Source organism: Lepidochelys olivacea (genome assembly GCF_965140295.1).
Source record: "Lepidochelys olivacea isolate rLepOli2 genome assembly, chromosome: 2".
NCBI lineage: Eukaryota > Metazoa > Chordata > Testudines > Cheloniidae > Lepidochelys > Lepidochelys olivacea.
Genome location: NC_140412.1, coordinates 37,464,037 through 37,536,125, shown reverse-complemented (window position 1 = coordinate 37,536,125; position 72,089 = coordinate 37,464,037). Strand labels below are relative to the sequence as shown.

General features: G+C 42.5%; 1 protein-coding gene across 2 annotated transcripts; it reads left to right on the top strand.

Moving 5' to 3' along the window:
* The first annotated feature begins 24,174 nt into the window (after positions 1 to 24,174).
* Positions 24,175 to 63,886, top strand: ATP6V1C1 (ATPase H+ transporting V1 subunit C1). Of its 2 annotated transcripts, none has more exons than XM_084621012.1 (13): positions 24,175 to 24,366; positions 35,043 to 35,225; positions 38,955 to 39,022; positions 43,709 to 43,794; positions 45,490 to 45,584; positions 50,808 to 50,899; positions 53,044 to 53,142; positions 54,875 to 54,943; positions 56,940 to 57,032; positions 57,118 to 57,211; positions 58,819 to 58,916; positions 61,290 to 61,416; positions 63,105 to 63,886. In XM_084621012.1, exons 2-13 carry the CDS (start codon positions 35,094 to 35,096, stop codon positions 63,198 to 63,200), a joined length of 1,149 nt encoding a protein of 382 aa, XP_084477138.1. In that variant the 5' UTR covers positions 24,175 to 24,366; positions 35,043 to 35,093; the 3' UTR covers positions 63,201 to 63,886. The 2 variants fall into 2 exon arrangements, with proteins under 2 accessions (XP_084477138.1, XP_084477139.1); XM_084621013.1 differs by having other exon boundaries at positions 24,180 to 24,281.
* The last annotated feature ends 8,203 nt before the right edge of the window (positions 63,887 to 72,089 follow it).

The following is a 72,089-nucleotide window of genomic DNA, read 5'->3' as shown; positions in this document are numbered from 1 at the left end:
GCACCAGGTTTCAGTGCTTGGATGATCATTAAAACTGAGTTGTAGGTGGGAAAAAGAGTCCACTTTCACAGCTTTTAAGACCAGAAGGGACCATTACGATCATCTAGCCTGATCTAGTAAAACACAGGCCATAAACCTTCCCCCAAATACCTTGCCTCCTCAAACTCATGCAACAAGTGTCCCCAGACAGTCTCCCAGAAGTGTCTTATTCTTAATATGCAAATTACCATAGGAAATTAGTGCTTTACTGCAGGTGTTCCAAATCTAGTGAATGCAGTGCAGGTTTAGTACTGATTTCACTGTTTTGACTGTAATTGGAAACAAAGTATCCAGATGAAACTAGTCAGTTACTATGTCACTCAGGCAAAGCAGAATAAAGCTGAATCAAAGATTTGATGCAGAGAAAAACTTGGTACATTAGCCTACCTCCAAAAGAGACCAAACATAAGAGAGACCCCAAAGTATTTTCAGAGTCACCACCATCAAGAAATCACAGAGCAAAATGATGCATTAAAAGGTTGAGTGAATTCTTTGAATGCTGTTTATGGTGTTTCTGTATTCCAAATGACTAGAAAAGAGCGAACACTTTAGTCTTTTCATTAATCACAGTATAAAATGTATTCTGTGTATTCTTAACTCTGCCTTCTTTCCACAGTGCTTCAATAGACCACAATACCATGCATTTCTTTACTCTGCCAACCCCACAGCTGTTGAAATGTACAAGCTCTTCACCTCCTTTTACAACCCATTCACTCTCACCTACAGGACCTCATCTAATACTATTAAATGACAAAAACTAAACCAAAACAAAAAGGTTGCCCATGCCACCTTTCCTCTGTTCACCTGGAGCTGGCAGTAGCTAATAGGAATTATCTGCATACATTCCAGGTGCAGTCAGTATGTTAGGTATATCTGCACTAAATAATGTAGGTAGTAGTTAGGCAAGCTTGGTATAGGTGTGTTTGTGATATGAGGATATGTGACAGAGCTGTGATTATGATATGAGATCTACATTCCTCTGATGTGTGTGAGTAAAGGAAAGAGCTGTATGTGTTCCTTCAGTATGCATCATTTCAGTGCAGACTTATGAATGTTATTTAATTAGCATGAGATAGGGCTTTTACCACAAAGGGTTTTGTCAGTTGTGAGACAGGACAGAAGAGCAGTCTAAGCATTTATTATCTGCATGCACTCCAGGTAAAGTGTGTGTGGTCTATGTCAGGTGATGCTGCTCTGGCTGATGGAGGCAGTAGTTAGCTTTGCTCGGTAGAAGTATGTTTGTGAGATCTGTGGATTGCTCTGAGGTGCCTGACAGAGCTGTGGCTGTGATATGAGGAGATCCATGTTTTCTACCCCCTCCTGTGTGAGGAAAAGAAAGAGATGCATGTGTACCTTCAGGATGCAATGTACCATAAGTTATGTCAGTAGCAGGGCATAGGACTTTTATTACAAAGGATATTGTCAGCAGTGAGGTGGAATAAGAGGATTCTAATGTTTTAATGATGGTTAAGAGAAAGTGTATGCTGAGATGGTATCCTGTGAGTAAGTGTAAGGGAGTTGTAAAAGGCTGTGAAGTGGTTCTTAAATTGTACACAAGTGGTGTTCTTTCTGGGGAGCTAGCTAAGTGGGTGACTGTACCCCATGACCTGGAACCTCCTGAATCTGAAAGTGCCAGGGGCCAGCGTGAGCATTTGCTATGTGCATATTGAGGCATTGCTTGAAGAAGATGGGGGGGGGGGGCGGAGAGGTGGCGTGGGCAACTTTTTTCCCCCTTTTGTCCTTTAATAATGTTAACTGGAATCCTATGGGTGGGAGTGAATGGGTTGTAAAAGGAGGTGAAGAGCTTGTACATTTCAACAGCTGTGGGGTTGGCAGATTAAAAGGTTTGTGTTGGGGCACTGCTGAAAGAGGGCGGCGCTAAGGTTGCCCACGTGCCTTTCCTGGTTTTCAGAGGCATGAGTTCTGTTCAATGCAGCATTCTGCAAAGGGACAGCACACCTCCAAGCTACCTTAACTCTGCATTAATGTAGGTTTTTGCCACTGAGTTTCCTAGTTTTAACAGGAAAAGATATGTTGTTGGCAAGAATTAGTAGTTTTTTAGACAATTGTATATATCCTATACCTCAGTTTGCATACTGAGCCAAATATCAGCAATAGTCATGTATTTGTAGTCAGCAATCCCAATGTCATTGTGTATTCCTTGCTCTCTCGCAAACTTCGGCAACCTTATGATCTAGGAATCCCCCAGAATCCACACTTTGGCAACCTTGGCAGCACACATGCTTCTTTTCCCTCAGCGATTAAGGCACTTGTGCTGTCAGTTCTAAATCTCTGCACTATGTCTTTGGAAACACCACATTAAACCCGTCCCCAAATCAGCACATAGCCATTTGAACACTTGCCTGCTACCCTCCCGAAATTGCTCAGGGACTAGGTAAATAAAGATTTTATCCAAGACCATATGGGACCCGTTCCAAACCCCTAATCATTTTAGTTGCCTTTTTCTGAACCTTTGCTAATGCCAGTATATCTTTTTTGAGATGAGGGGACCACATCAGTACGCAGTATTCAAATTGTTGGCGTACCCTGGATTTATATAAGGGCAATAAGATATTCTCAGTCTTATTTTCTATCCCTTTTTGAATGATTCCTAACATCCCGTTTGCTTTTTTGACTGCCGCTGCACACTGCATGGACGTCTTCAGAGAACTATCCATGATGACTTCAAGATCTTTCTCCTGATTAGTTGTAGCTAAATTAGCCCCCATCATATTGTATGTATAGTTGGGGTTATTTTTTCCAATGTGCATTACTTTACATATATTCACATTAAATTTCATTTGCCATTTTGTTGCCCAATCACTTAGTTTTGTGAGATCTTTTTGAAGTTCTTTTCAGCCTGCTTTTGGTCTTGACTATCTTGAGCAGTTTAGTATCATCTGCAAACTTTGCCACCTCACTGTTTACCCTTTTCTCCTGATCATTTATGAATAAGCTGAATAGGATAGGTCCTAGGACTGACCCTTGGGGAACACCACTAGCTACCCCTCTCCATTCTAGAAATTTACCATTTATTCCTACCCTTTGTTCCCTGTCTTTTAACCAGTTCTCAATCCATGAAAGGATCTTCCCTCTTATCCCATGACAACTTAATTTACCTAAGAGCCTTTGGTGAGGGATCTTGTCAAAGGCTTTCTGGAAATCTAAGTACACTATGTCCACTGGATCCCCCTTGTCCACACGTTTGTTTGACCGCTTCAAAGAACTCTAATAGATTAGTAAGACATGATTTCCCTTTACAGAAACCATGTGGACTTTTGCCCAACAATTTATGTTCTTCTATGTGTAAAGAATAAAATGGTCAGACTATTGTTTCAACTAATTTGCCCAGTACTGACATTAGACTTACCGGTCTATAATTGCCAGGATCACCTCTAGAGCCCTTCTTAAATATTGGCGTTACATTAGCTGTCTTCCAGTCACTGGGTACAGTAGCTGATTTAAAGGACAGGTTACAAATCATAGTTCCACAATTTCACATTTGAGTTCTTTCAGAACTCTTTGGTGAATGCCATCAAGTCCCGGTGACTTGTTACTGTTAAATTTATCAATTAATTCCAAAACCTCCTCTAGTGACACTTCAATCTGTGACAATTCCTCAGATTTCTCACCTACAAAAGACAGGTCAGGTTTGGGAATCTCCCTAACATCCTCAGCCATGAAGACTGAAGCAAAGAATTCATTTAGTTTCTCTGTGATGACTTTAAATGCTCCTTTTGTATTTTGATTGTCCAGGGGCCCCACTGGTTGTTTAGCAGGCTTTCTTGCTTCTGATGTACTTAAAAAACATTTTGTTGTTACCTATTGAGTTTTTGGCTAGCTGTTCATCAAACTCCTTTTTGACTTTTCTTATTACATTTTTACACTTAATTTGGCAGTGTTTATGCTCCTTTCTATTTACCTCACTAGGATCTGACTTCCACTTTTTAAGAGATGCCTTTTTATCTCACTGCTTCTTTTACATGGTTGTTAAGACACAGTGGCTCTTTTTTAGTTCTTTTACTGTGTTTTTTAATTTGGGGCATACATTTAAGTTGAGCCTCTATTATGGCGTCTTTGAAAAGTGTCCATGCAGCTTGCAGGGATTTCACTCAAATCATTGTACCTTTTAATTTCTGTTTAACTAACCTCCTCATTTTTGCATAGTTCCCCTTTCTGAAATTAAATGCCACAGAGTTGGGCTGTTGTGGTGTTCTTTTCACAATAGGACTGTTAAATGTTGTTATATTATGGTCACTATTTCCAAGTGGTCCTGTTATAGTTACCTCTTGGACCAGATCCTGCGCTCCACTCAGGACTAGATCAGTACCAGCTGCTCCAAGAAGCAGTCATTTAAAGTATCGAGAAATTTTGTCTCTGCATTTCATCCTGAGGTGACATGTACCCAGCCAATATGGGGATAATTGAAATCCCCCATTACTATTGAGTTCTTTATTTTGATAGCCTCTCTAATCTCCCTTAGCATTTCATCGTCACTATCACTGTCCTGGTAAGGTGGTCGATATTAGATCCCTACTGTTATATTCTTATTAGAGCATGGACTTACTATCCATAAAGATTCTATGGAGCATGTGGATGCATTTAAGATTTTTATTTCATTTGATTCTACATTTTCTTTCACATATTGTGCCACTCCGCACCCCACCCCAGCACTACCTGTTCTGTCCTTCCGATATATTTTGTACCCCGGAATGATTGTGTCCCATTGATTGTCATCACTCCACCAGGTTTCTGTGATGCGTATTATATCAACATCCTCCTTTAACACGAGGCACTCTAGTTCACCCATCTTATTATTTGTGTACAAGCACTTTAAAAACTTGTCACTGTTTATTTGTCTGCCCTTTTCTGATGTGTCAGATTCTTTATGTGAATGTTTCTCGTCTGATCTGGCCCATACTTTGTCCTCTTTCATCCTCTCCTCCTGACTAAAACCTAGAGAATCTCTATCAATAGACTCTCCTCTAAGAGAAGTCTCTGTCCGATCCACGTGCGCCTCTGTAGCAATCGGCTTTCCCCCATCTCTTAGTTTAAAAACTGCTCTGCAACCTTTTTAATGTTAAGTGCCAGCAGTCTGGATTCACTTTGGTTTAGGTGGAGCCCATCCTTCCTGTGTAGGCTCCTCCCATCCCACTACACTTGTATTGTAGACATATCCAATGACTTTTGCTGCCTTCACCTGGGGCTTTCCCTCAGACAGAGACACAGCTTTGCATTTCTCTTTTGGTGAGTAGAACAAACAGAATTTACTCACCACTCATGATCGCTATATATATTATTAAACCTCATTATAGATTTGGTTGGGTTTGGGGCACAGGTTTGGGCTGGTTTTAATTTGACCAGTATTAGTTTGCTGGTCCCTACTGTACTGAAAGGATGCAGTGTCTTGCCTAGATTTTTAGTAACTTTTTTTTTCAACTTATCTCTCATTGCCTGCATAACACACACACCTAAGAAGAGGGAAACGACTTTCCATGAGCCCTCAGAGAATATTTTTATGTGTCTGAATTCATTTTTAATGTGTCTGAGTTCATTGCCAGACAGGAAAATGAACAATTAAATAGGCAATGAGGTAGGAGCATCAGGCTGCCAATGAACTCTGCCTTGGAGGCAAGCTGGAGAAGGCTGAGATATTGCACAATATCAGAGGTTTTATGATAGAGTCTAAGCATAGAGATAGAAATGAAATACTTTGTAAAAGTATTTTATGTTAGCAGAATAAGTTAGTGTATCATATGTGACAAAGATGACAATTTCCTGCAATATCCTGGCCAACCTTATTGAATTAAGTATTTTAGGAGCTCACTGTATTAAAATGCAAATGTTTATGTTATCGTGGGATTGTATGTAACTTGTCTAGGAGATCTGACTAACACTTGGGAAGCATTAATGAGCTTTAAAGGACTCTTTAAAACAATGGGCTAAGATAAGAATGAACTATTAGTTGAGGAGGTTTCCTAGGAAATATTTGGGAGCAGGGGAATGCAAATGACCCATCTCCAGATCCATGCTTTTGGTGCTCCACCTTGAGGAGAAACCCATTGTTTGGCTGATTACCTATTCTGGATCTCTTCAAAGACCCAAACTAATAAAGGCGTGAGGGTGCTTGTGCCGAGCTAAAAGCTGTTAGGAATTTGTGACTACAGAAAAACCCTGGGTGGGGTTTGAAGGGCTATTCACAGGCCAGAAACTTTGTTGGAGTCGGGGTAATCACTAGTAAGCTTCTTAGCATGTGTGCAGGTTCTTTTATTGTTTTTAATATGTTTTTTCTGTAATGTTTTTACCTTAAGAATGTGCTTGCTTAGAAAGAGCTGTGTGGTAACTTATACCTGTGGCAATAACACTGTGTGTCATCTGAAGAGAAAAGTAAAGCAGGCCTGCTTAGATAATAGGACTTTGTTGGGGAATTCATAGTGTAGATATACTACGCAGTCTGGAAATATCCTCCTCAGGAGGAAGAGAGAGACAGGTTTTTGCCCAAGAGAGGTGATGACTGAGTAGCTGGGAGTTTAGAGTAGTTGCCCTTGCTGGACCATGAGGGAGAAATACAGGTGCAGTTGTCCCTCCACTGTGACACCATATACATTACTATCTTTTAATCACCAAGGTCCATCTCTCACTCACTTATGTAACCTTACTCATGTGAATAGTCTCAGAGCATGGCTACACTTGCAGATGTAGAGCGCTGTGAGTTAAACCCGCCTTCGTAGAGCGCAGTAGTGAAAGCGCTGCAGTCTGTCCACACTGACAGCTGCAAGCGCACCTGTGTGGCCACATTTGCGGCACTTGCAGCAGCATTGGGAGAGGTGTATTATGGGCAGCTATCCCACAGAACACCTCTTCCCATTCTGGCGCTGTGGCTTGTAGGAAGCGGGCAGGGAGTACGGGGCATTCTGTGTCCTGTCCCAACGCCCTGTGCTGCATTGGTTCGCATCCCAGCATTCCCTTTGTTTCTGTCCACATCTGGTGCCATCTTTCAATGTTTTTTGTACTGCGCACTCTATCTTCCCTTTCCGTCTGTGGGAATGAAGGCCCAACTGCTGAGGAGTATGCTGACGAGTCTCACCAGCATGTCACATTTGGCAGTCAACTTATTCCTTAAGATCCAAAGTGACAGTGAGGGCTCCGATGATATCGATGTGAGTAACGCATATGACACGAGTTTACTTGTGGCATTCATGGACATGCTCACCACCATGGAACGCTGCTTTTGGGCTCTGGAAACAAGCACTGAGTGGTGGGATCACATTGTCATGCAAGTCTGGGATGACGAGCAGTGGCTGCAGAACTTTTGCATGAGGAAAACCACTTTCATGGGACTGAGTGATGAGCTCGCCCCCACCCTGCGGCGCAAGGACACACAATTGAAAGCTGCTCTGACGGTGGAGAAGCAGGTGGCTATTGCAGTCTGGAAGCTGGCAACTCCAGACAGCTACCGATCGGTCGCTAACCAGTTTGAAGTGGGGAAGTCGACTGTTGGAATCGTGTTGATGCAAGTTTGCAGGGCCATTAATTGCATCCTGCTCAGAAGAACCATGACTCTAGCTAACATGCATGATATTGTGGCTGACTTTGCACAAATGGGTTCCCCTAACTCCAGAGGGGCAATACATGGCACGCATATTCCAATTCTGGCACCAGCCCACCTAGCCTCTGAGTACCTTCACTGGAAGGGGTATTTCTCCAGGCGCTTGTGGATCACCATGGGCGTTTCATTGACATTAATGCAGGCTGGCCCGGAAAGGTGCATGACACGTGCGTCTTTCAGAACACTGGCCTGTTCAGGAAGCAGCAAGCCGGGACTTCTTCCCCAGACCAGAAGATCACTGTAGGGGAAGTAGAAATGCCCATTGTGATCCTTGGAACCCCGCTTACCCTTTAATGCTGTGGCTCAGGAAACCCTACACAGGGAACCTTGACAGCAGCAAGGAGCGGTTCAACAACAGGCTGAGCCGGTGCAGAATGATTGTGGAGTATGCTTCTGGCCGTTTAAAGGGCCGCTGGCACTCTCTGTATTGGAAGCTGGACCTGGCTGATAACAGCATCCCCGCGGTTATATCCGCATCCTGTACCCTCCATAACATTTTTGAAGGGAAGGATGAAAGATTTGCTCAGGCATGGAACTCAGAGGTTCAACACCTGGAGGCTGAATTTCAACAGCCAGAGAGCAGGGCTATTAGAGGGCCCCAGCTCGGGACTGAAAGGATTAGGGATGCCTTGAGGGAGCAATTTGAGGCTGCAAGCCACCAGTAATGTCTGGTGCATCCTACGGGAGTGAAGTGCAGTGGTTCCAATGTTAGTAGGAATCTGTGTCAGCTACGCTGACCTGCAGTGCCTGTTTCTTTCCTGGGCTAAGGTACCTTTACTTTATGCAATAATAAAGAATGTTTTCAAAGCCAAAAAATCCATTTATTGGAAAAACACAACTGCTTTGGAAACAGAAAGGGCAAGGGGGTGGGGTGGGGAATGGTACAATCACAGATTTCCATATTCTCATACTCAGCCTTCCTGTCTGGAGTGCAGTGCAATGAGTGCTGCACTTCAGGATAGCTATACTGCATGGTGATGGGGGTTGAGTGCAGAGGGTAAGGGTTGTAGTTTTCAGGGCTGGGTGGTGAAGCTACAGGTGTTGGAGGCAGCTGGTGGTGGTAAGAACCCGGATGTTGGGGAAAGTGGGTTGGAGGTGACATGGGGGCACAAGAGAAATAATTTTGGGACAAGGGCTGGGGAGGGAGGGTTGGGCACGATAAAGTTCCACCTGTGTCATAAATATAAAGGGAAGGGTAAACCCCTTTGAAATCCCTCCTGGCCAGGGGAAAGCTCCTCTCACCTGTAAAGGGTTAAGAAGCTAAAGGTAACCTCGCTGGCACCTGACCAAAATGACCAATGAGGAGACAAGATACTTTCAAAAGCTGGGAGGAGGGAGAGAAACAAAGGGTCTGTGTCTGTCTGTATGCTGCTCTTGCCAGGGACAGAACAGGAATGGAGTCTTAGAACTTTTAGTAAGTAATCTAGCTAGGTATGTGTTAGATTATGATTTCTTTAAATGGTTGAGAAAAGAATTGTGCTGAATAGAATAACTATTTCTGTCTGTGTATCGTTTTTGTAACTTAAGGTTTTGCCTAGAGGGGTTCTCTATGTTTTTGAATCTAATTACCCTATAAGATATCTACCATCCTGATTTTACAGGGGGGATTTCTTTATTTCTATTTACTTCTATTTTTTTATTAAAAGTCTTCTTGTAAAACACTGAATGCTTTTTCATTGTTCTCAGATCCAAGGGTTTGGGTCTGTGGTCACCTATGCAAATTGGTGAGGCTTTTTATCCAACATTTCCCAGGAAAGGGGGGGTGCAAGTGTTGGGAGGATTGTTCATTGTTCTTAAGATCCAAGGGTCTGGGTCTGTAGTCACCTAGGCAAATTGGTGAGGCTTTTTACCAAACCTTGTCCAGGAAGGGGGTGCAAGGTTTTGGGAAGTATTTTGGGGGGAAAGACGTGTCCAAACAGCTCTTCCCCAGTAACCAGTATTAGTTTGGTGGTGGTAGCGGCCAGTCCAAGGACAACAGGTGTAATATTTTGTACCTTGGGGAAGTTTTGACCTAAGCTGGTAAAGATAAGCTTAGGAGGTTTTTCATGCAGGTCCCCACATCTGTACCCTAGAGTTCAGAGTGGGGGAGGAACCTTGACATAAGGGTTGTAGTTTTCAGGGCTGGGTGGTGAAGCTACAGGTGTTGGAGGCAGCTGGTGGTGGTAAGAACCCGGATGTTGGGGAAAGTGGGTTGGAGGTGACATGGGGGCACAAGAGAAATAATTTTGGGACAAGGGCTGCGGAGGGGAGGGAGGGTTGGGCACGGTAAAGTTCCACCTGCATGGCTACGAGTGCCTGGATCAAGTCCACTTGCCGCTCCATTACGCTTATCGGCCGATCCGTGCTTTGCTGCCGGAGCACCGCGCTTTTGTGCCGGCGCTCCTCATTCTGCTGGCAGACCCTCCTTTCACTGTCCCGCCATTCCTGCACTTTCTGATTTTCATTACTTGAATGCTGCATTACTTCATGCAACATGCCTTCCTTGCTTCTACGGGGCCTCTTTCTGATTCTTTGGAGTCTTTCGGCTGGTGATAACACGGACAGCTGAGATCTCAAGGTTGCATCTGTAAAGGCAAAATGCAGGCAGCATTGTTCACACCAGACAGAGCAATGATTCCCCCATACTTAAGGGCAAGCACAGTCTACACAATAGCAAATTTGCCCGTCCCAAAGCGAGCGCACATAACCCACGGGAGCCCCAAAATGGTGAGTAAGCACAGGGTCAAGCGTGACTGATTGTTTCACGGCTGTACTGTCCTCTGGGTTTCTGTGCCTTGGGGATCCATCAGCAGTAGGGGACCCTATACTGAACACCATCCCCACATTTTCCACAGGAGTTTGTCCTGGAAGATATCTCGCTGCTGAGGGTGACCTGGGAAGCAAGGGAGGGTCTTCTACCACAATGCGGCTTCCGCCCTGGCAGCTTGCCTGTGTGCAGCAATAGTACAGCCACCCCTCACGGCACAGTGGCGTGGACAAATTAGCCTTACTGGGACAAGGAACACAGTGGTTCTCCCGAGAAACCTGCGCAAGCATATTGCCCAATTCTGGATGACACTTCTGAAGAGATCACTGAGGCCGATTACCACGATGTGAGAGAGGACATCAACACCCTATTCCGCATCTAGACATGCATGCAGCCTTAACCCTCCTCACCCCAAGAGCCCACACCGAATAACTTCCCAAAATAAAAAAGACACTTACTGGGAACCTCCTGTGGTGTTTGTCATTCCCCAAGCACCGGCCGTCGCAATTGGCTACCTTCCTCCTGGCTGCATGCATCTACGGATTCTGGGGTGTCTTCCTGCGCCTTACCACCCTCGCTCCCACTTTGCTCCTCCTTGTCCTGCCTTGTTGCACTGGGCTCTGAAGTGCCTATGGTGGTACTCTGAGTGGAGGTGGGGTTGCCCCCAAGTATCATGTCCAGCTCTTTGTAGAAACAGCAGGTCACAGGGGCAGCACCGGAATGGCTGTTTGCTTCACGGGCTTTGCGGTAGGCATTCCGCAGCTCATAGAATCATAGAATATCAGAGTTGGAAGGGACCTCGGGAGGTCTTCTAGTCCAATCCCCACTCAAAGCAGGACCAATCCCTAATTTTTCCCCCCCAGATCCCTAAATGGCCCCCTTAAGGATTGAACTCACAACTCTGGGGTTAGCAGGCCAATGCTCAAACCACTGAGCTATCACTGCAGTGCATCCCAGTCATGGCCCCTTTCCATCATGTCCCTTGATATCTGCCCGAAGGTACCGTAATTCCTACAGCTGGAGCGCAGCTGGGACTGGACAGCTTCCTCCCCGCAAAGACTGATGAGGTCCAGCACCTTGCCATTGCTCCATACAGGGGCTCGCCTGGTGCGTGGAGGCATGGGCACCTGTAAAGATTCGCTGAGAGCACTCCATGCCTGGCTGAGCAAACAGGAAGGGGATTTTAAAATTCCCAGAGCATTTAAAGAGCGGGTCTGACAGTTGGTCACCTGAGGGCAGGTAGAGTTCAAAGTGATGACCAGAGTGACTAGCACAGGCATTGTGGGACACTTCTGGAGGCCGATCAGAACGCACTATAGGACCAGGGCGTCCACACTGGTGCTGCGACGCTCCAGCGGGGGTGCAGCAAACATTATTCCACTCGCCGAGGTGGAGTCGCAGTGCTCTAGCCGGGGAGTCAGAGCGCTGTATGTGCCTTGCCAGTGTGGACGGGTAGTGAGCTAGTGCACCTGGGGTTCCTTTATTGTGCCGTAACTCGCAAGTGTAGCCAAGACCCCAGTGAAAGCTAAGGAGTTAATTTGCTTAAGTTTTTTCAGGAGGAACTCTGAATCTGTTCTCATTAAAGTCAATGGCAAAACTCCCATTTATTTCACTAGCATGAGGCCTTGTCTACACTACAAAGTTCTGTCAGCAAAAGCTGCCTTTTGCCAACAAAACAGGGGAGGTGTACACACTACAAAGCTACGTTTGGTGGCAAAACTCCACTCATCTAGAGGCATAAATCCTTTTGCGGCAAAGTTAAAATGACAAAGCTTCAGTTTAGACACTGCTATTTGTTTTGTCGAAAGAACTGGCTTCCGCCAGTATCCCACAATGCCTGCCCTGACCACTCTCCTGTTCACTGTTTAGATCTCTGCTGCCCTGCATGCATGTGCCCTCCCCTTTCAAAGCCCAGGGAAATATCTGACAACTGAGAATGCTGCTCCCTTTGGGGAACAAAGAGCAAATCATTGGAATGCTTGTGTTCTTCCCTGCCCAAGGAACACAGAAGCAGGCAGACTGCTGCTGGCAGGGGGGATGACTGCTCTGCTGCTTTCACATTCCTCAGCATGGAGAGCTCAAAGGTGTTGAGAATTTGAACATCTGGGAGGTCAGGGCCCTCAGCACCTTGCAGGATTAGGCCCTGAGAGGCCCAAAATAAAGTACAAGCTTGGAGGGTTTCATTTTTATTACTTTTTCTCTGGTCCTATCCTTCTGTAATATGTGCTTTTAATATGGCTAAATGTAAATATATACATCTAGGGACAAAGTATGTAGGTCATAGTTACATGATGGGGAACTCTATCCTGGGAAGCAGTGACTGAAAAAGATTTGGAGGTTGTGGCGGATAAGCAGCTGAACATGAGCTCCCACTGTGACCCTATGGGCAAAAGGGCTAATGTGATCCTTGGATGCATAAATGAGAATCTTGAGTAGAAGCAGAGAGATTACTTTACCTCTGTATTTGGCACTGGTGCAATGGCTGCTGAAATACTGTGGCCAGTTCTGGTGTCTACAATTCAAGAAGGATGTTGAAAAATTGGAGAGCATTGAGAGAAGAGCCACAAGAATGATTAAAGAATGCTTTATTTATAGTGATAGACTCAAAGAGCTCAATCTATTCATTTTAACACAGAGAAAGTTAATGGATTACTTGATAATAGTCTAAGTACTTACATAGAGAACAAATATTAATAGGCTGTTCAGTCTAGCAGCGCAAGGTATAACAATTGAATGGTTGAAAAGTGAAGCTAGATAAATTCAGAATGGAAATAAGGTGTACATTTTTATCAATTTGGGTAATTAATTTTGGAGCAATTTACCAAAGATCATAGTGGATTCTCCATCACTGAGGATTTTTAATCAAGATTCGATATTTTTCAAAACGATCTGCTCTAGGAATTATTTTGGGGAAGTTCTATGATCTGCATTAGGCAGGAAGTCAGGTGAGCTGGTCACAATGGTCTCTTCTGGCCTTGAGGTGGAGGCCTATGAAGGTGGAGAGGGTATTTGGTATGGCTTTAGATTTGTGGGCATCACTGAAAAAGGAATTTAAATGAGACAAGAGTGGGAAACTAGGACAGTAAGGTCAACTACTAAAGTTTTCTCTGAATAAAGGAAAATCTTTCTAGATTGGTTATACAGTATATAGCCCTGTTTGATCCAGAACCTCTTGTTATTAAAGGCACATCTGTAAGCACACCCAACAGTAAGCTGTATTATTTCTGTTGTATCTAGCAGCCTCTGAGTACCACCTGCAGTGCAAAGAGATGAGGCACCTCATCCTTAGTCAAAGTGCTTATATCGGGTGCCCTGAATTAGAAGTTACAATACTTAACCCTCTATTATGCCTTTTATCCTCAGAATTGTTTGTAAACATCAGTAAATAAGTACATTAAACTCATACTGTAGCATACCAACTCAATATGCAAAAGCCAGGGTGGATAAAAATCAATGTTTAAAAAAACAACAGATTTTTTTGATAAAATGCTTTTTGAGGAAAAAACTTATCTAAAGATAGTTTTAATTAAGATGCATTATAGCTCAGAGATATCTCATCACGGAATAGGGATTATAAATTCTATAGTATGAGACAATATATTCATGTAATGTTTAAGAAAAGTTTTGGAAATGAGTTCCAATACTTCATGCATTAGGGACCCAATCTTATGGGGTCCCAGGGGCTTCTGTAAAGATTATTTAGGTTAATCTTTCTTTCTATCTACCCAGTGGGACTCAGTGCTCAGTCTAGAACAGGGGTGGGCAAACTGTTTGGCCTGAGAGTCACATCGGGGTACGAAACTGTATGGAGGGATGGGTAGGGAAGGCTGTGCCCCCCAAACAGCCTGGCCCCTGCCCCCAATTTTGCCTCCTCCTACTTCCCATCCCCTGACTTCCCCCTCCTGGGACCTCCCGCCCCAAACTGCTCTCCCTCCCCGTACCCTGACTGCCCCAACCTTTCCACACCCCTGCCCCCGACAAACCCCCTGGGACTCCTATACCCTGACTGCCCCAACCTTTCCACACCCCTGCCCCCGACAGACCCCCCGGGACTCCTACACCCTATCCAACCCCTTCCCCCCTGTTCCCCACCTCCTGACCACCCCAGAACCTCTGCCCCATCCAACCATCCCCTGCTCCCTGTCCCCTGACTGCCCCCCTGGGACTCCTCACCCCTAACCACTCCCTGCTCCCTGTCCCCTGACTGCCCCCCGGGACCTGCTACCCAACACCCCACCCTCCCCACTGCCATGCATGCTGCCACCGCCCCCTTACCATGCCGCTCAGAGCGGCAGGAGCTTGCAGGCCCGCTGCCTGCGGGGCTGCACGGGAGGGGGAACAGCGTGAGAGGGGCTGGGAGCAAGCCTCCCGGGCCAGGAGCTCAGGGGCTGGGCAGGATGGTCCCGCGGGCCACAGTTTGCCCACCTCTGGTCTAGAAGATACCATCAGAGTTGCTTAGTTTTGCAGTTCTCAAACTGTGGATTTGTGTCTCCAGAGATAACATGCTTGTTAATAGCAAAAATGTTTTAAAATAAATTATATAGAGGTGAGAATAACAGACCTCAACCCTATTGTCCCCCTGCAAATTTGTGTACACAGAGTCAATCCCTTACCTCTCTCTAAAAGTGCAAAGTTTCAGAAAGTTCAATGAACAGAAAATTGTTGTAGGTGGAATAGATCTGGACAAGGAGAAGAAGTCTGGAGATAAATGTGAGAAGGGAGGGACACGCAGTAGAAACAAAAGTGAAACTGTGTGACCAGCATATTCCAGAAATCTTGAGGTCTTTCTGAGTGTAGCCTTCATTGATTTGAGATCCACCATACTATTCTCTCACTAGAAGGGAAAACCTATGATGGCAGCAGGCCGTAAAAGAGACCCAGTTTGGGAATATTTTAATGAACTTCCTCTACCTGTGGGTAAGACAGGCATGCGCGCAAAATGTAAACAGTGCAACAAAGAAATGCAAGGCTTGGTTGCCCGAATGAAACAACATCATGAGAAGTGTTCCTTCTCAGGGGGAAGCTGCATTGAAGATGATGAAAGGAACATGTTTGAACATGCAGGATCTTCAGGTTGGTAAACTTTATTTCCTACTTCTTTCTTAAGGACTGCCTGTCTTCCTTCTGGACTATTCTTGAATTCTCATTTTGAGCAATAAATATACTCGTTACTCTATGGTATTATCATTTTAGATGCAATTGTGATAAAAAACAAATAGCTGAAATAGGCAGATCTTTCTTTTACAAATTTCACCTTTAAAGTAGTACTGACTGTTAGTGAATGCAATGAGTAATACTAAATGAGCAGTATGGTAAATAATAATTAAATAACTGCATTGACTTATTTTGTTTAGGAGAATCCATCTTCAACATACAGGATTCTGAAGATGATCCACCTTCAAGATCACCATAATTTTCTATAGTTTCAGAGTTATCTGCTAATGATAGTTTTTCAGTCACGTCATGTATGTCACAAAGCCACAGTATATCACCTGTGGCAAAAAGGAAAAAAAAACAACCACCATCCAGAAACAACCATAGATAAGTTTGTGATAAGAACCAGCAGATTACAAAAAGAGGTAATTGATGAAAAAATTGCCCAGATTGTTTATGCAACAAACTCACCTTTCCGTATGATTGAGAACCCACACTTCATTAACATGGTTCAGTCATTAAGACCAGGATACATTCCACCCAACAGAGCAGATGCCGCAGGCAAATTGCTGGATAAAGTATATGAAAGAGAAATTGAACAGTGTGCAAAAGGTCTAGAGGGTAAAATGGATAATCAGAGTCTTGATGGGTGGAGCAATGTCCACAATAATCCTATTGTATGTGCTTGTGTGGCAAGAGAAGGGAATGTCTTCCTTACAGAAACAATTGATACATCAGGAAATGCACAGACAGCATGATACTTACAAGAAGTAGCATTAAAAGCTGTAACAAACTGTGAAAAAAATTCAAATGTCTAGTACCCAGCTTGGTCACAGACAATGCTGCAAATGAATCCAAGATGAGAAGAAATTTAGAAGAGAGTCCCAAGCTAATAACATATGGTTGCAGTGCTCATTTGATGCACTTCCTAGCCAAAGACTTCTGTGTTCCAGAAATAAAGGCTAATGTTGTTGAAACTGCAAAATACTTCCATAACAATCACTTTGCAGCAGCTGCTCTGAAAGAAGTGGGAGGAACCAAGCTAACTCTCCCACAACACGTTCGATGGAACTCAGTAGTGGCCTGTTTTGAGCACTATATCAAGAACTGGCCTAATCTGATGACAGTTTGTGAACAAAATCGTGAAAAAATAAATGGCACGGTCATAGCCAAAGTTCTCAACATTGGGCTTAAGAGAAATGTTGAACACATGCTGAGTACTCTGAAACCTATTTCTGTAGTCTTGAACAAAATTCAGGGAAATAGCTGTTCTTCGAGTGCTTGTTCGTGTCCGTTCCAATCAGGTGTGTGCGCATGCATGTGCAGTGGCCAGAAGGTTTTTCCCCTAGCAGCATCCATCAGGCTGGCCTGGGCGCCCCCTGGAGCCGTGCCTTCATGGCACTCCATATAAAGCCCTGCCGACCTGCCACCCCTTCAGTTCCTTCTTACCGCCAGTGACGGTTGGCTGGAACTTCCCTCAGCCCTTGCTTAGCAAGCGCATTCTATAGTTACTGTGTATAGTTACCTTAGTATCTGTTCTTAGTATTAGTATTGGAGTTCTTAGTATAAAGTTGTTGGGCGTTGCCCCCATTCCGCCTCCCTGGAACTGTGGTATGCCGCAGTCCTCGGGGTTTAAAAACTGTGTGGCCCATGCAACACGCATGCTGAAAAGCAATCCACACTCTTAGTGTCTACGGTAGCTAGGGGAGGGCCACCAAAAGGATCGCTGTAAAATCTGAAGCAAGTTCCGCCCTAGAACTCTTAAAGAAAGGGAACAGCAGCTTAAGGTGATCCTCATGGAGGCAGCCCGACGGCCTCACTGCGACCCGGGTCAGAGGACCCGGCTCATAACACTTCATCCTTGATATGGAGAGCCCCAGCACCGTCGTCAAGCTCGGAGCCAAGAAAGGACTCGTCCCAGGATGCTCAGCACCGACAGGGCACTTCACAAGACCCGGCTGAGAGCAGGCACCAATCCCACTCACTGGTGCCTCAGAAGAAAAAGAAGCTGGACAGCCGCTCACCTCCAGCTAAATCCAGAGAAGTGAGACCCCGGGCGGGCCACAGCTCCAGATCCCCTACCGGGGCCATGTCAACTCCTGCCCAGGCGAGGTAGTTGAGTCCAGGCCCCCCTCAATCACCGGTCCCTACACAGCAGTGACAGCTCCCTTTAATGCCAGAAGCTTACCAAGCCACTTGGGACCTCTTGTACCTTACAGCGCCGTTCTACCCCCAAGGAGGGAAGAACCTCCAGCACTGGCAGACCCACCCCGCCCCCTGGTGCAGTCAAGAGGGAAGCCGGCTATGATGTCCAGGCGCTCCCCCTCTCCATCAGCCCACTCAGACAGAGAGCCTACCCACTCCCTGAGCTCTTGCCGCTCAGCTCCTCCGTGGTCTTCAGTCTCTGAGACCTCAGAGTCAGAGTCCAACTCCTATCGCTCCAGGAGGAGCAGAAGCTGCAGATCGAGGTCCAGGAGAGATAGGAGGGAGCCCCAGGCATGGCCTCCGCAGTGGCAGAACTTACCACAGTGGCCCTTCTGGACCCCATGGGCCTTTCACCAAGGACAGGGAGGGACCCAAGATCACCGCTCTGCTGCATCTTCTGTGGCCTCAGCCACCTTTATCCTGCCATCAGCTACGCATCTTCCCTCTGCACCTGCCCACACACCAATTCCTCTGACAGTGGCACCGTCGTTGACTCCGGCAGTGGATTTGGCACCGACCCCGGCACCACCCTTGGCAACAACCTCGGCATCGCTGACACACCCGACTTCCATGCCAGCACCGTTGTCAATGTCGACTATGACACAGGCACCTATGGCCTGGCCCTCCATCTTTGTCAGTGCAGATCGGCACCAGCTCCATCGAGGTTCCTCTCATCATACTGATGACAGCGACAACACATAGTCCGGCGTCTGCAGCCCTAGCACCATCAAGCACACCCTAGCACCATCAAGCGCACCACTGGCAACGATGCTGCCCCGAGAGCCTAGAGACCCCCTGGGAGCAGATGGCAGAGAGCATCCGCTCCTTATAAGCGCTTCCTCTTCTTCGTCACCTGATGGAAGCATTGGCAGGTACAGCCGTAGCACCAGCACTCGAGGACAACAGGGTGCTGCAGCAGTTGCTGCAGCAGTTGCTGCGCAGGGCTGCTCATAGTCTGGGCATTAAGGCTGAGGAAGTAGTCGAGGAGGCTGATCTCATGGTGGACATCCTCGCCCCCTCAGGACCTTCCCATATTGCCTTTCCATTAATTAAAACCATTGTGGACATCACCAAGACCCTGTGGCAGATCCCAGCTTCTTTGCCGCTCACTGCCAAGCATAATGAGAGGAGTTATTTTGTGCCCTCCAGAGGGTTCAACCATTTATACTCTCACCCACCCCTTCACTCTCTTGTGGATGCTGCTAATCAGCATGAGAGACAGGGTTTCCAAGAGCCCTCCCCAAAAAACAGGGAGGCCAAGCGTCTAGACGTTGTTGGGAGAAAGGTCTATTCCACCGGGGGTCTTCAGCTCCATATCTCAAACTAACAGGCCATCATCAGCAGGTACTCATAAAACACCTGTGCAGCGATGGCCAAATTTACAGAGCTCCTCCCATCAGACTCCCGAACTGAGTTCTCGACGTTGGTAGAGGAGGGGAAGCTAGTCTCCCAGGCTTCCCTCCAGGCCACATTGGACGCTACAGATGCCACAACTAGGATCATGGCGACTGGGGTAGCCATGAGGAGGGGATCCTGGCTCCAAGTCTCGGGGCTCCCTGACGAGGTCCAGCAGACTATTCAGGATCTCCCATTTGAGGGTGTGACTCTGTTTTCTGAAAACACAGACAAGAGGCTGCACAGCCTCAAAGACTCACAAGCTACCCTCAAGTTGTTGGGCCTGCACTCTCCTGCCACACAGTGGAGATACTTCCGACCACAACCTCCTCACAGATTCCAGCAGCAGAACCGACAGGACGGTTCTCGGAGAAGGAACAGGAGTGGCAGGAGGAGGCAACACCCATCCTCAGGCCAGAGCTCTGGCCACCCCAAGCCACCTTCTGGCCCTAAACCAGTCTTTTGAAGGTGCGGTCAAAGACGGTGCACCAGATCAGAGACTAGATCTATGCCACCTTACCTTTTCCTGCTGACTATCCCCTTTCTACTGTGCGTGGTCCCATATCACTTCAGACCCCTGGGTGCTCCGAATGGTAAAGAGGGGATATTCCATCTAATTCTGTGCCCTCCCGCCCTTCCACCCCCTTTCCCCGTCCCTCTTCAGGGACTTTTATCACGAGCAACTCCTCGTCCAGGAGGTGCTGTTGCTCCTATCACTAGGGACAGTGGAAGAAGTTCCTCAGCAGCACACGGGCGAGGGCTTCTATTCCCAGTATTTCCTAATGCCAAAAGCCAAAGGCAGCCTCAGACCTACCCTGGACCTGCGAGAACTCAACAAGTTCATAAAGAAACTCAAGTTCCACATGGTCTCCTTGGCCTCCATCATCCCCTCAGTAGATCCAGCAGATTGGTATGCTGCCCTCGACTTGAAGAATGCGTATTTCCACATCGCAATCACTCAGACCCAAAGGAAGTACCTCAGGTTTGTGGTCAACGGTACTCACTATTAATTTACTGTCCTTCCGTTCGACCTGTCAGCAGCACCTCGAGTATTCCTCAAGTGCACAGCAGTTGTCACCGTGGTCTTGCGAAGGCTCCAAATATAGGTGTTTCCGTACCTCAACTACTGGCTGATCAAAGGCTGCTCCAGGACCCAGGTGGAAACTCAGGTCACATTTATCAGAGCCACTTTCAAGAGTCTGGGTCTACTCCTAAACAAAGAAAAATAGACTGTCTCCCATCCAGAGGATGGAGTACATAAGGGCAGTACTGGACTTGACCCAAGCTAGGGCATACCTGCCGCAGGCAAGGTTTCAGGCTCTCAACGACATAAGAGGCCACCTGCAGTTCCCCACCACTACAGTGAGAAACTGCCTGAAACTCCTCAGACACATAGTTGCCTGTACCTACATGGTGCAGCACACCAGACTCAGGCTTCGAGCGCTCCAGTCGTGGCTCGTATCAGTGTATCGCCCAGCTCGAGACAGTCTGGACAGGCTCATGACCCTGCCTCGCCTGGTCCTCGACTCCCTCTGGTGGTGGATCGACGCTCAGGAGGTGTGGTCAGGGGTCCCCTTTGCTGCCCCATAGCTATCTCTGTCGTGGCTGACAGATGCATCAGACTTGGGCTGGGGAGCTCATCTGGGAGACCGCAGAACTCAAGGCCTCTGGTTGCAAGCAGATTTGCGTCTCCACATCAATGTCAGACTGGTGCACCTAGCATGTCAGACATTCTGTCCTTACCTAACTGGACAATGTGTATCAGACATGACTGACAATACAACAGCAATGTTCTATATCAACGAACTGGGGGATGGGCACATTCCTCTCCCCTGTGCCATGAAGCCCTCATGCTGTGGGACTTCTGTGTAGAATATTCAATTTACCTGCAGGCGTCATACCTCCCCAGGGTTCAGAACGAGCTGATGGACCACCTCAGCAGGTTGTTCCTCAGCCATGAGTGGTCCCTTCGCCCAGACATCGCAATTTCAATCTTCCAGAGGTTGGGGTTTTCCCAATAGACCTCTTTGCCACGTGACACAACAGGAAGTGCCAGCAGTTCTGCTCCTTCCAAAATCACAGCCTGAGCTCCAGCGCAGATGCATTCCTCCTCCATTGGGGAGGTTCTCTCCTATACACCTTTCCACCGATACCGCTCGTTCACAAGATGCTGCTCAAGATCTGCAGGGATCAAGCTTGGGTCATACTGATAGCACTGGCCTGGCCCCTTCAACACTGGTACACATCCCTCCTAGACATGTCTGTGGGAGCCCCCATTACCTTGCCGCTCTCTCTGGACCTTCTCACACAAGATCAGATATCTCTAGCACCTGAACCTTCAGTCGCTCCATCTCATGGCGTGGAAGATCCATGATTAAGTCCGTTGGAGCTTTCCTGTTCAGACCAGGTTAGACAGGTCCTCCTTGGCAGTAGGAAACCCTTGACGAGGGCCACATACCTTGCCAAGTGGAAGAGATTTTCAATCTGGTCGGCGCAGCGCCATTTACCTCAACGCTAGCTTCAGTGCTGCACATTCTGGACTAAACTGTGGCAGATTTAGTCTTCTTCTGCCCATCACCATCACTTGAATGAAGTGGGAGAGCAGGAAATTCACTGCAGGTCATTAGAAAACCAGCATAGGGAGGGTACATTTAGGCACAAGTGTGTATTAGTGGCTTTGCTCAATGTATTATCATTAAATTTCCCAACATTATGAACCCTATGTCTACACCAAAAAAATGTTAAAACATGTTTTCTAATACTATATTAATAGGATGTTAACCAAGACTTAGTACCTAGTGTAGAAAGACAAGTTGCTGCTAAAAAGCTTTAGCCAACTGTAGTTAAAACCACAACCACACATTTTTAAACACTGTCATTGTCTACTAAAAGCAATACAGTATATGACATTTAGCATGATCTATTTTCCAAGTGTAGACAAGGCATCTTTGGTCCACTGATTGGGTGCGATTTCTTCAAGAATGCTCTAGAATTTAGCTTGATCCACAATCTTATAAGGGCAGACAGTGGATTGTTGAGCTTGGAGCCCAAGTGCTGATCTGACTGGATGAGGTAATAATCTATCCAGGTTAGGGGAATGATTTTTATGTTTACTGTTACAGACAGTTGAAAAAAATAAGTATTTCAGGTAATTCATTTTGTTTCAACACTTGGGATTTTTTTCCAATAAACTACACACAATTTTAAAAATTGGTTTTAATGGTTAAAATACCCATTTTTTCCTTTGACTTATTTTCCTCCACTGGCCAAAAGGGGATGAGGTGACAGTGAGATAAAATGGCACTTTTTTTCATCCTACCAAAAATTTTAAAACTTCAACCATTTTTGAAATGGCAACTGTTGGGTTATTTTAATGAAACACTTCAACTAAAATTCTGTGGGTTTGGGGGAGGGGATTGGCTTTTTCTCATTTTTTTTCCAAATTTTTTTTTTGCTGTCAAAGTATTTCCTTTAGAAATTTCTCAACAGCAAATTTTTAGTCAGTTCTATTCCTTAAATTCTCTTCCAGTCAGATGATCATGTTTAGGATGTGTCCAGATCTGGAGATTACCTTGGAAGAGTACTTCCCCCCCCTCCCCTTTTTTTAAAATTACTACCACTCTCCAAGAATAAAAGGTCCCCCTTTAGGTCAACAAAACAAGGAAACCATGAGCTAAGGCTCCCTATTTTCTCTTCTTGCTACTGCAGTAGCTCTTTAAAGGACTCTGGAATAGGCACAACAGATACGTTAAAGGGACAATAAATCTATCTAACTTCTATGCCATGCTCATGCCATGTTCAGAGTATCTGAACACATTGAGAAAGGTAAAATTAACAGGCTGAAAGGGTGATTCTTATAAAGCAAAATCCCCTCCCCCCATCTTTTAAAAAAATCAGAGTTAGGAGAGTCTTAAAGTGCCAAACATAAAATACCGTAGACTTAAAGACTGTTGTAAATTTAAAAACCTTGCTATCTCACAAAAACAACTGAACAGCAAATAATAGAAGGCAGACTACATGCTCCCACCCAGTGTACTGTATTTGTAATTCTTCTGCTCAAAGCTCATTAGCTAGGATTTTAAGCCTTGTTTTGCAGGGCTGATAATTTTTCCACACATGTAACAGACCACTAACTTCAAGCCAAACACCCAGGGCATGGAACCTGTCAGCAACTGACTATTTTATTCAGTGCAGTTGTAGCTGTGTCCGTCTCAGGATACTAGAGAGACAAGGTGGGTGAGCTAATATAATTTATTGGACCTCTTTTTGTCTCTTTATTTTATTCAGTTTAGTTTCTTATATGCAGGCAATACTAGAGCTATAAATAATCCTAAACTGCCCCTTTGATTTGAAGGGCCCCCTTTATGGGGCCTTTCCTTACCTTTGTCAGGCCTATTTCTTTTTTTTTTTTTTAAATCTATTGTTTTTTATGTCTCCAAGAAGATCGTTGTTGCATTAGTAGGGAGGAAAGGGCAGACGTGACTGCGCTGGAGACTGAGCGCATGAGCTCCTTCCACCCTAGGTACAAGGGCTAATCTCTGGGGCCCCAAGGGCGCAAGTGTGTTTCATGCAAGCTCTCACGCTGTCCTACCCATCTACTACAATGCAAGGGCGGGGAAGAGATGAGACAGCAGCGATGTGGTGCCCTGTGGGCGGGGGCAAAGCTTGGACACAACTCACTGCGACTCCCAGCGGGCTGACAGGCCAGGCCAGGCCGCTTGGAACCGGCCCCGAATACCCCACTGGGTTCAACAACAGGGAGGCTCACGGCGGCCCAGGCTGGGGGCTGCTCGCGTCTCTCGCCCCCGCCCCGTGCAGGCCGCTCCACAGCGAAACCTGGAGAGGGCGGCATCCCTCCCGGCACCCGTCCTAACCGCCCTCCCCTCACGGCCATCGGCCCCGCCCCCCTCAGCTACCTGCTTTCACAATCCGCGCCGCCGACCCTTCTCGGCGCCTAACCGGCCCCCCCGCCCGCCAATCAACAGCCCTTTCCGGTCTTCGCCCCACCCCTTCCTCTCCCGGTCCCCCTGGGTGAAGCTGCCGCAGGGATCAGCTGACTGGCGCCTCACGTGACTCACTGGCTGCTGCGGGGGTGGCGAGCGCTGCTGTCACGGGGGGATGGAGCAGTGACGGGTAAATTGCCACCGGGCGCGCCAGCGGGATCCGTCCCGCCCCCTCTCTCCCTCCCTGCGCCGGCCCGGCCACTCCGGGGACACCGGTGAGTGCGGGGAGACATTGTCCCGAAGCAGCAGCAGCAGCGTTGAAGGGCCCAGCCCCGGGGGGTGAGACTCGGCCCGGGTGAATGGGGCTGACAGGCCCCCGAGAGTGAGGGCCACTGCGGTGTCAGGGCTGGGAGCGGGTCACCCCTCAGCGCATGAGACACGCCCGGGCAGGCCTGGCCCCGGCCCCTGACTCATTGGCTTGCGGGAGGGGTAGCAGAGAGACTCTCCCGGGCGGGCCTGGTCCCCGGCCTCTCACTCAGGGGAGGCGGTGGGGAAAAGAGAGACTCCACCGGGTAGCCCGGGCCCCGGCCTCCCGCTGAATAGGGGGTGAGGCTGATGCTGAAATTTGGTGTAGGGTGTGTGCTGCCAATGTACCTCTTTTTCTCATGCATCCTTTTAAAAACCATGTTGGCTAACCATTGACCCAATGTTAAATCAAAAAAGCTTTGCTCTTGTCCCTAAAGTGCAAAAAACAACCCCCCTCCCCAAAGCTGAGTAAAGCCTTCTGGTCAGTAAACTTGGGCTCTGTGGGGCCCATGGGAAACCAAACTCTAGAATTAGTGATTTCTGGTCCTAAAGTATTTTATTGTCTAATGAAACACTTAACAACTCCTTGCTTTTAAAATTTTGTTTAGTGAGATAATAACAGCCTCTCCTAGGCTCTCTAGGCCACCAAAGGTTTCAGTTATCAGGGATCATTACAGGACCCCATCTATCCTGCCTGAGTCAGTCAGCTGTAAATGCAGAAGCTGTATGTGTGCAGGATTATATCCTGAGAATTGCTGCTTCTAGCAACTGGTTCAAGGACACAAACTTCGTCTGACCTGAAATGTCAAGGGTTGAAGATAAAAACTTTGGCATGTCTTTGTCCCTTGTAAATTTAAGTGAAGCTTTTGTGAAAACCTGGAAATGACTGAGATTCTGTAGTGATGGGCACTGAATGCTCAGTCAAATGGAGCACTGTAGTCTACTTCTTGTGATATTGTCTTATGACATATAAACATGTCCTTTTTTCCCCCCAGTGTGTTTGTACGAAGCTTGCGTTTCCTCAAATTCTTCCCAGTACAAATATCACTTCCTTGCTATGGCAGACTTCCCTTTATGAAATGTAGGGACATTAATAGCAAAGCAATACATACCAGAAGTGATTTCTGGAGACAAAAATGAAGAAGTATATACAACACAGTTACACTCTGAGGTACTGGAAACCTTACACTCACCTTAGTAAAGATGAGAGCTGAATATAAAAACCTCTGAATTAGTCTAGAAAAATGCAATATAAAATGCGTACTAGTTAAGATCTTGTTTTGGCATTATTATAGTTACACTCACTGGTCTACTAGTGAACTTTCTAACTTCTGTTTAGGGATGCTTGTGCTTATGTATGGCACACTGCATGAAAGCTGGCTCTACAGACATGCATCTTCCCCACTGTCCATTCTTCACTTGATACCGCATGAGGGCTTTCATGAAAATATTCATAATAATGAAGAAAGATCTCTATAGATGTGGCAGCAGGCATGTTCCAAAACATTAGTAAACATCACCTGATGAAAAATTCTTTGAGGCTTAACTTCCATGTTTCTAAGAGGTTTTGTACATTAAGTTCCACCCCTTGTATCTAGTGTAGTTGTTTTAAGCATATTTAAGCATCCAATTATTGTGATGCCAAAAATATTTTTTTTCCCCATTAGTTCAGTCAGAGTTAATATAATCTTTCGATATATATAAACTTGTATTTTGAAAACCAGGAAACATCTGTGTGTTTCTGTGACTGCTTTTGTAGTTTAGCAGTTGCTAATATCGTAAGTCTTATCTTGAAATCCCTTACAGGCATGTTTATAAAGGAGTATCAAGGAAAATTCAGTGTAATGTGCTGCTTAATCAGTGACACTAAAATGAAAACTAAGTTGTAAGTGTATTCCATTAAAACTCTACTGATCCTTTTTATTATAAACAAGAATAGACATTCTCTATCAGTAGTACTGAAGTGTTAAATAATGCATCATTTTAAAAGAATGTCCCTACTGAGTCAGACTAATGGTCCATGTAGCCCAGTATCCTGTATTCTAATAGTGGAAAGATTTAAAAATTTTCCATATGAAGACCGGCTAAAACATTCCATTTTCTTGTAAGATAATTGGAGCAAAATGATTCATGTGAAATGTTAGACTTCAGTTGGTCAATCCTATAACTAATAATCTACAAGCCTGCAGCATCCTATCTATGCCCCTTAACATTAAATGACTAATAATACTTTATGCAATGTTGTAGCTGTGTTGGTCCAAGGATATTAGAGAGACAAGGTGGGTGAGGTAATATCTTTTTATTGGACTAACTTCTGCTGGTGAGAGAGACCAGCGTTTGAGTTTACACAAACTTTTCTTCAGGTCTGGGAAATGAAGACTGTGTCTAAACTGTGGACCTTACAGCAGCACAGCTGTACTGCAGCAGCTATAGGTCACTCTATGTCTTACCTATCAGTCCTCATCCTGAAAGAAAACCTGCACAACACCTTCAAAAGATGAGCCTGGGAGCTTAAATTCATATCTTGGCTAGACGCTAAAAATTATGGACTGAATAGAGACACTGGATTTATGGCTTATTACAACAATCTGAAACCCACTAACAATCCATGTTCCCCCTCACTTTTCTTCCCTATGACTGGAGGGGGTGTCAATGGGCTTCTTGAATGGTCCCTTGAAATATGTGCTGACTACTTATGCTAAACAGTCTGTTCCATCTTGTATTTAGCAGTGACACTCTAGTTAGGCTATGTCTACATTAGCACTTCTGTCCGTATAACTTACGTTGCTCACAGGTGCAGCCCCCTGAGTGATATAAGTTACACTGACAGCAGCGCCGGTGTGGACAGCACAACGTCAGCAGGAGACGTTCTCCTGCCGACATAGCTACCGCCACTCTTGGGGGTGGTTTAATTATGTCAACATGAGAGCTCTCTCCTGTCGCCATAGAGCGGCTATGTGGGAAATCTTATAGTGATGCAGCTGCATTGGTACAGCTATGTCGCTGTAAGGTATCTAGTGCAGTTTCCCAGACCTGAAGAAGAGCTCCGTCAGCTCAAAAGCTTGTGTCTCTCACCAATGGAAGTTGATCCAGTAAAACATATTACCTCTCCCACCTTGTCTCTCTAAAAATATTTTAGTTAGATAAGAAGCAGAGTTTCAGAAAATATTGAAGAAGTTCCAGACATCCTTTCACAGGCTTAACCAATGAGAGGTTTTTATGTAACTTGCTTAGCTTGGTGACTTTTTGTTTTTAAATTGTATACAAATACTTCTTGTAAAAGTTGATTAATTTTTCATAGTGACATTTCAGAAGACGAGAGAACTTTTGTCCCACTCCTGCAATATATTGTGGAGGGGTTACTTTTAATGATTTCACTGGGTCTCTACATAAGCACATGGGTCTGCTCATACGCAACAGGATTCAGGACATTGTTTCTGCCCATTCAATGTAACAGAATGTCTTAAAACAGAATAACAACATCAATGGAAAAAAATCAGCCTTTAGAGGAATCAAACAATTTGACTGAACTATCTGCATCTGCATCTATTTTTCAAAATTAACAGTGGTGTCTAGTTTTCCACAAACACGTAGAAACTTCAGAATTATTTACTCTGTGTCAACTATACTAGCAAATGAGAAATTTTGCCTTTTGTTTGGCCTGTCGCTTAAGACTATATCTGCCAAATTGATTTCATTTCACTGTGAAATCAATGACTTGGAAGAAATTGATGTATTTCCCTGTTGCAGGCAGAATTCCATTACATAATATGGATACCTCTGATTTCTTATGAATGTATATCAGAAATAATTGCAATGGGGAGAAATCGCTAGCAGTACCAGTGTTCATTGAACCCTAAATTCTATAAAGAATACTACCCAAGGGGGTTCAAATACTATGTTCCTTTGACATTCTTTCATAACATAATCAGCTTTTCTTAAAATGAGTGAAAAGTAGTCTTCAGTACTACACTTGTCCTCTACTGCCCTGTCAATCATTTCTCTTCAAAGCTGTTCACTCCCCAAGCCCCAGTTGTTGTTGTGAAACCTCACAAATAAGGGAAACTGAGTGAAACTCGGGACACAAAGTGCTGTCAGATGTGGATTGCAAACTAATTTGACAGATCTCTTTTCTAATCTTTCAGTTATTACAAACATGCTCTGAAAACTTCTGAGAGGCACTTTTAAAATGTACAATTAAGCTGCTCTTAGTGTCTTCAGTTTTATTTAGTTTTTGAATATTGTTACAATAGTTTCTTGTAATACTCTTAAATTATACTTAGAATCTTAATCTGGCACAACTTGAAAACTACTTGCAATAAAAATGTAATAATAATTGCACCCTATTAGATTGCAGATTCTACAGATCAGGGACTGCGTCCTTATATTTATTTGTATAGCACCTAGCACAATAGGACCCAACCTTGATTGGAGTTTCTGGGTGTTATCGTGCACAGTTTATAAACCTATTTATTGCAATAGTAGTAGTTTTAATCTTCAGTGTTATTTTTAACAGCATTGGATAAACCTCTTTGCAGGAAAAACATTGACTGTCCTTGTAGGCAACCTGTATTTACAGTCAATGTATTTCTGAAGTAAGATTTTAAAATATGAATTTTATGACTCTAAACTGAATACAGTTAGGAATTTGGTCTTTCTGTAAAAGGGCTCATTTTTTCTCTGACTTGCAACACTAAAACTGAACAGCTGAATTTAGGTCAGACTACTTGTTACTAAGTAATTAAACGGAGAAGGGTTTTTCATACTTTTTTGATAGAATCGGCCAGTTCATTAGACAGTTAAACAAGATCTCAGTTATTGTACTATAGAATTTAAAACAGTCTGAATAAGAAATTGGGGGTAATAAGTCTGCAAGGAACTTTGCTTTATATACTCTGCTTCTTTTGCTAATTCATAAGCTGCCCAGTTTTCAAAATTTACTAGTATCTTTGAAATACTATGTGCTAGAATTTGAAATGAGGATTGTACTAATCTTTGGTATAACTGCTGCCAGCATTGGTGTAAAGGCCAGATGATTCTAGTTTTGTTTACCTGGATGGAAGTTGGTATTTGTTTATATAATTGTTTTCCAGTATTTAAAAGTAATTGTCTGCAAAACCATATATCTATATTTCCTCCCAAATTTGAGACCACTTTCCCTAGAAACTGACAGATATTAGTCTCAGCTATCACAATGCTTGGGCTAATATCAGCAGATACTATTTGTGATGCCAGGACTTCAAAATGTACCCAACACCTATTAGCCTAAAGACAAAATCTAACAGTTTGCAGTGGCGGGAGAAGAGTCTGAATCAACACTCCCATGCAATTTAAAGGAACAAAACAGTGGCTTACTGTTTAATTGCAATTCTATTGATGTATTTTGAAGAAAAAATCACTTAACTTAGTATCAGAGGGGTAACTGTGTTAGTCTGTATCCACAAAAACAACGAGGAGTCCGGTGGCACCTTAAAGACTAACAGATTTATTTGGGCATAATCTTTTGTGGGTAAAAAACCTACTTCTCGTGGGTTTTTTACCCACGAAAGCTTATGCCCAAATAAATCTGTTAGTCTTTAAGGTGCCACCGGACTCCTAGTGAGTTTTAAGTAAAAACTACGATCTCCTCTTTTTGTTCTGCCATATTTTCTTTCCTATAATAGATTATTGCTTATCTTTATATGATATATACAATAGTTATACTACTTGTCAAAGGCTGATGGAACTGTGTGGGGCAATGCCCAAGTAAGAAGCTAACCTCTTCTTGCAACTGATGAGAAATGGAAGGGTTCTGGAATTCCTACCCTGCTTGGAGGCTTCAGTTTCATATAAACCTCCAGCTAATAGGTGCCTGAGAAACTTGAAGTGGTGCTGTTCTCTTCTGGCTACTGAAAAAGAGAAGGAATGCTTATTTATGTTCTCTGACTAGGGTAAACACACTTGGCTGCTAATGAACATGTGCATGGGTCTCCTCTGCTTTTCCTTTTCCCTCAGCTTTCAGTCTTCTCTGAGGATGGTAATGGAGTATTTCTCTACTACTCAACCCCTCCGCCAGCCTTTGTTTTTCAGGCCGGGTCTGCACTACACACCTATATCGGTGTCACTACATCACTTGGGTGTGGATTTTTTCACACTGGCTTTATACTGGCTTAACCCCCTCATGGAGACCGCTTCTACCTTCAACATAGCTACCACCTCTCAGGGAGGTGGATTAACTACACCAACGGAGACACTCTCCCATTGATGTAGTAGTGTCTTCACTTAAAGTGCACCTGTGCTTCTGTACGTGAAGACAAACCCTCAGTCTGCTTCCCAGTGAATAGCTCCATGATTTCCCAAGCAGTAGTGGTAGAATGAAACTGATCAGATTCTTTTCACTTTCATTGTTGCCCACAATAGTCTGAATTATCAGTTTTCACTCTACTGCAGCTCAGGTCTGCTTTGAGCAGCAGCAGAGGCACTGAGCTCTGTCTGCACATTTCAGATGACAGCACTGCATTGGCTTACATTCCATGTTTGGAAGGATATCTTTCTATCAAAGGACTAGAAACAAACTATTTTTAAAAATGGAGATGTTAATGGGCCTTGCCTGGGAAAGCTTCCTTCTCATCACAGGGCAAGATGGCAAGTTAATTTTGCAAGCCCTGAGCGGTGACAGTTTAAATGCAACTGTTACTGCAGTCTGCAAGGAAATGAAATAATTGTTTTACTTAGGATCCTGATTTGAGCAGCTGACATAGCCACATACTTTTTCTATTGCTAGTTATGACAGTATTATTAGGGCTGGTCTACGCTAGAAAGTTAGGTCAACTCTGGTGTCACTCAGGGGTATGGAAAATTCACAACCCCGAGAGATGTTGTTAAACTGACCTAAGCCCTAGTGCAGATGGTGCTAGGTTGATAGAATTCTTCCATTAATTTAGCTACTGCCTCTGGGGGAGGTGGATTTACAACAGTGATGGAAGAACCCCTTCCATTGCTATAGTGAACATCTATCAGTAAAGTATTACAGCAGCACCTCTGTAGTTGTGCCACTCTAGTGTTTTTAGTGTAAACATAGTCTACACTAAAGAGTACCCAGACGACCCATCACTCTCACAGATCTTGGGAGGCAGGCCTGTCCTTGCTTACAGACAGCCCCCCAACCTGAAGCAAATACTCACCAGCAACCACACAACAGAACCACTAACCCAGGAACCTATCCTTGCAATAAAGACCGTTGCCAACTGTGTCCGCATATCTATTCAGGGGACACTATCAGAGGGCCTAATCACATCAGCCACACTATCAGAGGCTCATTCACCTGCACATCTACCAATGTGATATATGCCATCATGTGCCAGCAATGCCCCTCTGCCATGTACATTGGCCAAACTGGACAGTCTCTACGTAAAAGAATAAATGGACACAAATCAGATGTCAAGAATTATAACATTCAAAAACCAGTCAGAGAACACTTCAATCTCTTTGGTCACTCGATGACATACTTAAAAGTGGCAATTCTTCAACAAAAAAACTTCAAAAACTGGATACAATTAACTTAGGCTTGAATAGAGACTGGGAGTGGATGGGTCATTACACGAAGTAAAACTATTTCCTCTTGTTTTCCCCGCGCCAACCATTCCTCAGACATTCTTGTCAACTGCTGGAAATGGCTCACCTTGATTATCACTACAAAAGGTTTTTTCCCCCCCACTCTCCTGCTGGTAATAGCTCATCTTAAGTGATCACTCTCCTTACAGTGTGTATGATAACACCCATTGTTTCATGTTCTCTGGGTATATAAATCTCCCCACTGTATTTTCCACAGAATGCATCCGATGAAGTGAGCTGTAGCTCACAAAAGCTTATGCTCAAATAAATTGGTTAGTCTCTAAGGTGCCACAAGTCCTCCTTTTCTTTTTGCGGATACAGACTAACACGGCTGCTACTCTGAAATCTATAGTAAAATATTACAGCAGCACAGCTGCAGTTGTGCCACTCCTGTGTTTTTAGTGTAAAGATAGTCTAAGTCAAAACCAGTCTTGGTTATCAGAAAGAGGAATTGAATATAACAATATAAGGCTACAATGCAGCCTCTTGTATTTTTTATTGTACCAGCCGAATTAAAGATTTGCTACAAGTCCCTCTTTTCAATAGTTTATAATTTTTTACCATAGACTAAACGTTGAACTATGTTAAAATAGTTTTCAAAGGTGTTCTGTACTATCTGTAAAAATCCCTAAAACTTGACATTCTGAAGTCAGCCTGTATTCACTGTTTTCTTCAGAAAAAAGTTTAAGTATTTAAAAGAATTTATTAATGATTACTGCATGTTCTGTTCAGAGAAGCTACCTTTCACAACATAATTATCTGTAATGCAAAGAATGTGGGACCATGTCACCTTGAAAATGTAACTGTTCTCTTATTGATCATATCTGAGACATCTTTTGGAAATACTTTATAACACGTGCATGAGGAGCCTTTCAGATCTAAATGGAATCATGTAATGTTCCACTTATTGGAGTGAATGAGTCAGATTTGGTTTTGCTAGGATATTTGCTTGCACTGTTATGCTCTCAGAAGAACTACTTCCTCATTTTGCAGTGAGGCCTGTTTTTTAGTTCCTCCGTCTTCCCACAAAATCCGTTTTAAAAATAAGTTTTAGTACTTTCGAATTCTAGTCAAACCTTAAGTGTGGCAAATTGAAAATAGCACAAATGACTTTAGCATTTCAGATGTCAGGGTGTGTGTCTCTAAATTGAACTCTGGTCTTTTCCTGTGGATAGGGTTAGGAGGCAGGGGAAGAGTGGAGCTCCATCTCATGCAGTGGCAGAACCAAAAGCTGATTGGGAGTTTCCACTCAGAAGAGATTGTGAGCAAATGTTAGCTGTAAAATGCTCAAGTGCTATACAGTAAACCAAAGCCATTCTGCCACTGTTTTCAGATAAAGTATACAAATGATGTGAAAGGTGGTTGGAATAGGGAACCCACAACGCACGCACCAAGCAACATCAGTACTTTGCTTTGTAAGTGTGTATATAGAAACTAAGAGTGAGGGTAGTGGAAGAGGCGTCTAGCGTTGCACCTGGAGTGCTGGATTTTTGTCATATATTAAGTGAAAGAGTGCTTCTAAGTCATGAGAAGGGAAGGGTGTAAGTCTCATTTTCTCCAGAAACATGGGATATTTAGCAGACCAAATTCTATGGAAGTCAAATGATGTGAGATAATATAGCTAGCATTTTTTCATGTAGATGTCTAGGCTTTATGTACCAGAAAATTATACCCCCTCCTTCCCCTGCATAGACATCACACTCATGGGCATAAAATCTTTGCAGTCATGTGCCACATTCTGTTATTGCATTAAGTAGCTTCCTTTATAAGAGGGATCTTGGTGGTGGTGAAAGGGCATATTATTAAGGGAGGAAATAAATTGGCAGTTGTCATTTGAGGAAATCTTCTGTGTGGGCAGACAGTAGAGTTTAGTAATATGAGCCTCATCCTGTTTATCTTCTAATTGGAAGAGACTTGCATTAATTTGGAAGTCATACAATCAAGGGAATACATGTGTTTTAAAGTACAGTAGAGCTTTGCTAACCCACACACTTTGATTCTTAAAGATATGGGCCCCTTTCTCAAGAAAGATTATAAGTGCTTTAGTGAGGTCTCATTAAAACTTCACAACTTTTCCAAAATATACTATAGAAAAAAATATTAGGAATTAACAGAACTAAGCCATAATTGTCAAATGAACAAAGCCCACTTAGTGATGTGTTAAACTTGATTTTTTTAAAATTCATTTACTAATTCAAAAAGTCCAGTAACTCTCAATAGGCTTGGTTCTGTTTTTCATGTCTAGAACAGTGCCTAAATACTTCCTCTTTGATCTTCTTTGAAAAGTTTACTTGTCTCACTGTAATTTTCTTTCAGTACTTGCATTGTTGTAATGAACAATTGTCTATTATGTGTACAGTTTTGTAAAGTACCATGATGAGATCAGAGATTCAGTGACTATTAGATTATGTGTAACAAATTCCCTATTCATGTTAGCCACTTGGAAAACACTCTTAACTTCAGAGCAGTAAACGTCCAAAAATTACTTCATTGTCAAGCAATAGCTCTTCAAGTGTGATTCTACTCTGAAAAGTGGTCAGGTAAAACTTAACGCCACCTTACTGAGCCAATTTGTTTTCCTTATATATTCAAATGTATTTGCTTGCTGTCTGGGCTTTTAAAAAAAAAACCTTCTTTATATTGGCACTGCAGAGTAAATATGGCTGTGGGAGTTTGAGCTGAATTCTGTTATCACTTGTGCACCTTCAGTAGACTTGTAAATTATGTCCTATTGGAGAATCTATGTAGTTGAAAGAACCCACCTTAACTTGCAATTTCTAGGTTGAGTTTGCAGGGCTGGTAATTTAAAAGTAAAATGGCAAGTAATGAAAAAAACAAATGTAACAACATTATGGGGTATTTTAGTAGGCTTTTTGCAGTGTGTTGAACTGTAGCTCATGAAAGCTCATGCTCAAATAAATTGGTTAGTCTCTAAGGTGCCACAAGTACTCCTTTTCTTTTTTCTGAAAACACAGTAGACTTTTTTTAAAGTTACAGTACTACTTTGAGGGACACTAATCTGTGGCTAAGTATAGATCCTTTTTCTCTCCAGTGTCTTGCATCTATTTTCAGACATATTAAGTGTAAAGATAAAGTGACAAAAATGACAGAATTCTGGCTTATTTCTGCTCCTGGGGAGAAAACGTGTCAACAGACATGGGAGAAACTACATGCTGCTACTACAAAAAATAATAATCTCTCCACCAATTCAAAGTTCAATATTCCTGACTTAAAGGTACGTAAATACTCTCTCATATTTCCTAAAATGTGCATATTTTCTTTATCTAATTCAGGATTCTTCTGCTGCAAAAACTCAGTGAACTTATGTTTCTAGTTAGGTAGTTATTGGTGGTTTGAATTGTGAAACTTTAATTTTAATGAAGAAAATTGCAGATAATTAGAAGTTTATGTAGACCGGAACACCAGAAATAAATTCAGTTGAAGAAAATAACTGAAAAATCAATTATTCTGCTTAACATATTCTGAGTTCTGGGTTCTATTTACTCTGCAAGGCTTGAAGATGCAATAAATCGCACTCACTGCATTCTTCTAGATCTGGCAACTGCTGCATAAGAAAAAAAGAATGTTGAAACCATGAGTTAGTAGTTAAATGGAGGAGAAGATATAAATGTATTTTGATCAACTAAGATTTGTAATATGAGCTGTCTGCGGTAGGGTTTTCTATGGTCCACTTCTGAATTGTCTGCTTCTCCTTTTTCACATGAGATACCATGAAATGGCTTGATTAAAATCAGAGTCTTTGTCAGAGACAGAACCTATATCCAGACACAGCACTTCCTCCTTCAGTGCAAATGGTGCTGCCTCAGTGTGTCTTGCCAAGTTATTGCATGGAAAAATGACTTCTGGGGGAATTCTATGGCAAAAAAACCCCAAAAACTCTGCACACAATATTTTAAAATTCTGCATTTTTTTGGTCAAAATAAAACAGAATCACACTAGTTTCAATTATTTTGGTAATCTATTTTGAAATACCTGTCAGCAAGTATTTCTAACAATACAGACAAAAAAAATTCAGGACAAATAGATACCTTACTAGACATATTAATACAGAGCATTGAGTTATTAATTTACACTACAATACAGAAATGTATTTACCTCAGAATCAGAGCAAAGGTTTGGGTGGTGGTCAGGGGTAATGGAAGAACTGAGGGAGGGGAAGTAATTGCTGGGAAGGAGTCTGAGAGTGAATCTGGAGGGTTGTTGGATGTGAGTGGGAGATGTATGGAACAAGGTTGGTTGTGTTTTTGTTTTGTTTTGTTTTTGGGAAGGGGGGGAAAGGATTGTTAGGGAGTTGGGAAGCCTCCCCCATGCAGACCCTGTCAGACCCCTACCCTCTCCCATTCAGTCAGGCACATGTGCCCCTGTTCCCACGAGTTCCTGCAGCCCCCCTCCCATTCAGCCCCTGGCTCAATGCTGTCACCCACTAGCTCTTGAGCCTGTGCCCCAGTCTATCGCCCTACTAGCCCTTCTGAACCCCAGTGTGTGATGCCCCCACCCCCCCAGCAGCCCTGTGTGTCCCACTCTGTCCATCCCATGGTTCGTCACCCGGCCCTGCTGTGAGGAGCGCAGCTTCTCTGCCAGCTGACTTCCCTCTCTTCTGGTGCCACAGCAACCCCTGGTTGGGCAAAAGGTGTATAGCAACACCTCTCCAGCAGAATCCGTATTTTGCATAGAAAAAAACAAAACTGTGGAGGGAACATGCCTTCTGCACATGTGCAATGGTGCAGAATTCCCCCAAGAGTAAAAAAGTAGTAAGAGACAGTGGATACCATTGCAAGGAAAAGGAAATCTGAAAAGCAGTTTCTCTTGAATTGGTTTACTTCTTCCTGTCAGTCACAGTTGGGAGCCAGTACATTAAGTAAGAAAAGACACATCCTAGTCTCAGAAACAATAAGAAATTATAAGTCCAGATCAACTTTTAAAAGAAGAAAAATCTACCAAAGGGGAAGGAGAAAAGGAAGAAGGTAGGAAAACCTGCCTGTCACTGGAATGATTCCTAAATAGGAGGCCACTGGCTACCTACCACCGGCTTACCTGTCGCTGTCCTTGGGAGCGAGAGTGAGAGAGCACAATGCTCCAGTTTATTCTTAGCGGGTGGTGAGGTTCTTCGGAGTCGTCTCCAGCTGGTATAATTTAAAGCACCCCTGGAAATACTCTATATTATGCTGGTAGAAGTTTCAGACCCAGCATCCTGAGAGTAGAAGGTAGATTAAAACAATCTTCCCTCTCCTTCTCTTCAGTTGTGTCAAGCACAAGCTTAATGCATCTGTGGATCTGGCACAGAATCAAATAATTGTCTGTCTGCAGGGGTGAGGCCAATACTTACCAAGGACAGCTCTCTGTGGGTTTTACTGTTGTACCCCTCATTGAGGACCTAAGCAAGTATTTCTTCCCTTTTTCCTTTATCTCTGATCTTGCTGAAGTAAGACTCTTTCCTCATGGAGTCAAGACTGTTTTGTGCTGTGCTTGTGTATAACCTTTCTAATTCCTGTGTACGCTTTATGGCCAAAAGTTGTGTTCTTCCAGCCTAAACATTGTGTGGACAAAGAGGCTGTATTCAGGTGCAGAGGGAGCTTAGGTTAAGGTTTGGATGGCATCAAAATATCACAAGATGTTCTTGAGATTTCTCCCTGTTGAGACCAAAATCTCATAAATCATTCACTTTAGGATTTTTGGCTGTATATGAACCTGTAAGTAGGCCACTACCAGGGATTAGAATGTGAAACATCCTCTTTCCCTCCCTAGCCCTCAAGGCAAGAAAAGGGCACAGGGATTGTATTCAAAATTGCAACCTGAGGCACATTTTTATGTACATGTGAGTGCATAGAACAGAAATCTGTTAGATTTGGAGTCTTCAACAGCTTAGGTTAACGATTGTGTCTACATAAAGGTTTGTAACGCACCTTTATTTAATTTTCAGTGTAACATAATCAAGGCATTTAAATGTGGCTTTTAAAGGTCGTAGACTTAGTGCTTGTTCTTTGTAAAACATTTGTTTCTTTATGTGAACAACATGTACCAGCACATGTCAAGAGATTTTTCTGAGCTCTTATTTTACATGTCCTCTCCCCCACCCCCCAAAAAAAACCCTTCAATTTTTGTCTGTATATTTGAGGAAGTCTAACCATATATGAGGTTCCAAGACCTTCCTGTGACTTAAACATCAAATAACTGGCACCCAAAATATTTCATATAATCCACACTTTATTACACAATATTTGAATCTAAAATGGTTACGTTTTAGTCTCCTGAAAGTAAATGTGCAAAAGTAGCTGCAAATATCTTATATATAAAAAGGAAAAGAAGATGACTGCTTTTTGGAGGGTGGCAAAAGTAAGAACCAATGCTAAAAAACTACACTTCATTACTGTACTTTGGACACTTATATGAATAATGAGTTTCCAGAGTTGTTGTTATTAATAGCAACAAATCTTGGAAGGGATGTTAAATCTCATGTTTCAGGGCTTAAACCAATCTCTAATTATTAGATAAGAGTGAGACCTAATATGGGTGGCAAATTATCCCACATCTGCCTACTTCAGTGTTCTTATAACTTCCATTGGAGCATCTGGAACTAGCCACTGGCAATTTCTACATACAGAACTCAAAAAGACTGCAGCAAATCACAATTGACTTTTCAGTATCGATGGACAGTATCAAAGGATTTTGAATGGGTATAGTGCAGAAAGCCCTGTTGTAGCAAGCTACATTAAGTCAAGTCTAAGACCGTTTCAGGAAGCAATTAATGTTTAAAGTTTGATTTGTGTGACTCCTATTAAAGTCCGTGGTAATTATCAAATTCAGACATCTTGTACTGCTTTGAATCCTTAAGGTCTGGGTTTGTATAGAATGTGTAAAGCTTTTTTTGTTAAGTGCTTGGTCTCTAAGACTTGACTTGAACCTAAAATCCATTAATAAACTTTAATTATTTTTTCTCTTCTAGGTTGGCACACTGGATATTTTAGTTGGTTTGTCAGATGAATTGGCTAAGTTGGACGCATTTGTGGAGGGGTAATATAACTATATATATATATATGTATATATTGTATAATTGATGTTGCTCAGGCTTCATGTCAACCTTCACAATGTCAAACTCCATAGTCAACCTTTCAGCAGATTGACCTATTGTTTAGTAGTACACATACTTTTTATAAAAAGAGAGATCTAAACAGGCTTAAGGTTACCTTCATTAATTAAAAAAAAAAAGTGCTGTGTGCTGCCAGATTCAGGAGAAATGTGTTCAGATCTTGGCTTAAGAATCACAGGAAGTGATGGTGAGTATGACGGGTTTTCCTGGGGTGCAACTGGAATTGGAATACTGCTGAGCCCACTGGCTTACCAACCTGGGCTCCCTCTCACACTGTTATACTATGACAAGCTACAAACCTCTCCAGATACTGTCTGTGTGACATCCACAGGCAGGGACACATCCAGCTGAGTTACATAAATGCTTCTCCTAGCCACTCATGAACTAACAGTAGAGAGACTCCAGCCAATTCCCCCAGCTCCCCAGCCTAGGACCCCAGGGATGTACCGTCCTGCCCTGGTCAGAAGCCTGACCAGTGTAAGTTTATTGCCCAATGTGGAGAGGACCTGAACTAGCTTTTATACACTGAGCAGAGGTTTCCCCAGCACTTCAAGCACAATACGCTGTTTTAGGAAAAATATGAAACAGGTTTATTAACTACGGGAAGTTATAAGTGGTAGGAATAAAGGATAGAGATGGTTACCAAAGAAAATTAAAATAAGTGCACAATGTAAGTTCTATAAATTAAACAAGATTTGAATCAAGTGGTGTCTCACCCTGATAGTGTAAGCAGGTTACAGATCTTCAGTACACAGGCTGGAATTCTCCTCCAGCCCAGGACTACTTCCCCAGTTCAAAGTCTTTGTCCACCAAACATGTTTCCAGGTGGTGAATTGTGGGGAGCATGAGGCCAAGTGATGATATACTTCCCCTCCTTTCAAAGCTTCTTCCACCTTGCTGGAAAGATCCTTTGTTATGACATGGGTCAAGCAGTCTCCATTGTCTACATGCTATTCCTGAGAAGTCTCCGTTGTATACAGTTCTCGGGATAGTCCTTGGGAGCGTGGATTCCCTTTAATGGGCCATCAGCATGTCTAGCTCCTCCATTTTTGCACCTGAAAGGCTGGTTGTGGGTGTTCCCAACCTCACAACATATTTCAGTAACACAGATGCAACAAAACTTCTCAGTGGGGAAAGGGGTTTTTGGTGTGGGTGGGGGTCCAGATGCACAGGGGTCGGGTGGACAGGGGGAGCAGCTTCCCATACAGTGACCCCTCCCCCAATGGCCGAGGTGCGATGGGGCCAGGAAGTGGGGGAAGGGGTCACTGTATGGGGAGCTGCTCTCCCATCCACCTGACACCAGTGCATCTGGACCCCTGCTCCCCTATGCTGAGTCTTACCCTCTGCACCCAGACACCCCCTCTGCTGTGCAGAGCTTCCTGCAGCGGGGGGAAAGGTTTCTGGGGGTTGATCTGACCCAGCCCTGGCTGCTCCATGCAGGGTAGAGGGAATTCTGTCTCTCCTTCCCCCTGCCCTCTCCTCCCCCTTCCCCCCCCGTGCGGTGACTTCTCTCCCACAGGTGCTCCAGGTGCCCTAACAGATGGTTCCAGGCTGCTGGGGAGGGGTGAGTGAGCACTAGCGTGGGGAGGCAAAGGGATTCTGCAGGGCCGATGTTTCTTCAGGCACACAGTGGCGCAGAATTCCCCCAGGAGTAGTTAATACCTTCTTAGCTAACTCTGAGGTAAAGTATATAGGATTACAAAGAAATTAATTTTGCTGTAGGGCCATTGTTGCAACAGAATGCATCTTTGCTGTTCTACAGGGTTGTCTGGTATGGAGTTTACCAATTCCAAAAAAGACTCATTATCTTCAAGGGCAAGGGTTTGGTCTTTCTTTAGGTGGGGAAGAAAAGGAAGAGATTAGAGGATCTTTCCATTTAATGCTATAATTCTTCTTCTAGTGCTGTTCCTGTGGGTGCTCCACTTCAGGTGTTGGTGTGTCCCGGCGCTGTTGATCAGGGATTTACAATAGCAGTGTCCACACTGGTTGCACGTGCCCAGTAGCCTTCTTGCACGTGCTGTTGGTGTTGCATGTAACATGTGCATGATCTGAGCCCTCCAGTTCTTTCTCAAATGTCCTCGGCTGAAGATGGAGCTCTGGGGCAGTGTTAGCACTCTTCTCTAAAACCATTAGAAAAATAGTTAATTAGATAGTTAGATAGAAAGTTAGTTTTAGTTTATTGGGAAAAAAAAAGAAAAGTTTTCTTTTGTTAGCTACCTCCCCTCAGGGGATGGTTACCTGCTAAGATGCCTGGTTCTTCAGGCTTCAAATGCTGCGGCTCCTTATGCTCGTTGCATGTACGCTGCCTGGGTGAGGGGCATATCCCCCAAAAATGCCCCCACTGCAGCAATTTGAAAGCCAGAGCCCCATGTGACAGGGATCTCCGGCTAAAAATTATTTTAATGGAGAAATCCCTCCAACCAGAGTCGGACAAGCAGACTGCCTCTCTGGTCACTCCTCCAAATGGGAAAGGAGACATACCCTCTGAAAAATGAAAAAAGAGGGCTCAGATTTCTTCATAGAGAACACTTCGAAAACAGAGGCGGTCTCCTTCCAGGTCGCTGCCCCTGATGCCAATATATGCTTGGGTGAGCAGCTATGGCGCTCCGGGCACCTCTGGCACCACCGAGGTCCGTGCGAAGGAGATGGAGTTGAGGCACAAAGAATGCCTCCTCCATGGCACTGAGTGTACCAGTAGGGGACTCGACACCAAGCTTCTCCTCAGGCACCATGCCTCTGCCCCTGGCACCGACATTATTCAGCATTATTCTTTCTGTCTAGAAGATGAGTTATTCAGAGTGCCAACAAGTTAAACTGTTGGGAGGATAAGCAGAAATATAAGAGGCTATAGTTATGATGGAAGGCATTAATGAATGCCATCAACCTGCTTGATCTGTGGACAATTGTAGAGGTGCTTGAAGCTGTGACTGTGTTAATCAGGTGGCAGGAGCTCCATGTGCCAGAAACTGGGAATGGGCAACAGGGTATGGATCACTTGATGATGATTACCTGTTTTGTTCATTCCCTCTGGGGCATCTGGCATTGGCCACTGTTAGAAGACAGGATACTGGGCTAGATGGACCTTTGCTCTGACCCTGTATGGCCATTCTTATGTTTCCCCACTTGTCCCCTTTTGGTTTTTCAATTTTCTCCCAAATAAGTAGGATTTTGGCCACTGATGCCTAGAACATTCCCTGAAATTTTGGAATTGATCAGACGTGACATTCAAAAGTTACTGCATGAGAAACAGATGTTCTTGACAGGTTTCAGAGTGGTAGCCGTGTTAGTCTGTATCAGCAAAAAGAATGAGGAGTACTTGTAACACCTTAGAGACTAACAAATTTCCTTGAGTAAGGCCTTCAAGCTCAGCTAATCAAATGGCCGACTAGTAGTGGTGCTGACATTTTCCTTAGCAAATCTGCAGTCAGTTGCTTGTGGTAATTTATTTTACAAATTGCTAGGTATAGCCTTACATGAGTTTGTTCATTGTTGTCTGAGGAGGTTTGTGTTGGGGAAAGTATCTGTAGCCTGGGCAACATAACTGCTTTTTAAAATGAAGAGCTAAATAAACACAACTCCTTTTCCTTTCACAGCATTATGTTCACAGTGTCCCTGCTAAACCAGTGTGTGTCTTACTGATACAGACATAGTAAGGCATTCAATATAGATGACCATTGTCTTATCCAAATCTAAAATTGTTAGTTAACAGTTTGATGACATAGTCTTAAAGGGAGGGAAAGCGAAATGATTAATGGTGAGGTAACTTTGTTGTAAAGCTTTCAAACAAAGCAAATAATCTTTTAGGTTTGTACATGTAAATGGTTGAAATACTGTTAAAATAGCATTCTACTTTACTAGACAGGAAGGATGGCCTTGTGTTTAAGGCACTGGACTATTACTCAGGAGACTTGGGTTCTCTTGCTGGCTCATCCACAGTCTGTCTTTGTGCCTTTGGTAACTCACTTAACACTTTGGTCTACACTTAACGCTTAGGTTAGCATATCTACAGTGCTTAGGTGTGTGAAAAGGCACAACCCTTAGCGCCATAGTTATGCTCAGGAAGGTGGAGTTCTGATAGCGACGGAAAAACCCCTTCTGTCACTGTATCTGCATCTATGCTACGGAGTTACAGTAGCATAGTAGACATGGCTTTAATCAGTCTGTGTCTCAGTTTCCTTTGTATTAAATAGAGATAATCATACTCCCAACCTCACTGGGCTGGGATTTTTCAGAAGATCCTAAGGGAAGCAGGCACCCAAATCCCACTGAATATAAATAGAATATAAATACTGTGGAACTCTGGAAGATAGTCACATCACAATGACAAGCACCTATGAAAGCCTAAAAACAAAACAGATATGTCTGCAGTTGTTGGGGAGATGGCTTCCTGCAAATGGAAAAATTCTGTAAGGTGAGGCTTCCAGGAACGCAATTTAAAAATTAAGTTTGATGTAACTGATCTGAAACTGTTTGGAAAACAGTATTAAAAAAGATTGGGCCAAATTGTCTTTGACTCAGTGGACTAATGTAACAGATTCTCTTATAAGATGGCAGTGCTTTCTTCATCCTCAAAGCAGTTCATGTTTTGTTGCTCTATCTTTGTTCTCCAGAGTGGTCAAGAAGGTGGCCCAATACATGGCTGATGTTCTGGAAGACAGTAAAGATAAAGTTCAGGAAAATCTATTGGCTAATGGAGGTAAAGTGTTAACTTTATTCTCAAGTGTTTCAGGATTTTCTGCCTTTTTTCCTACCGACTTAACAGATCATGTAAAGAATCAGACTGAGAACTTAGTTTAAACATGAAAATGCTTTCATCTGTCTCTTGCATAAGTCATTTATACCAGTCTTACATAAGTCACTTATATCGGAGGGGATGATACCTCCAATTGTGGGTAGAAAATATAGGTACAGATGTGTATGGTAACTGTCCACTTCCAAGAAAAGCCTTGAGTTCCTTTTGGGTACTCTGGTTTGATACCTCCACCAGTTTAAAGTCCAATTTTTTTCTTTACTTTTTATACATTTTTAAAGATTTTGTTTAGAATCCAATACTCCATCAATAAATTATGTTCATAAAAGGGTGTCCAAATTTTACTTACTAAGTTCTTCACATAAGCTAGCTGAGAATCTCTGCCTTCCCCCAAGTTGTCAAGTGGCATTTTATCAAGCTAGTTTTCTCTTAGAAACAGAAGACTGGCTATGGTGGAACACAGCACTGATCCCTCATGTCAGCATTCTGTCACCAAGTAATCTGGCAAATTCAAACTGAGTTTACTATTGCCTGGTATTGATATTAAGGACAGATACAAAATTCAGTTAAAATAACTGCTGAAGTAGTGCTCAACAGAAAGGAAATCTGATATATACATATCTATATAGAAACTGCTCCCAGCACCTATGCATGAAGCTGCTATTCTGAGACCCAAATTAAATTTTAAATTAAAAAACAGCTTTGTGCAAATCCAAGACTTGAATGCCATAGGTCGGGGTGGCCAAACTTACTGACCCTCAGCCACACACAATAATCTTCAAAGGTTTGAGAGCCGGGCGTGCCTGCCGGGGGTAAGGGCCTCATCCCTGCTCCTTCTGGAGCCCCAGCAGGTACCTCCCCAGCAGGGCAGAAGCCCCAAGTCCCACCACCCTGCCACAGGGCAGAAGCCACAAGCCCCCTGCCCCAGTCTGGCAGCTGGAGAATTGGGGGGAGGTGTGAGGGGCTTAGTGAGCCACACTTTAACTGTAAAACAGCTGCATGCGGCTCACAAGCTGCAGTTGGGCCATCCCTGTCATAGGTGGTAGGCAGACATACTGTTTTTGTCTTCATCACTTTGCTGGTTCTCAAGAGATTTCACTGCCATGTTCTCCAGGTTAATATTTCTTCAATTTTAAGGGTCTACAGCAGTCAATATCTGAAGGCAAGAATCTCAATTAATGCACCTATAACATTTTAGCATCAGAAATTCTAATACCATAAGTCTAAGGGTATGTCTACACTGCTCACATTACAGCGCGGCCACGGCAGCGCTGTGATGTGGGCAGTGTAGTCATGCTTTATCACCAGGGGAGAGCTCTCCTGGCGATTTTTAAAAAAACAACCAAAACCGACCGCAAATGAGGGGTGGTAGCTTTATTGCCAAGAGCGTGCTGGTGCTTTTCAGCGCTAAATTTTTTGTCACTTCTGTCACTTTTTCGCACCCCTGAACAACTAAAGTTTTAGCGCTGAAAGTGGCAGTGTAAACACAGCCTTAGTAATAGGGCCAATATATCTGAAAGTCTGCAGTCTTTCTCAGTACCTTCCATGGCATCATAAACAATACTATAGCAAACAAGTAAAGTATTAAAGTCTATTTTCTTTATTACCAAATTTAACACATTCATTCCTTCGCATTTTTAGTTGACTTGGTTACCTATATAATAAGGTTCCAGTGGGATATGGCCAAGTATCCCATCAAACAGTCCCTGAAGAATATTTCAGAAATAATTGCAAAGGTAAGATGACATGTAATTCAAACTACATATATATTGTGTTGCTTTCATCCTTGATACGAGAACTTAGTTTGACAATGATTCTCAATTTTTTCCACTCTGAACTACTTACGAAACGAGAGATTTTCTTAAGGGTCACCTCCTTTCCACCTATCACCAGTTCTGTGACAACTGTAGTATTTGGCTACAGCAAAAAATTCAATATTAACACCATATATAAACAAAACTTGCTTCTGTTTGGCAGGTTCGTTATGTCTTTCGTTTGGTATCTGTGCTCTTTTTTTCTTCCTAAAACAAAATCTGTTCTCTCACCATGTATAATCTCATGGATTTCTGTGGGATTACACAGGTCAGGCCAGATATGACCCCTTGTGTTAAAGCAACAAGAGATTTCAGTATATTTTTCCACTGCGTTAATAGCTCCAGGGTACTTTACGGTTTGTTTCTGTTCTCCTGTGTGGTGTCTGAACTGGCTAATGGTGGAATTTGCACAAAAGAAAATCCAGACAACCATGAAGCAGCTGCACAGGGCACACAGAAGTACCTTCTTTAGTTCAGGTTTCAGAGTAGCAGCCGTGTTAGTCTGTATTCGCAAAAAGAAAAGGAGTACTTGTGGCACCTTAGAGACTAACAAATTAATTTTAGTCTCTAAGGTGCCACAAGTACTCCTTTTCTTCTTTAGTTCAGTTGGTCAAAACTGAGAATCATGGAAGTAGGTTGCAAGTAAAAGGAAGGATCAGTGCTAGAATGCTGACATGTGCTCTGCAATTAGGGTGCATGCCCCAGCTGTTTACAGATTGCATCCTCTGGTTTGAACTTCTTGCTAAGTTTGTTATACCAGTATACACCATGTAGCTGATCCAGACTGTAACTGACACTTAGTTTGATGCAGTGTTATGGAAGACTAAATTCAAGCTGTAGTAACTGTCATTTCTTAAATTAGATAAATAGCTTAAGATCACCTCTTTATCAATAATCATGTTCCTAGGCTTGGTAATTAAACTTTCATATATTTTGTGTCTGCAATACTTTAGTCCTACTGGAAGTATGAAGGCTGACTTCTGGCTTTGATAAAAACTGCATGACCTTAATATTTCTTATGTGAAATGTGTTTGTGTTAAAATGTGAAACTATGTAAGGTCATGAGTTCTTTGTAATCTTGAAGAAAGCAGAAAAAATGAAGAGATTTGTTTTTGGCAATTGATCAGTTGTAAAATGTTCATCCACTCCTAGAATTTAAACTCTGGAAAAAGTTTTACAGTAACTTCACTGGTAGATTTGTGAAAGTCTTATTGAGCTGATACTTGAGGAAATAAGCAGTCTCTGAAATCTGGTTTTGTTTAATAAGTAAGAGAGTATGGAGTACTTGGACAAGTAACAGAAGATTTTGCCACTATATCTTCTCTCATTATTGGTCCTGCAATGGAAATTATCTATAGAAACAATCATAGTTATAGTAATTTATCTGTCCAGAGGTAGAGGATGGAAATCACTTAGAGAACTACACAAACGTAAGTGTAATTTAATTGCATTTCAAAAATAGCTCAAACATAAGCAGGATAGTGTCCTCTGTGATTTTTCTCCCCGCTCCCTCCCAGCCTTGGAAGTTGCTAAAGCTCTTGCCCACCTGCCACAAAACTGTGCACCAGAACCTTACTTTTGATTATTTTTATTTTTTAAAGCCACCTGTTTCTAGCCATTGAGAGTTGCGGAGAACCTGAAATGAACAGTGTAAACTGATAGTGTCATCTGTTTGAGTCTGTAGAGAACCTGAAACAATAGTCCTGAGGGGTGACCAGCCACATTGATCTCAATCCAGGCTCCATGCACTTTGCAATTCTGCAACTGTGCATACCTGGGAATTTTCAAGGTGGCATGAAATTTTGCCATTTTGCTGTAGCCAGGGCCAGACATCTTGTTTCTGTCTGTTGCCTTACCCTTCCAGGACCTGCCTACAGCTGCCTCTTACCGCACAGGAATTGCCATACTACATCACAACATGGTTCATCTAGCCAGTCTCCTGTCTGAGAATGGCCAACACCAGATGTATGAAACCTCACTGTAGGCAGCTGTGGTATAATCTGCCGCACATGAAAGTTTCTTGCTGATTCCTAATAGTTAAAGATTAGCTTAAACCCTGAAGCATGAGGTTTTTAGATCACTTCCAAAATACCTTTTGCATTAAATATAACTCTGGTGGTTCTCGTCTTCCATATTATTGTCCTAAAAAAACTCTGATGCTTTCCCCACAAGGGGGAGTTAATTTCATCACAGTGCATGTTCCCTTCACTGTTCCCTGGAGTCATGGAGCAGGGACTTGAGAAAGAGCCCAAGTCCAACCCGCAGCCAGGGAGCAAAGGAAACAGAAGTGTAGGCTGGCAAACTAGGCAACCTGAAGACCAGTTCAGCAGCTGAGGCCTGGGGAGCCAGTAAGATAAGCAACTGAAGCTGGCTACAAGCTCCCGTGTTCTCTGGCACATAGGGAGAAAAAGGTTCTGAGCTGAGTCCCCCCAGACATAATCCTGGGAGCTGGGACTGGGTCTGGGACACCTGTTGCCAGTAACTAAAAAACCTAACCTTGGAAGCAGTCATGGTAAAAAACACTGAAAAACTCTCTGACAACAATGTAGGCCCAAATAAAGGCACTACCTATTAATAATCAGAAGGGTAGGTGTGTTAGTCTGGATCTGACATGTATCCGATGAACTGGGTATTCACCCATGAAAGCTTATGCTCCAGTACATTTGATAGTCTATAAGGTGCCATAGGACTCTTTGCTGCTCTTGTCTATTAATAAGGCATTCATATATTATTGTGTAATGTATATGTACCTAGATACTTGAGATAGAAGCAGTAGAGGTGGGTTTTAGGTTTAATTATAAGACCAGAGAGGTACACTGTACTAAGTCCTTTGTGTGTGTGTGTGTGTGTATATATATATATATAATATAACTAAACATTTTTAAATCAATATGCTTAACAGGCAGCCAGCATGTAGAGCCTTCCTAAATTCCATGTGATAAAGGAATATCTGTTTTACCATCTCTTTATCGAAGATCATTAAAGGTTCACAGTGACCCCCTAAATCTTAAAGGTGGAGTACAAGTTATACTTGGCTTGAGTAGCCATGGAGGAAGTAGGCAATTCTAAGAGACTAGACTTCTAATTACAGATGTAAATCCTTAATAGAATCTTATAACAAGATGGCTCTGAGATGGGCAGAGAATCTGTCTGTAATGCCAAAGATACCTTATATTTGAAACTAGCATGTAGGCTAATGTAATTGGAAATAATCAGACCCAAAACAGTGAATGAATAAGGGGGGCAAAATAGTCTGGAGGAAAGAAAGAAAGGAGTTAAGACATACCCAATTATCTGTAGCTAATAAAATAAGTCAGGCTCTGATTTTTAATTTTGAAATGCTTTGATTTTTAACCAGCAATAATTACATTGGATGTGGCCCAGTGCAATTTCAGCACAAGCCAAAATATCTCATGGCACTCTTTACTAAATGAAGAAAACTCTCATAAAACATGCTGAAACAGCCCTCCCCCCACCCCACCATTTTAGTTATAACAAACTGCTACAGACCTGCAGCAGAGATAGCTTGGTGTTATGCCAAGATATAAAACAGGACTGAAACTTCCTAAATGGAATTGGCAAGTGGCTTTCTGATGCAAACTTTGCTACATCTTCCCTTCAAAGTATACAATCAGGGAACTGCTTAGTTAAAAAAAAATGGTGTAGTATAAACACGACAATATTTAGAATTGGAACATAGGAATTTTCATACTGGATTTAGACCCAGTGCATCTAGTCCAGTATCTTGTCTGACAGTGTCCAGTGCCATATACTTCAGAGGAAGGTATAAGAAACCATGCAATAGGCAGTGTAATCTGTGTAATCTGCCCCCATTCATGTCTCTTCTTGATACAGACTGGCTTAAACCCTGAAGCATGAAGTTCTATATTGCTTCCTAAAATACTGTTGTTAACTAGTGTAAGTCTGAATCCATGTAAACATCCATTCCCTTTTTGAATCATACTAAATTCTTGGTTTCAGAGTAACAGCCGTGTTAGTCTGTATTCGCAAAAAGAAAAGGAGTACTTGTGGCACCTTAGAAACTAACCAATTTATTTAAGCATAAGCTTTCGTGAGCTACAGCTCACTTCATCAGATGCATACTGTGGAAAGTGTAGAAGATCTCCGATGAAGTGAGCTGTAGCTCACGAAAGCTTATGCTCAAATAAATTGGTTAGTCTCTAAGGTGCCACAAGTACTCCTTTTCTTTTTACTAAATTCTTGGCCTCAGTGACATTCTTTGGCCAAGAAATGGCTTGATAGAAGGAATAATAATATGATTAGAAATCAAGGTCGAGGGAGGAAGTTAAAAGTGTACTTAGTAAATAGCTTAGTGTGTAGTAGTAAAGAGAGAGCCTGCTTTAAAGATTCAAAATCTGTACTCCTTTTGAAGTCTGGAAACTAAACTTGGAGGATCTAATATTAATACAGAGCAACATGTTTGAACTCCCATTAGTGTACAGAAGAGTATATGGAGATATATTGGGTAGGGGATGAAATATGGTCACAATTCACTTTTTTTTTATGATACAAGTGAAGATCATGCATTAGAAAATAGTCTGTTCACTACTGGCAGTTGGTCAGTTCCACTTAAATGGATGAGAGTGTTTTATGGCAGAAGAGTTGTGGTAAACTGTTTCTGCAACTATATTTTGTATAGTGTTTTTTGGACATGTAATGCACTATAGAAGCACAAAGCAAAATGGATGAACAATTTCGATTGTGGGGTCTCTGAAAGTTTCTGGAATAAATTAAATATCTTGTAAAGATAGTTGACATGAAAATACAGATGAAATATTATTTGGTAAGGGGGAGGTGAGTGAAGTGTGCATCACTTCATGACACTTCTGAAAACAAAAACCGCATGTCAGCATAGAACTTGTGGTTCATAAATGGCAAGTTCCAGTCTACATTACTCACTGGATTTCCTTAGAGATGATTGCAGTGTGTTCCCAGTTTTAGAATTGTGTAGCAATACAACTTGTTCAGTGCTTTGTTTTTCCAATTTTGTCAAATTTCTGCTTACAAATAATGAAATCTCTAACTTTTTCTTAGAGACAATTTAAAAAATAATTTGTTTGCTAAATTTATCCTTTTATGAGACTTAAAGTGAACAATTTGATTTTTGAATCTTGTGTTTTAAAGGGAGTAACCCAGATTGATAATGACTTAAAATCAAGAGCATCAGCATATAACAATCTGAAAGGCAACCTTCAGAACTTGGAAAGAAAGAATGCGTAAGTGATCTTAGACCTTGCTAATGCAGCACAGAAAAATGGCAGTTTAACTGCAAAGTGTTGGTAATGTGAATATACTATATTTCGGCTTGGTAGGTTTTTAGAGGTGCCTATGTTTCAGAATTCTGGTGTGTCATGATAATTAGCTTGTTTACGGGGGTGAACAGGCCTAAAATAGTAATTTTTACTTCACTATAGTTATACGCAAACAGTATTCTACTTGAATAATGCTACTAATTACCTGAGCCTGTTGCTATTGGTTTCCTTATAATTTAAGTATCTACCTAAACTTCTCTTGAGGAAGTTTCTCCTTTTATTGTTGCTGTCTGAAGAAATCAATTAATATTGAACTTGATATATTCCTCCAGTAATAGGTGACTTGTCCCCAAAAACCCAGATTAGTTGAGCAATGTAGATACAATGTCTTAAATGGGTAAAGATAAAACGTAATGAAAATAGGGAATCGGAGTAACTTTAAGTAACTGAGGGTAACATTCTGTCCTTCCTCTCTGCGTGTGAAAGGTCCTTAATGTAACCAGACTATGGTGTTTTCTGTGTGGAGGCATGCACTTTGGGAGGGTATGCCCAGTGGCTATATACAAGCCCTAAGGATACATTTTTCAGAAGTGATTTGGGCTCCTAAGTCTCTGATAGTCAATTGTACTTTTGCCTCTTAAAGTCATTTTTTAAAATGGGACTTAAAAACACGTAATTGACTTAGGAACTTTTATCGCAAACCCTCACATATGGATTGGTCAGGAGCAGTGGTGAGCTGGAGCGGTTCTCACTGGTTTGCTAGAACTGGTTGTTAAATTTAGAAGCCCTTTTAGAACCGGTTGTTCCACGAGGGACAACCGGTTCTAAAAGGGCTTCTAAATTTAAGTGGCTAAAAGTGGCACCTTAGGCGCCAACTCCATGGGTCCTCCAGGGCTGGAGCACCCAAGTAGAAAATTTGATGGGTGCAGAGCACCCACTGGCAGCTCCCCGCCCTACTCCCAGCCCCAGCTCACCTCCCCTCCGCCTCCTCCCCCTCCCCTGAATGTGCTGCCCCGCCCTGCTTCTCCACCCCCTGCCCCCAGGCTTCCTGTGAATCAGCTGTTTGCGCGGGAAGCCGGGGCGGGCTGAGAAGCAGGCCGTGGCTTCCTGCTCAGGCCCAGGGAGGCGGAGGTGAGCTGGGGCGCGAGGAGGGCTGCCCGCGCTGCAGACAGGTAAACCCGGGGGTGGGGGGGCTGCAGGGGAACCGCTCCCCGCCCCAGCTCACCTCCGCCACCCTCGGCCTGAGCCTGAGTGGGAAGCCGCCGCCTGCTTCTCAGCCCTCCCAGGCTTTCCGCCAAACAGCTGATTCACGGGAAGCCGGGGGAGGGAGCGGAGAAGCAGGGTGGGGCAGCATGTTCAGGGGAGGAAGCGGAGGTGAGCTGGGGCTGGGGGTAGGGTGGGGAGCTGCCAGTGGGTGCTCTGCATCCACCAAATTTTCCACTTGGGTGCTCCAGCCCCGGAGCACCCAGGGAGTCGGCACCTAAGGCGCCACTTTTGATGTGATCAGTGGGGGAGCGGCCACTCCCCCTGCTCCCCCCCAGCTATGTTCCCCTGCCCCTAGGAGCCAGAGGGACCTGCCGGATGCTTCCTGGGAGCTGCCCCAGGTAAGCACCTCCGGGACTCCCCATGTCACCCCCCGGCGGGTGCCTCTGGCTCTTAGGAGTGGGCACCCACTATGGTGGCCCACGAGACCCTCCTGCCCAGTTCTGGGGGCAGTCAGGGGGCAGGGGTTCTGGGAGGGCGGGGGCATCAAGGAACACGGGGGGGTTGGTTGGGGCAGGAGTCCCGGGGGGGCAGGGGCAGGCAACGACCCCCTCGTGGGGTGAGGAGGGAACCCGTTGTTAAGATTTTGGCAGCTCATCACTGATCAGGAGCCTCAGCTGCTGCCACGCCACATGGGCTATAGTAGTGACAGTGGAACCACTGATAACTCTTATGTTACAAAAACTTCAATTACAGAAAGAGTAGTAAGTGCACTCTGCATACTAGTAATTAGTTCTTAAGTGAAGTACTTTCTAAAATGTTATTAACCAAACACTAGAAGTTATCCAGACCAAGTTTAAGATTTGAACTATACACTTACTATAGCAGTTTTTGTTCCTCTACAGGGGAAGCTTGCTAACTAGAAGTCTGGCTGATATTGTAAAGAAAGAGGACTTTGTACTTGATTCAGAATACTTAATTACATTGGTGGTGGTTGTACCAAAGTAAGTAATCTTGTGGTACCAAACACTGAATACAAATATAACCAAAATGCAAGCAAAAATGTAAGTTTTGTACAATATGTTTTGTTTGAAGTAGGAAAGGAACTGTTTATAGTATGGCTTTTAGACAATTTTGAGATTGAAAACAATGTAGCCCAAACTTTTGGATGCTCACCTGTGGCATAATAAGCCTGTGTGGATATTTTCTCACTGTTGCTATTTTTTGGCTTTATCATAGGGGGTGCTCACTATCCACAAATCCCCTTGGAGAAAATTTGGAATTAGGCCGTTAATGTTTTGTATGGAAAGGTGATTCCCCTTGCTAATGTTACAAAAGTTGTCCATATAAAATAATAAAATCCAAGCAAAATACTGGATGAAAGCCAGGATTTCTTTCCTAATTTTCCTAAAAGAACTAGTCACTGATTTGCCTTGTAATTTCAGTATTAGCTTGTACCACTTAACTTAAGCTTTTTTTTTCATACATTAATTTTAATACATTAAGGTTCTATTTAGTTTCTTTATCCCATCTTCTCAAAGAGCTTGAGCATTGCCTTTAGAATCATGTACAACCTCTAGCAATTTAAGGAATATTCCTTTCAGTAGTCTTGAAATCTCATTAAGTCTTCTAAAGGAATGCTCTGACTGGCATGAGGGTCAAGAGGAATTGTCAGGTACATGCTGAGTACTGTACAGATAACTTTTGAAGTATTAGCTTCAAATTGAAAATCTGCCCCTCTGCCAAAAAGTGCTAACCTAGAAACCCAAATCTTTTTTTAGAGCGAATGGGATGGAACATAGCAGACTGACTATTTCTTGATTCAAAAACTGAGTAAACTCAGGGCATTTTGTTGTGCTGCCTTTACGTCACCAGGCTATCCCTTTGGGGCGGGGAGCAGATGGTGGGCTTCTAATTTACAATATATACACACAACATTACTAAATAGTAGTTCAGTATTCAGTAAGAATTAAGTGTAACACCATAGGAAAGCAATATTATCTATTCTAGTGGTAGTAGCAAGGGAATGAGAGTGAAGACTCATGGATCGTATTTTTCCTTCTGCATTTGACTTGTTTTGACTTTGGGCAGGTTGCATAGGGATGGGTTCCATTCCCATAAACAGGAATAAAACACCCACAAATGCATCATATTAATTTTGAGTGCTGGGGTGCATAATGTCTCTGAAAAGCTGGTTCTTAATCTCTGTACTTACATTTATCCAACTCCTAAAAGGGGTGTAAATATCTCATAGGAGTGTTGAGAGACTTCATTGAACAATGTCCGTCAGACATTTGGAGATCCTCTGAGAGGTGTTAAACATGTAATTATTAACTTCATTGTGTAGCTGTGCCAGATTTAAGAAAAACTTTGCTTTTCACTTTAAAAAATAGCCCACCTTATACAATACACGTGTAAACTTATAAACAATATTTTTAAAAATCAGATACTATTTCTCAATTTCTCTGAGTTCTCATTTCAGAGTGTTTTCTTTGCAATATTTCGTGCCCTGAAAAATAGGACAGGGGACCAAATTCCCTATTTCATATACTTTCTGATGTCCTCCAGTGATAGGAAGGAAACTTGATTAGCAAGAGGAAGAAAGAATTTTGAAATACTCCTGTGGGTATCTTAATATTCAGGGGTTCTCTGCCAGCTTCTTGTGACCCATTTGATTTTTACCATGGTTTTATTGTTGTAGTACTAAACTTGAATTATAACCTATTTATTCTGTAGGTCAAATTACAATGACTGGGTTAAGCAATATGAAACATTATCGGAGATGGTAGTTCCACGATCCAGCAAGTAAGTGGTTTTTTATGATTCAGCTTTTTCCAAAGTAAATCTTTGATTTGCTTGAATTGGGTTTTAATGATGCATAAGAGTACCTCTTCACCCTAAATCTTTGGGACCTTTTATTTGTAATTGGGTTTTAATTGCTGATTAGTAATTGATTATAAAGTCATTACCTATGTTCTTATTAAATAATTCATCTGAATTCAACTCCAAGTACAATATTCTAAACTTTAAGATTCTCTCTAAATTCTGTAGTTCACAAAGGTGTCAGTCAGCCCCAGTGTTTATAAGGCATGGACCGAAGAATTGAAGCAGGAAAATTAAACTAGTCTAGATGTGCTGCTTTAGTCCTGGGCCCCAGTGTCTTATTTTAAAAAACAACAACAAAACCCCCCTCTACAAAACAATGCTTGATAGTGGTAACTGTGTTGCCATTACTAGAAGGGCTAGAAACAAATAAGTTATATCACTGGAAACCTGATGCAGATGGTTCTGGGCAGGGGATAGGATGGAGATGTGGAGATGAGTAATGTATGTTTTGGCACTCTATAACCATGGAGGTCAGCACATTACCTAGAAAAAATGTGTGAGGAGGCACACACGTGTGCCTCTGTGTGATGGTGTGGAGGTGACTATTGTGTAGTGTTTTGGGGGTGGTGCAGAGAAACAGGATGGATCTGTGTAAGTGCAAATCCTTGATGGGAGTGGAGAGTGTGGGTGTTGGATTGGGTTTTTTTGGTGGGGAGAATATTTGGGAACATGCCAGAGGATTGGCTAGGGGAAATCCAGTGAACTTTACTATTTAAAAAAAAAAAAAATCATGCAGGAAGGGGGAATGGGCAAATGCATTTTCCTTTGTCTGCAAGTCATATTAAGCAACACTGGATTTTTAAGAGTGCCTAGATATGTGGTAAAAACATGATCCTTTCCCTTAAGAGCTTACAATGTAAATTTAACACAACAAATGTTCGTAAAGACAAATGTGATAGCAGTAGTGGGAGAGAGAACAAGGGCAACTGTAATATAACGTGGTAACTCGAGCACATGCAAGCTTGATGCCTAACTTCCAGTCCTTTCTGTTTTGTTACTATTCTTGCCCCTATCTTACTTGGAGATAGAAATGATTTTTTTAGAGGGATTTGAATGTGGCAAGGGAGATGGCTAGGCAAACAGTGTGTTCCAAGTGTTAAAAGCATTATAATTACTGAGGCAAAATTGTCATTTTCTATTTGAGGCATCATTTTTTAGTAGTTTCCTCGTAGATTATTTTGATAATTATGTATATTGCACACTTTGCTCTTAGATGGGTGGGTGGTGTAAATCAGGTGGGTTGGATGATGGATTTCATGGCAGTGGGGAACAAGCTAGATCCCTTTAATTGTTCGCTACAGACATTTTAGCATTTGGGCTTTTAGAAAGATTAACTTTTGTGAGAAAAGCCACATTGTATTGGGACGTTAGCTGGACTTCTTTAGAGAACTCCCTTTCCAAGATGGCTAACGCAGCGCTATGCCACCCAATCACCTACTCTTAGTTCACTGCTACCTCAACTCCTGTCTCTCCATACTTGCACCCATTTCCTTTCACCTGAAAGACACCAAAATAAATGTAACTACTGAAAAGTCTCATGACTATGTACATTGAAATGAAATCAACTCAAGTTCATTTCCAATAAAATATGGCTTTAAATTGAAGAAATATCTGGTTTAGCGCAGCTAACAGTTTTACTCCAGAAAGCATGTGAATGTAAAATGTAAACAGTTCCTCTCTTGCTCAAGGATGACAAAGGCACATGTTTGAGCTACAATTACTATTCTCTAATGTAGTTAAACTCTGGAAATTAAGTATTCTGGGTGTGGTAGGGTTGTTCTAGAACCATTCATAAGCAACTAATTTGATCTTACTAGTTCTGAGTGACCACAGACTAGAATTTTGATTGTGATGCTTCAGCCCCATAAAGGTTCTAAACCTGCGAATTGTAACACTTTTTTTTTTTCCTTTACAGTGTTCTTTCTGAGGACCAAGATAGTTACCTGTGTAATGTCACCTTGTTCAGGAAGGCAGTGGATGACTTCAGACACAAAGCCAGGGAATACAAGTAAGATCACTTCTTCAGATTGATTTCCTATTTAAGAGTACTCTACACAGCCACTTGCAGTGTTCTTGTTCCTCTCCAAATGTAGGTTTATGGTCCGTGATTTCCAGTATAATGAAGAAGAGATGAAAGCAGACAAAGAAGAAATGAACAGGCTATCTACTGACAAAAAAAAACAGTTTGTAAGTTGGCATAAACTAAATATTATTTTGGACAGAAATTACTATAACTGAGCATTTAGGCATGAAAAGGTCACTGTTGCAATCATCCTCCAACTACAAAGCTCACAACAAGAGTCCTTTTCTCTGTTATATCTGTTTTTGGTTTGAGACATAATGCTCAGAGATGATAATCCTTGAGATAAGGGTATACTCAGTTGCATGTGAACTGTTGAATGGCTTTTTGATATTGAATAAACTCACCAAAATGGTAACTCAGTCCCAAAAGGACTTGGATAATATGTAAGTTGTTTCCATTACACTCATGCTTGAAATATGGTGGATCCTGGCTATGAACACCAGTTAAAGGCATTGTAGCTTGCCTGAAAACATTACAGATAGTAGCTCCTAGCATTACAAAGTCTTCTATAAAATATACAACTATGTCTCTAGTCCAAAAACACTGTTAGAAAGACTATGGTGTCCAAGCAGAAAGCTAAAACTCAATTCTCTCCTTTTAAGTAGAAGAAAAAACACACATTAAGTTGTCCTCCTTCAGTGGTACAATATACTTAGCCAGATCCTTAGCTCTGGCTAAGGTAAATGAGGATGGGGGTTGAAGTGATGCTCTCTGTGTTCCCCTGATCTTGGGGCTGCTGTGTAGTGGGTCAGCCTAACCAAATGCTAGGCAGACAGGCTCAAGAGCCACAAGTGGCTCTTTAATGTGTCTCCTGTGGCTCTTTAAAGCACATATTTAAACACTGTGTGATTTAGTTTTTACTTGATCTAAGTTATTAACCAATCCGGTTGCTTTTTTACTGTTAATTGTAGTTGATAAGATGATGATAATTGGTCAATTATTTTGCTGTGAGAATTGTGTGTGTGTGTGTGTATATATATATATATAAAAAAATATAAAACACTATGAATATATAGCGCTATAGTAAATTAAACAATGAATTCGCACTACTGTTTCTCTTTTCAATAATGTTGATTGCTAGTTTGGTTCCTAAACCACTGAAGTCTCAGTATCACTGATCTAACCTGTGCCTGCTGCCAGCAGACCTAAGGGGCCATTATGGCTCTAGGCATTCCCAGTGCACAAGAGCCCTGTCCACATCTCCTATACCAGCAGCTAAGAGGAGTGACGTTGATTCTCTGTGGGGACTCTATCCTGTCCAGGGATCTCCCTATGCAAAGAAGATCTTAACAGTATGGTTTCTGGGTTTAGGGCTGCTTCATACCGTTGGAGTGGAGCAAAGTAGATGAGGCATGACTCAGGATTGTTGCCCTAATTTTCAGAGTTAACAGATTTCTATGGGCTAAAAGTACAGTAGCAGAGTGATTATGAACTTCACTAATAGATATTTGGCTATTCTTAAAGTCCAGAGTAGTCTCAGTAAACCCAAGTGCAGTTTTCATATGAGATTCCTACTGTAATTTCTCTATACTAAAACATTTTGGAGTTAGCTGTCCAGCATCGCCTATTCCATCCATCCATTTTCTGTCTGTAGTAATACCATTTTTAACACTGAGTATCTGTTTAAACAAATTTTAATAAGGCTGAATCTTTATTGATGCTTGTGAATAACTTCCTGTCTCTTGTCCCCTCTCTCCTCCCCCTCTAACAGGGACCTCTGGTTCGGTGGCTGAAAGTGAATTTCAGTGAAGCATTCATTGCATGGATTCATGTGAAAGCATTACGAGTTTTTGTTGAATCTGTTCTAAGGTAAATAGATCTGGAGCTGAGTGTCACTGTTTTTCCTAGACTTTAAAAAACCTATCTGGAGCGACATGTAGATAACTGAGGATCTTAATCCATGCACCATCTGGCTCAGCTCATTCTGTAGTGTTCTTGGAGGTGCTCTTGCCTTACTCCTTTAAGCATCTTGGGCTTTCTGTATATTAGAGCAAGAGGTCCTCACTGACTGTTAATGGTTTGCTTTAATTGAATGGCTTGTAGAAGAAAACTTTCTAGACTTAGAAATGCAAGCAATAAATAAAGTGATCTATTCAAGATACAGTAATTCCTCACTTAAAGTCGTCCCGGTTAATGTTGTTTCGTTGCTGATCAGTTAGGGAACATGCTCTTTTAAAGTTTCGCAATGCTCCCTTATAACATTGTTTGGCAGCCACCTGCTTTGTCCACTGCTTGCAGGAAGAGCAGCCCGTTGGAGCTAGCTGGTGGGGGCTTGGCACCAGGGTGGACCAGCAGCCTCCCTATCAGCTCCCCGTTCCCCTAAGTTCCCTGTGTGGCAGCCACCCAGCAGTGGGGGAAGGGAAAGCTGAACTGCCAGCAGCTTTCCCTCCCCCCACTGCCATGTGCTGCTCCTGCCTTCTGCCTTGGAGCTGCTCCTGGGAGCCTCCTGCTTGCTGTACGGGGGGGGGTGAAGAGTGGGGAGCTAATGTCAGGGTGTTCCCCTCCCCCCTGCTCCTGGCCCCCGCTTACCCCATCTCCATAGAGCAGTGGGGGACATAACAGGGCTCAGGATGGAGGGAGCTTGCTGGCAGCAGCTGCTGTCTCAACTTGCAGATCTACTTAAAAAGGCAATGTACTTAGAGTGGGGTCAGCGTACTTAAAGGGGCGATGCGCCTCTCTCTCACACACACGCACACACACACGGTGTGTGTCTCTGTCACTGTCTGCCATGCCTCTCTCCATCTGCACTGCCTTGTAGCTTGTGAGGCTACATTAACAACAATGTGTTAACCCTTCAGGGCTCAGCCGAGTGCTAGTTCATCATTTAGCAGAAAGGCATTCCCTGGGAAATATTCCACCCTCTCACTTCACCACCTCAACCAAGCTTCACAATCATTGCTGTGTATAGTATTAAATTGTTTGTTTAAAACTTATACTTCGTGTGTGTGTGTGTGTGTGTGTATATATATATATATAAAAAATATAGTCTTGTCTGGTGAAAAAAATTTCCCTGGAACCTAACACGCCCCCCCATTTACATTAATTCTTAAGGGGAAATTGGATTCACTTAACATCATTTTGCTTAAAGTCGCATTTTTCAGGAACATAACTACAACGTTAAGCGAGGAGTTACTGTACACAGAAGACAAAGCACTCAGTAATATTATTAGGTAAACACAGTTTAATACAAAATTGCTCAGGCTTTGAGGCATACAAAGCAACCCAAGACTCTGCGTAGCAGTAACCACTAGATTTATTTTTTCCCCAGCATGTGGCTTTACTATTTGCTCATGCTTTGCTTTTCTCTTGTTCATAAGTGAACAGGAAGCATAGCTAATAAGTTGATTAAAATAACTGGATGAATTCTGCGAAGAAGGCGGATTGTTAGGATAGCAACATCTGGTTCTCAGTTGAAGTTTGCAGCTTTCTAATTTGGACAGTTACTGAAACCTTCTTGATACTACATTTACAATAACGGAACAGTGTAAAAAATAGAATGAGGTAGGTGAAGGAGCAGTGTTGAAAGAATGGTAGGGATTGATAATAGAATCTTAAATTAATTTGATAGGTCTTTTCCACAGCTAGCCCATCCCACAACTATGCAGACTTATTACCTTGGGAGACAATGTGGGTAAGGAAAGTAAGATGAGAATGTAAGTGTTGAAGATGAATATGCACCTAGAGAAGTTAAAAGGTGGTTGTGAGAAGGGATTGATAAGAAAGGGGGCTAGCCTTTCCACACAAATGAGATCTTTCAACCTAGGTAAATTATTTTGTTGCAACCCCAAGACTTAGAAGTAAGCTAATTGAAGTCTTCAAAACTTAAAATAATAATAATAAAGTGGGGGATGAAGCTTGGTAAGAATGAATATGGGAGTTCAATACTGACCATGGAAGGAATAAAAAAACAGGTGTCTAAATATTAGATATCTCCTCTTCTTTAACATGAAATAAAATTCTTTTCCAAAGTTCTCAATATGATGAAACAGTAATAACAATATGGTCTTCCCAAAATTAAAAAAATAAGCAGATGTTTTATTCTCAGGAACCAGAAACCTTTAGCAAGGTCTCTTCTCCCTAAAAAGTGATATAGCACTGTTTGAAGTAAGAATGAATAAACTCTTAAGCCACTTTAAAAAAATCTCATTAGCATCTGTCACAGCTTTCTGCTTGCTCCCTCAGGTATGGTTTGCCAGTTAATTTCCAGGCAATGCTCCTTCAACCCAATAAGAAAACAATGAAGAAACTGAGAGAGGTTTTGAATGATTTATACAAACACCTTGATAGCAGTGCAGCAGCTATCATTGATGTAAGTAACTTGTGTAATTTCTATAACTAGTGTTTATGGTGTCCAGTTGCCACCCACGTTCAACCCTACATTGATTAGTCTTTTCTTAAAATGAAGTGGGAATGGTCTGCCTCACTGTACAGTGTTAATCCTCTGAAAGGAATTGCTCCATGAGAAAGAAAGAGACTCAGGCTTCTAGGCTCTTCTGGATGCTGTTTAACAAGAAATATGCTCCATGGATTGTCTTGGGGCAGGTCACAAAAGGTTTCAGGAGCTGTTTTGTTTGTTTAAAGCTCATCCTCTCCGTTAAGTACAACCGTTCCTCATTGCTCTCCTCTACTGCAGAGGCCATTTTTTCTTATTGGAATTAATTCAGTGGAGTTCTCCAGACGCCTTGTGCATGGGTTTTTGCAAAGGAGGAAGTACTCAATTTACAACCAAGTCATCTGAAGAGCTGTTTCTGTGTTCTTGGGGATTGCTGTGGGTCCAACAGACACTGTACAATTTTTAAAGCACCTTTCCATGGCCAATGTACCATGGTTGCACAGTAAGAAGAAAATAGAACTTTAAGTCAAATGGATTGAGAAAAATGCCTTCAGTCAAGTTTAAACTTAGTTTAGAATTCATCTCTAGGCATTTCATAACTTTTAAGCACAAATAATACAGGAGATAGTATTTGCCATCTCCAATCTGAGGGATTGCTTCTGTTTATTAAAAACAAGAAAAGCATACTTTTACTTGGCAGTTTCAGCAGAGATGCGAAGGAGTGAATGGACATGAATTCAGAATTACCCTTTCCACCTCTAGAGGTCCTCAGTGCAAGGAAAGCTTGCACTGCTGCTGCCAATACTATACTTGTTCTGTGTCTAGATAAAACTTCAGTGTCCATAGCTGTTACCTTTCATGAGCATTTGACCTTAAAACAAGCCAATGTCTTCAGAGCAAAATGCAGGTGAAATGTGGAGTCCAGCCAAATAATCATGAAGGTTCCTTCTGAAAATGTTTCAAAAATTCTTTTAATGTAAGAAGTCAATGTTGATCAGAAATAGGGAATGAAAAATCATATTTAATCCTGCGGACTAATGTTCAAACTTTTGGATCAGCTGAATTGTCCTCCAGTACAATTTTTAAATTTGCATAAATATTAAATACAATAGTTTAATGAAATAGGGATGTAAATAAACAAATCTAAATTTCATTTATACTGATTCTTCAGGGTCTCCTTTAGATTTCCACACTTGAAAATAGTTAGACAAAACTGCATTACTTAAATGTTGTTATGTAAAGGAAAATCCTTTAATACAAACTATTGTAGAGGAGTAGCAGTAACGCATGTGATTTGCTGAAGATTGTATTAAGCTAAGAAACTGAAAAAAAGAAACAAGTAACTACATTTTTGCTCCATATAGTTATATTATGGTAACAAAGCCAAATGTCATTTCATATGAAAATATGGCATGTATTACTGATGCTAACCTACCAATATTTTGTGAGGAAGGATCTTTTTTCCTCTATTCATCTTACTCCATTTTGAGAAGCCTGATGGCATATTATCCTCTTCTTCCCTTAACGTTTACATTACCAGACAAAACATGGCATGACTTTTGTGCATCTTAAATGTTTGACTATGTCATGTAATCTCCTGAATGGGATACTGACAAATTATATTGTAAAATGTTTAGTAATTTTTTTAAAAAACTTTTTCACAGGCAACTATGGATATTCCAGGCTTAAACCTCAGTCAACAGGAGTACTACCCATATGTGTATTACAAGATTGATTGCAATTTGCTGGACTTCAAGTAAACCTTTTCTTATCCTGACAATCCTCTGATAGTGTTGGTGTAAACAAACAGAAGTGAGGTTGAAGTACAATGATACTTTTAACTCTGTTAATCCTATGCTTGCTTCTTACTCCCTTTACTTAGGTGAATTTTCCCCATGGTGGTCCATCTCTTGGCATTTTCTTTTAAAGAAAAATGTAGGTATTACTGCTTTTAATCAATCAAGTCTGTAAATGTATATTGAGAGAATGAAAGTATTTATAAACAGTCATTTATTTAAAGAAAAGGATAATTCCTCTTTCATATGGTGATTGCATTAATTTCATTTACCATTGTTCATAAAGACCTTGTTTACAAAGGAAGATAGTGTAAACATGCCATTTTGTTCTCTGTATTTAGTAGATACAGATGTTAACGTTGTTGAATTGTGATGTAAAGTATGTGAGATTGATATACAGTCTGTGCTTTCAGAATATTTTAAATTATAATCCATAAGCACTGTCGGAGAAAATAAAAATACCTGTGCAAATGTATGGTCTGTCTTATTCTGATGCATAGAACTGTAAAAATCTCCAGCCAAACATGAATACAGGTAATGTAAAGATGTGATATATGCTGTATCTGACCATATAAAAATGAAGTTTTCAGTTTAACATAAATATTTGATGCGAGGTAAACTAAAATAAACATCTGCATTGTTGTGAGAAATACTGGAGCAGATTTTATTTCTATAATTTAAAGTTCCATGTGTGAATATACGTACACAACTTCTCTTAAGGAGACAGTCATGGCCTTACTCTCTGGAGGAGTGGGAGAGAGATAGGCTTCTTACGCCCTGGGCCTAGTCAGTATTTCTACTTATATATATGTATTACTCTGTTTTCACTTATTTGCAACGGTGGCTACTCTTTTATAACGTAGCATGCAAAATTCTAGAGAAAGAGCTGCTACTTACCCTATATCCTCATCACACAAGACAGCATCCTTTTAATTCTTGTCGGAAAGAGTTTATTAACATTTCTAGTAACTGTTCTCAAGACATTTGCATTTGAAACTGTATCTTCACTCACTACTTCAACACTGATGGATTCCAAGTACTGGATTTATAACACTTAAGCTTATTGTAGTCATCCGGACAAGTCCTGAGCTTTGAAATAATGTTTGGTAAATCAGTGCCTCTCTGGAGTGTTGTAGTCTTTTGGAACTGTTTCCCCCTAGTCAGTTGTTTCCCCTGTAATCGGGATCTAAGCAATGTTGAAAGGCTCAAGGAAGATCAGTAGTGTGACTTCTAATTGCTTAGTATAAACACTCTTGCAGGCATATGTCTGACAGACTTGGCAGCAGCTTTCATTGAAACTCCCGGCCCATTTAAAGGAAGGACGTGCTTGTGTATAAGAACTTAGAAGGAGTTCTGAGCTAAAGTAGCAAAACTCCAAAACAAAATCATTCATAGATTCTAAGCCCAGAAGGGACTATTGTGGTCCAGTTTGAACTCCTGTATGGTGCAGACCAGAAAACTTCCCCCCAAAATAATTCCTAGAGCAGATCTTTTAGAAAAACATCCAATCTTGATTTTAAAATTGCCAGTGATAGAGACTCCATCACTTAGTAAATTGTTCCAATGACTAATTACTCTCATCATTTAAAAACTTATGGCTTATTTCCAGTCTGAATTTGTCTAGCTTCAACTTTCAGCCCTTGAATCATGTTAGTCCTTTCTCTGATAGCTTGAAGAACATATTATTAAATATTTGTTCATCGTGTAGGTACTTATAGACCAGAATCAAGTCACTCCTTAGCCTTCTCTTTGTTAAATTGAACAGATAGACTCAAAGAGCTCAGTCACTAAAAGGGATGTTTTTTCTAATTCTTTAATCATTCTCCTGACTCTTCTTTGATCTCGTGTCAGTTTATCAATGTCCTTCTTGAATTATGGGCACCTGAGCTGGACGCAAATAAATAAGAAATTTATTTCCTAGACCTTGTGACTATTTCCCGTGTTGATTTTAATGTGCACTGACAAAGGGGAAAGGTGTTAAGATGCGACTTGAAGGTGTGGAATAGATAAAGCAGTGAGAGGGGAGGCAATTGTATTGTAGTGGAGGGGAAAGCAGAGGGTTTCTTGTTAAAATGGAGACTTTCTGCCTCATCTCTTGCCCTACCTTTCATATCATCTAGAGCAGGGCTTGGTTACTACTTTCATATATTATTGCACGCAAGTATTTGGCACTTTACAGTACCAACAAAGAGATGATCCCTGCCCCGAAGAGCTTGCAGTTTAGTTTTAGATAAGATGCAACAAGTGGTGGTAACAAATCAGCAGGAAATGGAAGTAATTCTCTTAAATAGCTATTGTCTCACTTGCAGCCAGTATGGAAGAAGTGAATCCTTATGGAAAGATTGTGGGTGTAGGGAGGGGAGAGAGTGGCTTTGAAGCTTGGACTTTGCAGGATATTGTGAGCATAGAGGTAGCATGGGAAAAGGCATGAAGGTGTTTGGCAGTAAGGATTAGTATACTGGCTGGCATTCTTAGAACAAAGGGCTTTGGGACTTTCCTAATAAGAGACTAGGTTGGATATATAGGAACTCAGACTTCCTTGCCTCCAACTCTATCCCCTAGAATAAGAGCATTCAAGTAAAAATTGAATCTTATTTATACATACAGACCCTACTATTCACTTGAACAAAGAAAGGTTAAACAGTAGGTAGTCAAGCTTTGTTTCTTTCTCAAAATCTGTGTAATGCTAGGGAAGACCAAGATTAAATGAAATTTATTGCTTACAAGGAAACTTGCACAGGCTTGTGCAGATCATTGTATTATATACTTGTCATCAAGTGTTACAGGGACAAATGTGGAGTTCTGAACTTGACTGCAAAGATAAGCGAAAGATCGGTCTTTAAACATCCATATTACATATCTTAGATACATCCACAACATACAGAACAAGTACACTTCAAATATTTGGTAACAGAACTAACAATTTTAGGAAGGCATTGAGAATGAAAAGTGTTTGAAGTGCTAAGTTTTGCACTATCTTAAAACTGTTTTCAATTTAAAAAAAAACTTTACAGTTGAGAAACTGGCAAAAGCAGTGTAGTTTAAAGTTAAGACTGTAAATCCCTATTGTACGGTACCTACTACTGTATACGTCTTGAATTCGTGCATGCTAATATAAGTAGCATCTGAACCTGAGGTACCTTAAGTATGGAATGTCCAGGCAAAATTAATTTTACTGTGTAATATCTTAATGTAAACTAACTTTACTGTTAAAGAACCTACTCTGAGACAGCTAGGGTGCAGCATCCTGCATAGGCAGTATATGTTAAATGCTAATTTCTTCTAATCATTACCCAAACAACACTGGGAACAAATAGCATGAGTTGAATACTGTGTAATACTAAAGGTCCTAGGTTCTGTTCTCCTAGATCTCCAGAGTCAACTCAAGCAATCTTGGATACTTCTAGTTTGAACCACAAAGAAAGAAAGAAAAAGACCAGTATGGGACACCAGAAGATGAATGTGCCACTAGTGCAGAGGAAGATTTTGGATACATGAAGCGGAATGCTTTCTGCATTGAGAAGAGAGGTTGGATTAGATGGTCTCTTTTCTACATGGAAGGGTTAGGGAAGCCAACCTTGAGTTCAGAATGGGCAGGCCTTCTTTTAAACTGGATTTAAAACATGTAAGAAGGGGAAAGTTATTACTTAACTCAGATTTTTGCATGCATACTGCAAAGTAAGGCAGAATTTTTTTTGAAGTAGACAGCATATTAATGACCCAAGTATATATACTGGCTTGTAAACCGCATGGGAATTCTAGAAAGAAGAACTAGTAACAGCCTAATGGGTAACCGAGCTAATGAGAAAAACTGAAACATGGGATGACTTTCATATCGATGGGCAAAATTTTAGGGAAAGGCAAGAATAGTTAGTGACACTGCACAGCAAAAGTATCAACAATTGTAATGTATTTAAAAATCCATATAAGAAAGAATCCAAGGACTTAAGTAAAATGGTGATTGATACTGTAGAAAACCCTATGATAGATAAAATAGTTTCCTAATTAAATTATTTAGAAAAGAATATAAGGAATGGAAAAACAAAAGTTGCAGTGGCCATTTTCCAGACCATCTGAAGTGGAGGAGAGCTGGAGGGTTCTAAGGAGGCAAATAGTGTACTGGAAAGAGTGAAAGAGAGAACTGGGAGGATGGAAGACAACCCCTCCCAAAGGGGGAAAGCAGAGCTGGGTGAGTCAATACTTCAGAGCACAGAGCAGCATGAATTAAAAGCAAGCTGACTAGGTCACTGTTCAGTGTGAAGTGAGCGGAGAGACCAACATAGGTATGAGGCTGAGTGAGAGATGAGATGCAAGTTTCAGTGATGGGGGCAAGAATGTGGAAGGAGTGGGAAATCAAACAGTAATGAACTGTAGATGGTTTTAGAGCAAGCGGAGAAGAGACCATGATAGCAGAAGAAATGATGGATCATAGGGGAGTAGGAAAGATAAAAGGGTAGAATTAAGACTGGATAAGAACAGATGTTGGGTATAGGTAAATAGCACAAGGTCCTGGGGAAGTGAGGCAAAAAAGAACCCTTGTGAAGGATCTAAGTTATGCAAGCAATGACAATAGACCTTGCTCCATTTGTGTACTGAAGGTGAGTAAATGGTGATGAGGCATATAAAAGAGCTCAGAGCAAATAAGGTGAAAATGAGTTGACAAAGAAAGAAGACAGTGAACATAGAGTACATGGTGATATGTCCAATCACTGAATTTTTGATCTCTAGTTTGATGCCATGGAGGTGTTACTCAGGAGCCTTATTGAGAGGAAATACTGGATTTGAGCACTCTTGGCACATTCAAGGACTCACCCCAAGGAGTGCTCCCCCAATGAGAAATCTAGTGACCAGTAGCCCATGATGACACGTGAGTCAGTCTTTTAGAGTATGATCAAGACATTAAACTCGTAACTTTCTCCTTTGCAACTGTTTTCCTGTTCATTAAGATGTAGTCAAAGGGCTTGAAAAGTTCTAAAGATACGTTTTCCTTTCTTCTGTTCTGCTTAGTAGTTTAAATATAGACCATTCATTGACTTGTACTTCATCTATTTCCTTGAGGGGTAGACCTGGGAGGACACTTCTGATTAGAGACTCCTGTTCTAACCTTGGATCATTGGGAAGCATTCGCATATTATGGACTGAATGACTTGGGCAGCACTTATATTTTGCAAGAACTGAGATTTATTAAAAGTACACATCTTTTTTCCTTACATGTTGTGAGGAATCAGCAACACAATACTCTAGATTTAATTCTTAAAGTGAGTCAAATTGACACTCATCAAGAACAGAGCATATACCTAAGGAGATGGAATATAGTTTCATGTACTGACTTACAAGTCTGTCATTGCCCCCTAATGGAGACAATAAACAGGACAAGCTTGATTTATTTGGTTGATACCTACTGAGACAACAGGTGTTTATCTGCTACAAAAACTTAATACAAATTACACACACACACCCCACCAATAAAATATGCAGTGCCTTGCTCAATGGGTCTTGGTCTCTGACTCTGGCCTCCAAGTACTCCTTGCAGTACAAATAGCTGAACCCACATATGATGCCCTAATTATATGCCATTCAGTTTAAGGCCTCAATGAACTAATGACATAGATGGGGAAGCCTGCAAAGTTCAGGTGCTGATAGATCACCAAGGAAAGTTGAAGGGGCTCAGTACCTTGTAGGATAATATAAGAACTGCCCTACTGGGTCAGACCATGGTCCATCTTGGCTAGTATCCTGTATTTGACAGTAGCCTTCAGTGAAAGCACACAGAACAGAGACTATGGAGTGATCCACCCAGTCTTCCAATGTTGGCTTCTGACAGAGGTTTAGCATCACCCTGAGCATGGGGCCATTCATGGACCTGTTCTTCTTGAACCCAGTTATATTTTTGGCCACCAAAACATCCTATCACATGGCAATGAGTTCCACAAGTTAGTTGTCTGGAAAAAGTACTTCCTCTTTATATTAAACCTACTGCCTAATAATTGTGAGTGACCACTGATTTTTGTTACTGTGTGATACACTTTTTGCATACCATATATGATTTTATAAGCCTCTATCATATCCCCCTTAGTCATTTTTTTTTCTACGTGGAACAGCCCTAATCTTTGTAGTCTCTCCTCACGTGGAATCGGTTCTATACCTTTGATCGTTGTTGCCTTGCTTTGAATCTTTTCCAGTTCTCCTATATCCTATTTTGAGATAGAGTAAACAGAACTGAACACAGCATTCAAGGTGGAGCCACACCAGGGATTTATATGGTTGCACTATTAGTATCCAGAATAATCCAAAAAAAATAAGTGGAACATTTGAATAAAACTAGTTAGATCCAATTCCTTTCCTTTCAATACAATCATTATTGACTTTAATTGTCTTGGGGGTCAGGCCGACTGCTTTAATCTTATGTATACTTCTGTTGGAAAAATAGGGCAAAACACACAATTTCCAGTAAGTTTTTGGAATATATTAGGAACAACTCTTTTGTTTCAGAAAGTGGAGAAAGTAACGAGGGGGACAGCCATTTCTGGCTTGATTCTGACCAACAGGGAGGAATTGGTTGTGAATCTGAAGGTGGAAGGCAATTGAATGAAAATGAAAAGATTTCATGATTCTAAGGAAAGGAAGGAATGAGAGCTGCAGAATGAGGACAGTGGATTTTTGAAAAGCAGACCATAACAAACTTGGGGTATGTATATACTTAAAACACTACAGCGGCACAGTGCTTTGGCATAGATACTATCTATGCCGATGGGAGGGACTTCTCTTGTTGGCAGAGGTAATTGACCTCCCTGAGAGGCCTGGTAGCTAGGTCGACAGAAGAATTTTTCTGTCAGCCTGGTGCTGTCTACACTGGAAGATAGGTCTGGTTAACTATGCCACTCACAGGTGTGAATTTTTCATATTCTGAGCGATTAGTTAAGCAGACTTAATTTTCTAATGTAGACCAGGCCTCAGAGAACTAATACATAAGGTCCCAGGGAAAGAAAATCTAATGCACAGTGGAGTTCAGGAAAGCTGGCAGTTTCTCCAGGAGACACTATTAGAGGCAAAACTGTAAGCTATCCGGCTGCAAAAGAAAGAATAGTAAGAAGGGTCTAGGGGTTATAGTGGTTCGCATTGAATGAGTCAACAATGTGATGCAATTGTATGGGAAGGCTAATATTCTGGGTTGTATTAACAGGAGTGCTGTATGTAAGATTCAGGAGGTAATTTGTTATGCTCTACTTAACACGGTAAGGCCTCAGATGGAGAACTGTGTCCAATTCTGGGTGCCACACTTTAGGAACAATATGGATAAATTGGGAGAGACAGTCCAGAGAAGAACAACAAAAATGATAAAAGTTTCAGAAAACCTGACCTGAGGAAGGGTTAAAAAAACTAGGCATGTTTAGTGTTGACAAAGAAGACTGGGTGGTGGTAGGAAACCTGGTAAGTCTTCAAATATGTTAAGGGCTGTTATAAAGAGGATGGTGTTTAGGGTTGCCAATTTTGGTTGGATGTATTCCTGGAGGTTTCATCACATGACCATCTTCAATTAAAAAGATTAATCTTTAATGCCTGCAGCCCCCTGTGCTGAGGCAGGACAAAGTCAGCCTACAGCATCCCTGACAGGAGTTTGTCCAACCTGTTCTTAAAAACCTCCAATTATTGGGATTCCACAATCTCCCTTGGAAGCCTATGCTAGAAGTTAACTACCCTGATAAAGTTTTTCCTAATGTCTAACCCAGGAGCAGGCAAACTTTTTGGCCTGAGGGCTGCATCGGGTTTCAGAAATTCTATGGAGGGCCACTTAGCAGATGCTGTGCCTCCCCAGACAGCCAGGCGTGGCCCGCCCCCCTCCCGCTTCTCGCCCCCTGACAGGCCCTCCCCCCCCGTTCCTTGATGGGGGCGTCCCCAGGACCCCTGACCCATCCAACCCCCCCCTCCTTCCTGATTGCCCCCCGGAACCCTTGCCCCATCCAGCCGCCCCTTCTCACTGCCCCATTCAATCCCCCCTCCTTCCTGACTGCTCCCCCAGTACCTCTGTTCCCCGCCCTCTGACCACCCTGACCCCTATCCACACTCCTGACCACCACCCCAGAACTCCCCTGCCCCCTATCCAACCCTCCCTGCCCCCTTACCGCGCTGCCTGGAGCACCAGTGGCTGGCAGTGCTACAGCCGCACCGCCCGGCTGGAGCCAGTCACACACCGCGCAGCACAGAGCACCGGGTCAGGCCGGGCTCTGAGCTGCGCTGCCCCAGGAGCTCACAGCCCCGCCGCCCAGAGCACTGCGCCAGTGGTGCAGTGAGCTGAGGCTGCAGGGGAGGGGGAATAGCGGGGAAGGAGCTGGGGGCCAGCCTCCCTAGCCAGGAGCTCAGGGGCCGGGCAGGAGGGTCCCGCGGGCTGGATGTGGCCCACGTGCTGTAGTTTGCCCTCCTCTGATCTAACCTAAATCTCCTTGCTGTAAGTTATGCTCATTTTTTGTCCTACCTTCAGTGGACATGAAGAACAATTCATCAGGTTGCCAAATTTTGGTTAAACATATTCCTAGAGATATCACATGTCACAATCTTTAATGAAAGATTAATTTCTAATTCCTGGAGACTCCAGGGCAGTCCTGAAGGGTTGGCAACCATAGCCCAATCAGAACTGGCTGTAGGCACCAGCAAAGCAAGCACGTGCTTGGGGCGGCACAATTCCAGGGGGGGCATTCCGGCCACCCTTTTTTTTTTCTTTTTTTTTTTTTGCACTTGGGGCGGCAAAAAACCTAGAGCTGGCCCTGAGCCCAACATGCCACCAGCGGCTACTGTTCATTCTTCCCTGAACTTCACTAGACACTTTCTGTAGAAGCTTCTGCAGCCTCCTTTCCA

Excerpts from the sequence above, each read along its gene's own strand:
- ATP6V1C1 (XM_084621012.1), top strand. The coding sequence starts at position 35,094 with ATGACAGAATTCTGGCTTATTTCTGCTCCTGGGGAGAAAACGTGTCAA. Across the intron at positions 35,226-38,954 it reads TCAATATTCCTGACTTAAAG|GTTGGCACACTGGATATTTT; the intron begins GTACGTAAATAC and ends TTTCTCTTCTAG. Across the intron at positions 61,417-63,104 it reads GTGCAGCAGCTATCATTGAT|GCAACTATGGATATTCCAGG; the intron begins GTAAGTAACTTG and ends ACTTTTTCACAG.